This window comes from Pavona decussata, unplaced genomic scaffold (assembly GCF_977016875.1).
Source record: "Pavona decussata unplaced genomic scaffold, jaPavDecu1.1 SCAFFOLD_228, whole genome shotgun sequence".
Classification (NCBI taxonomy): Eukaryota; Metazoa; Cnidaria; class Anthozoa; order Scleractinia; family Agariciidae; genus Pavona; species Pavona decussata.
In genome coordinates, this window is record NW_028145633.1 from 202,501 (window position 1) to 263,674 (window position 61,174).

The window sequence follows — 61,174 nt, forward strand, 5'->3', positions numbered from 1 at the left end:
CATGATACCTGTCAGAAAACCGCCTGTATTTAATTGTGGATCAACGGCAACTTTCCGAGAATCTGTTGAAGACTTCCAAACATTTGTGACCCGAGGGAGCGACCTACATTTTTGCAGAAATATATTATTATAACTATGTGAAAAATATATTTGAACTGCGGGTGAAAAATTACTGCAACAGAAGAAAGATCTTTGCAGTTTTTCGTTTTAAGCCGCTGCGTAGCATTGTTTTTGATAGCTAACACCGTTGTCCCTCTAATGCTGTAGTCAGCTTGTAGGCGTGCTTGTTTCCTGACCTCTCTCGTTGCTGTTTCATGATATGATCTACTGCCCATTTTGATTTTTTCCTCTCCAAATACAAAGATCCTTCCTACTATGTGTCCTTACTGGCTAACTTCTCTACTGATAAGCCTCTTGTTAGACGATCAGCTGGGTTCTCTTCAGTTAAAAATGCCTCCACTGTTGAGGACTTGTGTGAGACTCTATTTCTCCAGTTCTGTTTGCAACAAATGGCTTAAATGTCCTGCTTCGGAGATGTATCTACCATAACCCTTTCATGATATCCGACCAAAACGTGATTTCGCGAGTTGTTATCTCCAATGCTTTCCATATCGATGTACTTAGTCTTAATCCTAGAATTGCGCCCATCAGCCTCCAACGACGGATACTTGTGGCTGTAAGGGGTGCAGCTCTTGACTTGGAAGCCACTAGATGAACCGAAACAGTTCCATCACTGTGCTGATATCTCTAATACACTACCGCTACATACGCATTTGATGAGGAATCTACGAATGACTAAAGGCTCGCGGACTTCAAATTCCTGTCCACCGGCTGAAAACATCGCAATCTTAATTTTTTACTAAATGTTTTGGTTCATTGTTGAACCACCGCTTAGCCTTCTTTTCCTGTTACAACTGAAGCGACTCCTCACTAGTCGATGCGCGTGGTCCAGATTTCTTGAAACAAAGCCTTTGCTTGAATGGTATATGGCGTCCGAAATCCCAAAAGGTCGAAAAATGTGGTTATTCTTCTCAGGAAACTGCGCTTTATTAGACCTTACATCTGTGCACATCTCGAGGTGGATGTACTCGGAAGATGAACATGTTTTCCCTCTCTAGCCATAGTACTCCGAGCGTCTTAACAGAGGGCAGCTCCCCCATTATCTAGATCTACTTTCCGCTGCTGGTATCTCCCACAACAATTCTTCTGAATTAGACAGCCACTTACGTGCGTGCATACTAGCATTCTTCCACAGCGTCGAAGGTATTTTGTACAAGTCTATGGCTGTCTTATCGTCAGGAACTGAATTCATGCTATCGCCCATATATGTTGAGAGATAGTTAGAGATAATATTGCCAGAGATAGTATTGTCACCGTAACCAGTGGAAAAATTTTATTGATACTTCTTCGCATGCGCATGTTCTTGTACGACGAACTGCGGTTGAAACTGCGACGAATGCCATTCATTTAAATTCATATTCATCTGGTACCTTGGTTTGGTCAAGCGCTCTCCATAAAAATCCATTATACTGGCTATCTTCTGGTTTAAGATTTGTGCGGAGATAGATCTCTTCTATGCCACAGACTAACTCTATTGTTTACCTGGGAACCGTATCAAACGCTGAAAAGCTCTCGCTACAACCTAAGTCCCTGGTGTATGACGCTCAAAAAGATCCCCTCGTTCTTGGCTGCGGCTGTCAGACACAATGCTCGTTTTCGTCGTTGCTTTGTCCGGCGGTAGCTAACAAGACTCAAAGGGCTTTTTCTCTGTTTTTGGGATCTTCCTTTCGCAACTTTTCTTTTAACCCTTTGAGAATGCGTTTCTCTGTACTTCTCAACCGTCTCAGGGCTGTCTCGTAGTTGTCTGGAAACACTGACTGGACGTCTTTCCAAGGCAATTCGACTTCGTACTGCCTGCTCTCAAATTTGATTGATCGCTTAAGTTTCTCGAGCCCGATATTTCTTATTCGAAGTCTCAATGCTGTGACTAAGCACTTCTATCTCCAAGAACGTTTGGAGTTTGCAATCTAGTTGCTGCTCTTATGGTCAGCACGAATAAAATAAGCGTGAGCGAAACTTGTTCGATAGCCTTCATAATGAGTACTATTTGCATCGCCGATACATGTCCATCGGAGGGTCGTTAACCGTGCAACTGTTTTTACTGGTTTTCCTCCAACATCCCTCTCTGATTGATACTCACGAAAACGTCGATGATTGGGCGTGCTCCAAAGTAAAGTAAGACCTTTAAGATACTCCCACTTTTTCGCGTATTTAGCACAGTTGATTACTCCAATGTTCCCTGAAACGCCTTCTGCAGTGAAAGCTGCTATTTTTACATATATCTTTCCATCTAAGCTTTCAAGATTTAGCTCGAGGAATCTTGTCTTGAAGCTGTCGGTGTGACAATTTAGAACGTGAACGGTTGCTCTACGGTTCTCCTCTTGAAGTTCTAATTCAACTGTTGATTATGTCTTACTACTGGCGTCGTCCAGTAGCGCATTAACGACCACTCGTCTTGCGCCATTCTTGATTACTACTGTTGCTTTCCCCAGTGCGACATATTCACCTCTAGTTTCTTTCATGTGCATTGCTGTTGTGTGTGATCTCTCCGGTAAGACCTGTGTGGACTCCGCCTCCGTGGTATCTCTAACTGGAGCCACTCTAGTCTCATTACGATGGACGTTTTGGGGCTGACGATTGTAGCTGTCATTCCTATTGCCGTTTCTTGCAATATCCGGCCTTTCCATTCTTTTCAATGTAGCACGCCCTGTTGTGCGTCCGTTCAAACCACAAAATCGGATCTGTGGGAATGATATTGCGTGGTGGGTCTCTCCAAGGCATCTATAGCAAAAACATTGTTGCGCTGTTTCCCGCCACCTCTTTTCAACGGCTATACCTTAAAACTCGTCGTACCAAATGGGGTGGTTATTTCTCCAGACTCTGAATGTACGGCGGCTCTTGCTATGCCACCGGTTTGGAGTACCTGCAAGTGATCTGGTCTGGCCAATAAAACGTCTGATTTCTCTTCGGGTACTGGAATTGCTCCATATCCCTCGAAGCGTCTCAGCTGTACTGTCTGGAATTCTGCTTCTTGTATACCCATTCTCGTAATCTTTCTACGCACTGTTGTTCAAAATTCCATCGATAGCACTGTGCTAGCATTGACTCTGTCATCTTCCTCGTTGCTCATCATAGAGTGATCTTAATTTGGGGGCAAATCCTCTTTGACCCTTTCCTGCTCCGCCTCAATTGCTACTTCTTCACTAAAAAAAAACTTAGATTCTAATCTCCCGGCGCGCTTTCGAGCCCTTCGCTGTTCGACCTGTAAGACTCCAAATCTCTGAAAAGCACAATGTACGACACTAGATGATTCGTCTCGTCGACTTTCCTATTATTCCATTTAATTTCCACATTGTGAGCTTGGCTGAATTCTTTCTCGATTATTTTCATTTCTTGGGTTAGTTTCTTGACGTTGGTAATGTCGTTTCTTTTTACGTATCTATCCCATAACAAGTCATGTCTGTCATCACGCAGTCTAAACATTCATCTGGTCGCTCACTTGCTTCACGCACTTGTTGACGGCTTGGTAAATCCCATCAAGTAGCTGCAGGAGTATGTGCCTAGCTCGAGTAAATGCTGCTTTGCTTCTCAATTTCGACTGTTTCAGAATCTCTTTGGAATTGTTGCTGTCTCGATTGTTTTCATTTCTTGGGTTAGTTTCTTGACGTTGGTAATGTCGTTTCTTTTTACGTATCTATCCCATAACAAGTCATGTCTGTCATCACGCAGCCTAAACATTCATCTGGTCGCTCACTTGCTTCACGCACTTGTTGACGGCTTGGTAAATCCCATCAAGTAGCTGCAGGAGTATGTGCCTAGCTCGAGTAAATGCTGCTTTGCTTCTCGATTTCGACTGTTTTAGAATCTCTTTGGAATTGTCCAGTACACAGCTGTCCTTTTCCTTCTCGCCTCCTTTGTCGTTTTGCTTGTTCCTTCTTCTGTGTTTTTTCCCTTCATCATGTTGATTCAGTTCTGTTCTGAATCTTTTCTCAGCTACCAGCTGTTTTCCAGATAACCGTACGATCCTTTTCACTTTTGATGCTTTATTACCACGATCCTTTGATTACAAGGTTTTTTCCAATCCGCTATTAAGCTCTAACTTTTCACTATAATTAAATGACGAAAATAACAGCGAACAATATAACAACAGTAACAACAACAGCAAAAATGTTTCGTTGTCTTTTCTTATAGTGTTCTACAAAGCTATTTTCGAAAAAATTACGTAATCCTATTACGTTCCGAGTTTTCAGATGACAATAGGTAATTTCAGATCTTAACGTCAACGTCACTCACGGACTTTTCTGAATTTTTTCCACAGGCCCTAAAAACGTTCTCGAATATTCCTGAAGCCCTTTCTAGATTTTATCAATGTCACTTGTTATTTTATATTAATTTAGCGGCCTTGACATAGTTCTGTTTAATACTTAAAGTCTTCGGAACACAAAGTTTCGCGTAGTTTCCTAATTTACCAGCTCTATTTTTCAATAATCAGTTCGCAAATTTTTTCGAAATTTATTGTTTTATTTTTTGATTGAAGGCCGAAATTTATTCAAAAGTGTTTATTACTTACGCCACCGCCCTATCAGCTAAAAATAGCGACTTTTACGGGTTTTAATGAAAAAAATTTTCCGCGCTTCCGGAAATCAAAATTTTGCGGCCTTCATAATTCTTTACTTATTTTAACTGTATCTACACTAGGGGAGGGTAGGTGTTTAATCTGCCTGCGATGACTTGGAACCTAAATAGCTTTCCGTTTTTTAATATTTGAGCAAACGGCCAAGATATTCAGGACGTTTTCGGAAATTTATCTGGTAACAATTTTGATATCGTCCGTTACTGTTCATTGACTTTCGTTCAATTTCAGCGCTCTCCTGAAGTATTGGGGAAATCCAGAAATCCAATAAGGCGGATCCAATATGGCCTCCATTTGATAATCAGTATGTCATTTCAACGTCATCTCTGCTCGTTAGGGACGTGAAAGGAATCATATTTGGACGTACCATGGCTTCTCAAGTCTCATTGTCACAGCTCTCTAACTTAAAATATTTTGAGGGAGACGGGAAAAAAGGCCAGTCTAGAGGGGGTTTTGTCTTTGTTAAACTAGATCTACATGATAATTCAATCCACCGATAATAAATCTTGCAAAAAGTTGACTTCACGCTTGGTCAATAACCCTAATATATTTCCTTGTCGTCTTTAGCAAAACAACTACCACACTCGTGCTTGTTGGATTATAAGATTATTGTGGACATCTTATGTCGCATCATAGGAGTGCAATAGAAGCATAACACCAAATTATCTCAGACACAGCAATGTGATCATCCATTTGTCATCGATATAATGTCTTTTCAATAATCATATTACATCCCATCACACTACTTGATATCTTATGACACAAAGTGGTTTGACATTTAAAAGGACTTAGCCAGTCTTTTAATTTGGTTGTTTGGCTTTGTTAAAACAATTAATAAGGGACACACCCCCTTGCGTATTTTTTATCTTGTCAAGTTTCTTCGTTCGCTTATATAGTGTGACAGCGTTGCTCAAAGGTCAGTTGCGGTCTCTCTTTGCTAGCTTTACCCATCCTTCTCTCCCATAGTTTCAATTTTTGTACTATCAGCAGTAGTTCAACAAATCTCCGTATTCTCTGTGTTGACTAATTTACGTACAATAATTTAATGGTAATGCCATGTTTACTCTAATTTTATCCCATGAGAAAAATCGGTTTGGAACTTACCTCCTCTTATCCACAGCAAGGAAACATGTAAAATAAGAGCTTTAAGAAACCATTCGTCCATCTTTGATAAACACTGATGATCACAACATTGGTATTACTTGGCAAAGAATGGAAAACCTGCAAAGAAGAAAAGTTAAATACCCTAAGAAAGGTGCCTACTACTAAATAAGGCTTTTTGTGTGGCTAAGTTCCAACGCTGACTATAAATATTCATAACAATTTTTAAAATGCAAAGCAAACACCACCAAACTTTTTGTCTTTTACTAAAATTTATCCCCAAACAATTTCAGTAAAGTGAAAAACGTCTTCTGTCGACTCAAACAGGCGGAAAGTCTGGAATATGATTTACTTGTTCCTAGTAGCTCGTACAGGAATATCCACATGCAGGTATAAAAAAAGTCAATAGTTTTACTGAGAAATAAAGGGTACACCTGCATCTTCCAAGTTTCCCTGTATTTAGTTGAATCGCCTTCTCCCGAAAAATTGGATGACGAATATTTGTTTTCAGAACATTTCAATCCTTTGTATGTATTTTTGTAGTAAGTTTAAATTTTAAAAAATTATTGGCGCCTCTGGTAGTGGTTGCCTTTAAAAAGCGAAACATTTAGCATAATACTGCGCCGTACATGCTTCTTTACCTTCACAGTGAGTAATTTTTGTATCTAATGATTGTTTCTGATGCCTGACTATCTGGCACCCGTGGCGCAACACTTTTAACAGCTAAATGACTTTGGACCGCCAAAGAAGAATGTCAAATGAGCACGGAACACCCTCAGCCGTTTCTCCATCGCATCGTATTTTCTCCTTTGATTTCGCGCAAAAACCCTGTTTTAAAACCAACTTTTTGGTAAAATGGAAAAAGATTTTGTAGCTTTAAACCAGCCAAATTAGAGTGTGTTCTTTTAAATTACAGTTCGCTTATGGTTCGGACACAGTGACAGCCAGGCGTCTTTTACTGACAAATAATAATGGCTACACCTACATCTTGCCACCTGGGGTAGCGCGCTTCTTGAAACTCTTCTCTAACTTCAGACCAAACTATATGATTTTTCCTAACCTATTCCAGACACGGCCTTCTTGTTCGATTACATACCATCTAAATTCTCCAAATGATCATGTTAACCCGCTACAAACATACAAGAACCTCAATTGGTTCAAAGACCGATACAAATATGTCAAACATGAGAGTAGGACCTCGTTAGACCTTCCAACTCCATTTTACTCGAAAAAACTATAACTAATTCCAGACAAGCCTCACCCTATTCAGCAAAAAGTGGTCAACATTTATGGACTACTTCAAACTAAAAAGGCTGCCGCAGTCAAAAAATCCCTTAAATTTAAACAAAAGTTCTCCTTGTTAATTAAAAATTTATAGAAGACGTTGTTATTATGTGCGTCATGCATGGAAAGTTTTCTCTTCAATTTATCATGTGGATCGTTTTGCATTACGAACGTTTTACGAATTAGAAATTAATTTTAATATAAAAGCGCTGGTCGGAGATTTTAAGCTTAAAGGACGATTCCTGGGAGGCATTTCATGCCATTATGAAATATTTTAAAAAAGCACTATTACGAAGAGAAGAAGCTAGTTTAGTTGGATAAAACTAAAGATGTAAGTTATCGGGGGGAGAAGGACTTCAAAATTCGACTCTTCTACATAAGCTGTAGGTGTGTTTTTGCTATAACTGTGTGTCTAGCCAAAGGGTACGTTTTTTTGGTCTACATGGCCTCAGGCATTGCTGTGTTTTGCACAACATTTAGGTTATTTGAGCCCAATAACTCAGCGCTGTTATATTAATTTTTTATGATTGTTTCTGGTGCCTGAGTATCTAACACCCATGGCGCAACGGTTTTGATAGACAAACGACTTTGGACCGCCAAAGAAGAATACGCAAATAAGCAAGGAACACCCTCAGGCGTTTCTCCATCCTATTTTCTCCTTTCATTCCGCGCGAAATCCCTGTTTCAAAACCGACTTTTAGGTAAAATAGAAAAGCCAGGGTTTTGTAGCTCCAAACCAACCAAAGTGAAGTATGTTCTTTTAAATGACAGTTCGCTTATAGTTAAGACACAGTGACAGTCAGGCATCTTTTACTGACAATTAATAATGGCTACACCTACATCTTGCCACAGGGGGTAGCGCGCTTCTTGAAACTGTTGCCTAATTTCAGACCAAAATATATGATTTTTCCAAACCGATCTCAGACACAACTTTCTTGCCGATTATATACCATCCAAATTCTCCAATTGATCATATTAACCCGCTACAAACATACAAGAACCTTAATTGGTTCAAAGAACATAAATATGTCAAACATGTGAGTAGGACCTCGTTAGACCTCCCAACTCCATTTTACTCGTGAAAACTATAACCAATTCCATACCAGCCTAACCCTATTCAGCAAAAAGTGGTCAACATTTATGGACTACTTCAAACTAAAAAGGCTACCGCAGGCAAAAGTTCCCTTAAATTTAAACTAAACTTATCCTTGTTAATCACAAAGTTGTAGACGACGTTGTTATTACGTGCATCATGTATGGAAAGTTTTAATATCTTCTTTTCAATTCACCATGAGGGGTCCTTTTTTCATTAAGAACGCATAACGGTATTAGGAATTAATTCTAATTTAAAAGCGCTGACTCGGAGATATTAAGCTTAAAGGACGATTCCTGGGAGACGTTTCGTTCCATTATGAAATAATAAAAAAGCACTATTACGAGGGAAAGAAGCTAGTTTAGCTCGATAAAACTAAACATGTAAGTTATCGGGGGAGAAGGACTTCAAAATTCGACTCTCCTGTATAAGGTATAGGTGCGTTTGTGCTATAAGTGTGTGTTTAGCCAAAGGTATGGTTATTTAGCTTTTTTTGGTCTAATTAGCCTCAGGCATTGTCGTATCTTGGACAACATTTCGGTCATTTGAGCTGAATAGCTCAGCTCTTTTATATTAAAATTCTTAATGCATTCGTTATTGAAAAGGACCGCACGTGGAGAATTAGAAAGAAGATATTAACTTTTCATGCATGGTGCAAAGGATAACAATGGCCGCGTTAAATTTGTGATAAAAAATCATGCTCTTATGAAGTTTTATAGTTCCTTTTTCCTGCAGTTGAAGATACTTCCACAAAGGTTTAGCCTCTCGTACAAGTCGTCAAAATAGATTTAACTATTTATTACTCGAGCCGTAAAGCGGCACGAGTTAAGGTTTTGATAGCGTTATCATTTTTTTTTTGTTCATTTTTGGGGTCGCGATGGGCCGAGGGATAAGACTACGGTCCACGAGTTATTGTTCTTGGTCTCCTTTTTTGGACTCGGGTGGCACGAGTTAAGTTTTCGGTCGCGTTATCAAATTCTTTAAATTCTCGGTCGTGTTCTTTGTATTCGAGCCGTGAGGCGCCGAGTCTGAAATTCACCCTATGACGTGTCACAAACACGATGGCAGATGCAAGACACAAATGACTAAAAATAAGACTTATTCCTCTAGAATTTTTCAACGTTAACAGAAACGGCATTCGCTTACCTAGAGAGGTTTTTTCTATTTCCAAGGCGAAGACTCTTAAACTTTATGCGATGAACAGAAGCGAAGAAACTTAATATGTTAATATGTCTATTTTTATAGTGTCGTTTGTGCATCTTTTAACTTTCCAAGTTTTTCAATCAATCATATTTCATCTTTTCATTACAAGCACTTTAAAAATTCGAAAGGTTTTTATCGTTTTTTTATTTACATTTTTTTTAGTTCCTCAAGGTTAGTTTTGTTTAACCGAAAATTTGGCAACTAAATCAGTCTATGACTCCGCGGGCCAAGATAGATAAAGATGTCTCACGTTTACTATAGAAAAACAATCAATGTAGAAACGGTTTCTGTCTTCAAATGAAAGGTGAATAACAAATGCTTTCCCCTGAATTTCATTTAAAAATATAAACATCGAAACATTGAAAGACGTACAAGGATAACGTACGCGTTTTGCGTAACGTTACTCTAGATCATACCGGAAATTACGATCCGTCATTGACCCGGCGTCACATACATATCAGGACCGTACAAATGGTTTCTGTCGCTAAACGAAAGGTGAAAACGTGACGATGAAAGCCCCGGGATTATAAAAAGCATTCGTATAACAAATGCCGTTTTTCCCTGTATTTCATTCTGACTGCAAGAAATGTAATTCTATCTGGTGGTTACTTATTGCCTCACTATATCTCTTTATCTATCTATTTGGGGGAATTAGCGATGCTGGAGGTTATCACTGCTAAGAGATTGTAGGCTTACGCACCACGCAGTCAAATATGGCCCGAGTATAAGCTTCTTGTTGATTTAAAATTTGACTTTATCTCACAGCTTTATCAAAGCCGTATTCAAACCGTAAGAATGATTCGCTCTGAAAAGATATAATTAGCATCGTCCCAAATTTGACACAAAATGTCCAACAATATTCCCTATATATCAACGAGCAGATGCTAGACAAATTATATTCTTCCTCAAACTTGTTTTCTTTTTATAGTAATATCATTTTTTACCATTAAAAACTCTACACCATAAATGAGACGAGAATCTTAAACGAAATAAGTGTTGCTCTTTGGTAAAGAAAATGAATATCAGTTTCCAATTTGGATACAAAATGTCAGTTAATATTTCCAATATGCTAATGATCAGCAGAAAGCCAAATTATTTACCCTGAACCTTGCTTTTGTTTTGTACCGAAGGTTATACAAGTGAACTACAATTACAAGGGACTGTCCTTTCTGCGATAAAAACATTGCATTATTAATGAAACGGAAATTTTAAACGAAGTCGTGTTTATTGGCAAAGAAAACATTTTTCTCCCTTTTTTAAATATCAGTTTCTAATTTGAATACGAAATGTCTATCATAATATTCCCAATATGTCAGTGGTTTTAAGACCGTGGGACTTCTTCCAAATACTAACATTTCTCAATTATGCAAATTAGGAGCCTAAACCTTTGCCTGAACCTCACAAGGAAGTATGACTTGAAAAACGCTCTCCAAGATAAAGAAAAACACTGACATAGTTTCACAATACAGTACACTGCATTTATATGTTGGTACTCACGTAAACAGCTTTATGAATCCTCTCTAAGACTGTGAGGAATATTAGATTAGATGGACTCTGATTGCCACAAGCCAAGCTTGTTTACTTGATTGCTTCAAAAAAGCCTTAGAAGCTAAATACAAACTCGCTTCGCTTTGAGAAAATAAAAAATTTGGCCTTTGTTCATGGCTGCGTTTTATTCGAAAGTACAAAACTTAAGATAATAACTGACAAACGATGAGGGACCAATAAGGAATTCAAAGCTCCTCCAAAGATGATGGCTTCCATTTAAGATGAAAAAGTATATTTTTTTTTATTCAGTTCCAAGGTGATTTGAGCCCGTGCGCTCTTCCCCGGAGGGCATGAAGAATAACACTGCGCCACACATGCTTCTCTACCTTCACAGTGAGTATTTGCTGTATTTAATAATTGTTTCTGGTGCCTGACTATCTGGTACCCGTGGGGCAACTATTTTTATTTTTATGAAAGAAATGTGATGGTATATTTCCAGCCTGGTGAATGAGTGAGAATGATGATTATTCAAGAAAGTGACGCAGGCATACTCGGAAAAAAGAAATCCGAGTGCTCCTATCAGGAGTCGAACCTACTGATAGGAGCACTCGGATTTCTTTTTTCCGAGTATGCCTGCGTCACTTTCTTGAATAATCATCATTCTCATTCATTCACCAGGCTGGAAATATACCATCACATTTCTTTCATCATATATTTTGGTCTGAAATTAGGGTAGAGTTTCAATAAGAGCTCTAACCCCGGTGGCAAGATGCAGGTGTATCCATTGTTATTTGTCATTAAAAGACGCGTAACTGTCTCTTTATCTTAACCATAAGCGAACTATAATTTACGGTTAAAGAACATACTCTATTTTGGCTGGTTTGAAGCTACAAAACCCTTTTCCATTTTATCGAAAAATTGCTTTTGTAACAGAGACTTCGCGCGAAATGAAAGGAGAAAATAAGATGGAGAAACGCCTGAGGGTGTTCCATGCTAATTCGCGTATACTTCTTTGGCGGCCCAAAGTTAACTTCAAACATTTAACTTTAAGTGGGTGGCTTCCAATGATCCTCATTACGCAAATTGTTCACAAAATAGGTTTGCTTCAAATATAGCATGTGAATTACACTTTGTCTGGTTACTTTAAAAAATAAAATTTTCGTTTAAGCCTTAAACGCTTTATTCCTCTGTTCCTTTGCTCTGTTCCTCCCTTTCTAGTTACAAATTAAATTTTTGTTATGAAAAAAAATGCAAAATTGAATATGAAAAATATGAAAACACAAAGACTTCTCACCATAAAATAAAATCGTGCGGCCAGATGGTTTCAAGACTCTGGCGCTGCTTCCAAATACTAGCATTTCTCAATTATGCAAAATAGGAGCAAGGAAGTATAAGTTAAAAAACGCTCTTCAAGATAAAGAAAAACACTGGCATAGTTTCACAATACAGCACACTGCAATTTTATGTTGGTACTTATGTAAATAGCCTTATGACTTCTCTCTGAGACTTTAAGGAATATTAGATTAGATGGAATCTGATTGCCACAAGCCAAGCTTGTTTACTTGAACGCATCAAAAAACCTTGGAAGCAAAATACAAACTCGCTTCGCTTTGAGATAAAAAAATTTGGCCATTGTTCATGGCCGCTTTTTATTACTTTTTATTAAACGTTAGATAACAACTGACAAATGATGAGAAAACCATGAAGAATTCAAAGCTCTACCAAAGATGATGCTTTTTATTCGGTTCCAAGATAGATTTGAACCCAAGCCATCTTCCCCTGAGGGCATGTAGCATAATATTGCGCCACACATGCTTCTCTACCTTCACGGTGAGTATTTTTTGTAGTTAATGATTGTTTCTGGTGCCTGACTTTTTGGTACCCGTGGCGCAACGATTTAACAGCTAATTACTTTGGGCCCAAAAACAAGAATACGCAAATGAGCACGGATCATCCTTAGCCGTTTCTCCATCGTATTTTCCTGTTTTATTTTTCGCGAAATCCCTATTTCAAAACCAAATTTTCGGTAAAATGGAAAAGGGTTTTGTAGGTTTAAACCAGCCAAAGTAGAGTATGTTCTTTAGCCGTAAATGACAGTTCGGTTATGGTTAAGACAAAGGGACAGTCAGACGTCTTTTACTGACAAATAATAATGGCTACACCTACATCTTCCCACCGGGGCTAAGCGCGCTTCTTAAAACTGTTCCCTAATTTTAGACCAAAACGTATGATTTTTTTTCTAACCTATTTTAGACACGAACTTCTTGTCGATTGCATACTATCCAAATTTTCCAAATGATCATGTTAACCCGCTTCAAAAATACAAGCAGTTAAATTGGTTGAAAGACCGATATGAATATATTAGTCAAATTTGGCCATTGTTCATAGCCGCTTTTCATTTGAAGGGGCCAAACTTAAGATAATAACTGACAAACGATGAGGAAACAATAAGGAATTCAAAGCTCTACCAAAAATGATGGTTTCCCTTTGAGATTCAGTTCCAAGGTAAATTTGAACCCAAGACCTCATCCCCGAGGGCATGTAGCATAACACTGCGCCACGCGTGCTTCTCTACCTTCACAGTGAGTAGTTTTTGTAGTTGCCTGACTATCTGGCACCCGTGGCGCAACGATTTTAACAACTAAATGACTTTGGACGGCCAAAGAAGAATACGCAAATGAGCAAGGAACACCCTCAGGCGTTTCTCCATCCTATTTTCTCCTTTCATTCCGCGCGAAATCCCTGTTTCAAAACCAACTTCTAGGTAAAATAGAAAAGCCAGGGTTTTGTAGCTCCAAACCAACCAAAGTAGAGTATGTTCTTTTAAATGTCAGTTCGCTTATGGTTAAGACACAGTGACAGTCAGGCGTCTTTTACTGACAATTAATAATGGCTACACCTACATCTTGCCAAAGGGGGTAGCGCGCTTCTTGAAACTGTTGCCTAATTTCAGACCAAAATATATGATTTTTCCTAACCTATCTCAGACACGACCTTCTTGCCGATTGTATACCATCCAAACTCTCCAAAATTTCATGTTAACCCGCTACAAACATACAAGAAGTTTAATTGGTTCAAAGGACAATATGAATATGTCAAACATGTGAGTAGAACCTCCTTAGACCTTCCAACTCCAAAATTTACTCTTGAAAACTATAACCAATTCCAGAACAGCCTAGCCCTATTAGGCAAAAAATTGTCAACATTTATGGACTACATCAAACAAAAGTCTGCCGCGGTCATAAGTTTCCTTAAATTTAAACAAACTTATCTTTGTTAATCACAAATTTGTAGACGAAGTTGTTATTATGTGCATCATGCATGGGAAGTTTTAATATCTTCTTTTCAATTCACCATGAGGGGTCGTTTTTCATAAAGAACTTATAACGTATTAGGAATTAATTTTAAAAAAAGCGCTGACTCGGAGATAATAAGCTTAAAGGACGATTCCTGAATGACGTTTCTTGCCATTATGAAATATTAAGAAAAAAGCGCTATTACGAAGGAAAGAAGCTAGTTTAGCTGGATAAAACTAAACATGTAAGTTATACGGGGGGGGGGGGGGGGGGGAAGGGGGAGAGCGACTTCAAAATTCGACTCCCCTGTATAAGGTATAGGTGTGTTTTGCCTATAGGTGTGTTTGTGCTATAAGTGTGTGTAGCCAAAGGGAATGGTTATTTAGCTTTTTTGGTCTAAATAGCCTCATGTTTTCTGTCATGTTTTGGACAACATTTCGGTCATTTGAGCCCAATATCTCAGCTCTTTTATATTAAAATTCTTAATGCTTTCGTAATTAAAAAGGACCGCACGTTGTAAATTAGAAAGAAGATATTAAAACTTTCCATGCGTGGTGCAAAGGATAACGATGGCCGCGTTAAATTGGTGATAAAAAATAATACTCTTTTTTTTCCTGCTGTTGAAGATACTTCCACTAAGGTTTAGCTCTTTGTTCAAGTCGTCAAAATAGTTTTAACTATTTATTAATTTAAAAATTGACCTTATCCCACAGTTTTATCAAAGGTGTATTCAAACCGTAAGCATGATTCTTTCTGAAAAGAAATAATTAGCATTGTTTCTAATTTAGCACAAAATGTCCAACAATATTCCTTATAATTTATGTCATCGAGCAGATGCTACGCAAATTATATTCTCCCTCAAACTTGTTTTCCTTTTATAGTGATATCTTTTTCCATTAAAAACTCTACACCATTAACGATACGAGAATCTTAAACGAAATAAGTGTTGCTCTTTGGTAAACAAAACAGTTTTTCCCTGTTCTGAATGTTAGTTTCAAATTTGGATACAAAATATCAGTTAATATTCCCAATATGCCAATGATCAGCAGCAAGCCAAATTATTCACCCTGAACCTTGCTTTTCTTTTGTAACGAAGGCTACAATTACAAGGGGCTGTCTTTTCTGGGATAAAGATAGTGTGTCATTAACGAGACGGAAATTTTTAACGAAACTGTGCTTTTTTGGCAAAGAAAACATTTTCTTCTTTTTTTATATCATAGTTTTTTTTTTTTAACTTGAATACGAAATGTCTTTTATGATATTACCAAAACGTCAATATTTTTAAGACCCTGGTGCTGCTTCCAAATACTAACATTTCTCAATTGTGCAAATTAGGAGCCTAAACCTTTGCATAAACCTCACAAGGAAGTATGACTTGAAAAACGCTCTCCAAGATAAAGAAAAACACTGACATAGTTTCACAATACAGTACACTGTAATTTTATGTTGGTTTTCACGTAAACAGCTTTATGACTCCTCTCTGAGACAGTGAGGAATATTAGATCAGATGGAATCTGATTGGCAAAAGCCAAGGTTGTTTACTTGATCGCTTCATTAAAACCTTAGAAGCAGAATACAAACTCGCTTCGTTTTGAGAAGAACAAAATTTGGCCATTGTTTATGGCTGCTTTTTATTAAAAAAGTGCAAAACTTGAGATAATAACTGAAAAACGATGAAGGAACAATAAGGAATTCAAAGTTCTACTAGGCTTCCCTTTGAGATGAAAAAATATTTTTTTTATTCGATTCCAAGGTGATTTGAACTCGAGCCCGCTACGCCGGAGGGTATGTAGCATAATACTGCGCCACACATGCTTCTCTCCTTCACAGTAAATTATTTTTGTATCTAATGATTGTTTCTGGTGCCTGACTATCTGGTACCCGTGGCGCAACGATTTTTACAGCTAATTAAATGTTAACTTAAAGACGACGTTTCCATGCAGGGCGAAATCTCGCAAAGTATATTCAGATAAGGTCTTCACTAGAAGACATGTTTTAAAGTGTTTAACAAAACTTTTAGGCTTAATATTTCCAAGTCAGCGCTTTTATCTTAAAATTAATTCCCAATGCGTAATACGACCATAATGAAAAACGACCCCTCATGTTAAATTAAAAAGAAGGTATTAAAACTTTCCATGTATGACGCACATAACAACAACGTCTTCTATAAATTTGTGATTAACAAGTGTAAGTCTTTTTTAAATTTAACTGCGCTTTTGACCGCGGCGGCCTTTTTAGTTTGAAGTAGTGCATAGATTCTTACCACCTTTTTTCTGAATAGGGTGAGGCTCGTCTAGAATTTGTTTTCACGAGTAAAATGGAGTTCGAAGGCCTAACGAAGTCCTACTCACATGTTTGACATATTCATATCGGTCTTTGAACCAATTTAGCGTCTTGTATGTTTGTAGCGAGTTAACATGATCATTTGGAGAATTTGGATGGTATGTAATCAACAAGATGGTTGCGTTTGAAATAGGTTAGAAAAAAGTCATATATTTTGGTCTGAAATAAGGAAAGAGTTCAAAGAAGACCTCTACCCCAGGTGGCAAGATGCAGGTGTATCCATTATTATTTGTCAGTAAAAGACGAGTTACTGTCCACGTATCTTAACCATAAGCGAACCGTAATTAACGGTTAAAGAACATACTCTGTTTGGCTGGTTTGGAGCTACAAAAACCTTTTCCATATTACCGAAAATTAATTTTGAAACACGGATTTCGCGCGCGAAATGAAAGGAGAAAATACGTTGGAGAAACGCCTGAGGGTTTTCCATGCAAATTCGCGTATTCTTCTTTGGCGGCCCAAAGTTAATTTCAATCATTAAGTTTAAATGGGTGACTCCCTATGATCCTCACAACCCAAATTGTTCACAAAATAGGTTTGGTTCAAATATTGCATGTGAATTACACTTTGTCCAGTTACTTAAAAAAAAAACAATTTTCGTTTGAGCCTTAAACGCTTTCTTTCTCTGTTCTTTTGTAGTGAAAAAAAAAATCAAAAGTTAACAATTTAGATAACTTCTCACAACACTAAAAAAATTGCTGCAAGGCCAAATACTACGATTCGTGTATAATTATATAAGCACAAGTCTTCCTTATATTAAAATATTTTTAATATTTTCACATAATTCTTTCAAGTTGTTAAAACAGCAACGTTTTTCCAACCAACCTTCACAGCTTGTAAAAAAAAAGGAAGAAATGAGTGCACAAAAATGCATGTAAACCATTAGTGAGACATCCTACAGCAATGCCTTTCTGGTTATAAAAACACAAAGACTTCTTATCATAAAATAAAATTGTGCGACCAGACGGTTTCAAGACCGTGGCGCTGCTTCCAACTACTAGCATTTCTCAATTATGCAAAATAGGAGCTTCAACCTTTGCCTGAACCTCGCAAGGAAGTATGACTTGAAAAACGTTCTTCAAGATAAAGAACATAGTTTCACAATACAGTACACTGTAATTTTATGTTGGTATTCACCTAAATGGCTTTATGACTCCTCTCTGAGACTGTGAGGAACATTAGATTAGATAGAATGTGATTGCCACAAGCCAAGTTTGTTTACTTGAACGCTTCAAAAAACCTTGGAAGCAAAATACAAACTCACTTCACTTTGAGATGAAAAATTTGGCCATTGTTCATGGCCGCTTTTTATTTAAAGGTACAAAACTTAAGATAATAGCTGACAAATGATGGGAAAACAATAAGGAATTCAAAGCTCTACCAAAGATGACGGCTTCGCTTTGAGAGGAAAAAATAATTTTCCATTCAGTTCCAAGGTAGCTTTGAACCCAAGCCCTCTTCGCCGGAGGGCATGTAGCATAATACTGCGCCGCATATGCTTATCTACCTTCACAGTGAGTAGTTTTTGAATTTAATGATTGTTTCTGATGCCTGACTATCTGGCACCCGTGGCGCAACGATTTTAACAGCTAATTGCTTTGGGCCGCCAAACAAAAATACGCGAATGAGCACAGAACACCCTCAGGCGTTTCTCCATCGCATTTTCTCTTTTTAAATTTCGCGAAATCCCTGTTTCAAGACCAATTTTTCGGTAAGATGGATAAGGGTTTTGTAGCTCCAAACCAGCCAAAGTAGCGTATTTCTTTAACCGTAAATTACAGTTCGCTTATGGTTAAGACACAGAGACAGTCAGACGTCTTTTACTGACAAATAATAATGGCTACACCTGCATCTTGCCGCCGGGGATAGCGCGTTTCTTGAAACTCTTCCCTAATTTCAGACCAAAATATATGACTTTTTTCTAACCTATTTCAGACACGACCTTCTTGTCGATTGCATGCATACTATCCAAATTCTTCAATTGATCATGTTAACCCGCTACAAACATACAAGAAGCTAAATTGGTTTAAAGACCGACATGAATCGATATGAATATGTCAAACATGTGAGTAGGACTTCGTTAGGCCTTCCAACTCCATTTTACTCGTGAAAACTGTAACCAATTCCAGGCCAGCCTCACTCTATTCAGCGAAAATTTGGTCAAAATCAATGCACTACTTCAACTGATTTCAAAACGTACCTTGTGTAGCTTCAAACCATCCAGAAGACAGTGTGTGTTTAACCTGTAGCTAACAGCTCACTTATAGTCAAGACACCGGAACAGTAATGCTTCCTTTACTGGCAAATTAAAGCTTCACCTGCATTTCACGTCATTCCTTTTATTTACTCCAATTGGCTTCTTCATTAACTCGCTCTAAATGCTTTCAGATAGCGCCTTACAAATAAAATTTTCAAAGCGACAAATTTTGTTTTCAACCATCTCTTCTATTGAACACCTTACCTGATAATATACATCGAGAAATTTCGCTCCGCACGCAAACGTCGTCTTTAAGACAACATTTAATTTTAATCATTTAAAGTTAAGACGGTGGCTTCCTAAGTTCCTCATAACGCAAATTATTCAAAAAATAGGTTTACTTCAAATCTTGCATGTGATTTACACTTTGTCCGCTTACTTTAAGAAATACAACTGTCGTTTGAGCCTTGAACGCCTTCCTCCTATGTTTAAAGCGGGGTCCCTTCTTTGGCAAAAATTGATTTTTTTGTAGTGTCAAATAAAGCAAAATTTTAACAATTGTGATATTTTCTCACAACACTAAAAAAAATGCTGCAAGGCCAAATACTACGATTCGTGTATAATTATATAAGCACAAGTCTTCCTTATATTAAAATATTATTGATACTTTCCCATAATTGTTTCAAGTACAGTGGAACCTCTCCTTACGGACACCTCTTTAATACGGACACCTCTCTAATACGGACAGTTCACTTGGTCCCTGAGAGACCGAAAACGGACACCTCTATAATGCGGACACTTATCCCTGTCCCCTTGGTGTCCGTAATAAAGAGGTTCGACTGTAGTAAAAACAGCAACTTTTTTTTAAACAAAAAAAAAAAGGAAAAATGGGTGCACAAAAATGCATGTAAACCAACAGTGAGACATCCTACAGCAATGCCCTTGTGGCTATGAAAAGACAAAGACTTCTTATCATAAAATTAAAAGTAACGTGCAGGCACATGGTTTAAAGACCGTGGCGTTTCTTCCAAATACTAGCATTTCTCAATTATGCAAATTAGGAGACTCGACCTTTGCATGAACCTCACAAGAAAGTATGACTTAAAAAACGCTCTCCAAGACAAAGAAAAACACTGACATAGTTTCACAATACAGTACACTGCAGTTTTATGTTGGTACTCACGTAAACTAGAGGCCTTGTATAGAAAAAATTATCTAGGATTAAACCTTTTTCACAAAAAAACACACACACACCATTTGCGAGATGGGTGTCCCATCTCGCAAATAGGGACTTTAAGATACAGCAACGCAGAGGTCGTGAAACAGGACCGGAAGTAAAATGAGACCTCAGAACTTCACTGCGCATGAACTAAGCTAGGTGTGCCGCGTTCTTGCTGGCGACGAACCTGATTTGAACGCTTTTCCCGTTGCCGATTAAACATAAGTAATTTAGTGGTATTTATGGTTTCTACAGACCCTTGAATAAGCATTGGTTGTGTTATTTTAGACGTTTAAGAATCTTCTTTGTTTTTTTGTAGATTTAAAATGTCGACTTGGTTGCTAAGTCTTCAGATAAACATCAGTGTTTACATATCAACGCCGTAGGGTAAATAACCTAAAATTAATCAAATCTCGTCGATACACCGCGTATTCGCGTAGTGGCAAAAAATAACACTAGCAATGTTTAAAAAGAACTTTATTCCGTGAATTACTCATACAGCAATTGATTTCAATTTCAGTTCCTGATCTCTATATAAACTTTTGCATTACGCTTGGGTCTGGCCGGAATGGCTTCGAAGCCCAAGTATATTTATACAATGAAAAAGGCGAGCCCGAGAATAGGAATCATCGCAGAACCAAGTTTTGGTTTATGCAAGATTTAATGAAGAAGATACAATATTTCATCTCTTTTCCAGAGTCATAATCGTGTCCTTGTTTCTTAAAAAAATGTCGGATGGATCTAAATTTATATTTGTTGCATATGTATTTCAAGCGTCCCCAAATAATTCTCTTCCTGCATCTATTTGCTTTCATCTTATAAAACCTAGTTTTTGAAAAGCATTTAGAGCTTCACTAAGTTTCAGAAATAGCCGAAAGCCTAAAATTAAAATGTTCTTTATAACCTTTCTGGAAGTAGTCCAAGAGGAAACCTTGAAAAGAAGTTATTGGAAGAAATGTTAGAGTATTATTCCTGACCTAAAAGAAAGGTTACAACTCAGCAAATATTGACATATCTTGAAAAAGCAGTTTATATAATACATTTATCAATAGCAGAAGACATGAAGGGGCAAGATCACAGTCTTCTGTAATTTTCTGCTGTGTTTAAAGAAGTTTTACTGTGGCTGTATTTTTCTGTTCAATCACTATTCAATATTTGCATTAACTGTTTATTGTGTCTACTGTCTATCTAATTACTTCAGTGAGCTTTCGAGCTGTATGGCACTTAATACGCCAATTCGAAGAAAGGCGAAACATTCAACGACACACATTGCACACATAAGTAAAGTCTGATAGCGTGATGCTGAAATTGTAACTGCAGCTAATTTCCTGTATCCCTTTGAAATCTGCACGAATAGAGGCGAATCCTTAATTAAGATCAGCTTGTTCGGCGGGTTTATGGACATGCGTTATTGACCAAGCGTAAGGTCATGATAGCTGGATATTGGCCAAGTTATTTTGCGCATTTTTAGTCGAGCTTTATAAAAACGCAGCATAAAAAAGGAAGAATGAGGCCAATATCCAGCCACCTTGACCGAACAAGCTTCGTCAATAAAGGATTCATCATACCATTTTACTTTGAACTTAAAACTACAGAAAAACGTCAATGCGGGAACATTTTAATGGAATCCGGCGAACTCGCCAATCTACAGGTGATCGCGCGGTGGCAAAAATAACAAACATTTTTACAAAGTGTTCGGCCTGCAATCAATAAATCTTTAATAAAGAAATACTTTTTGAAAATACTGATATGCAACATTAGCCGAAAACTAGACCACGCTACTTTGAAAACTGGGCGAAACTTTAAAAACATTTTGTTGTTCACTACAAGCAAAGCACGGTTAAATTGAAAACGTGAGATTCTTCGTCGAGCTTGAGAAAAACAAATGAACAGATACCAGGTTAACTCGATCTAGACCGGGGTATGGGCGATTGTGCTCACGGTCCGCGACTTTGAACCTTAGTAACTTTTCTTAATATTTGAGAAAAGGCCCTGAAACCTTGGGACTTTTTCAGAAATATATCTGGGAAACAATAGAGCGGTCGGTTAGTGTTGATTGACCTTTTGACAAGCAGAAGATAGAAAATGACTTTTGTAAAATAAAGGAAAAGTCACTTTTCTTCTGTAACGTTTCTGTTTTAGTTCAAGGTCTGGGGGTGGGTAACCGACAAAACAAAGACAAAGAAAAACGAAAAGATGAAGAAATGGTATTACTAGAAGCGGCGTGTCACACAAGTGACAAATTGGCAAGTTTACCCCAAGAGGACAATTACTTCAAACTCAAAAACAATTCTTGTGGAAATAATAATGGCACCCGAAAACTTATTCTGTCTCTTGAGAAATGGGCCCAACCTGGTGGTTTGCAAGTTAATTCTCGACAACTCAACCCCCCCCCCCCCCACAAGTTTTCCCTTCTCCATCCAGTTGTATAATTGTGAAGCAGCGAGCCGACAGCGAACCTGAAAAGATGTCGTAGTTAGGTTAAGGCCTTATCCTATTCAGCATGGGCTTTTGTTGCGTTCATTATGATCAGCCCTTAAAACTTAAAGCATATTAACGATATGGCAATAAAACCTAAAAGGTGAAAACAGTTTCCTTCCGCAAAATGGTATGATGACGTCAAATGACGTGGTCATTGCGTCATTGACCGCCATCTTGACTTCCATTCCCTGAAGTTTTGAAGAAATCCAAAAATCCAAGATGGCGAATTCAAGATGGCCGCCTTTTGGCAATCACGATGACATTACAACGTTATACATGTATGTTGTCATCACTTGTCATCGTGGACGTCTAAGGAGACATTTTTGGACGTACTATCTCTCCTCCTAATCTCAATGGCATAGCGCTTGAATTCTCGCAAAGTTATGAAAAGGGGGGAACCCCCCCTACGCCGCCCCCCCCCCCCCCACCCCCCTACAGCCCCAGAAGGCAGAAAAAAACCCCGGTCTAGATAAAGTTCAAGGGAAATTTAACGGTAAAATCGAACGACGTTTCGAAGTCGTCATAACACCGTTTTCCAATTTCAACATGATTAAAAATAAACTGTCAGAAATAGTTGAAAATTCATTTTTAGAATAAGGGATCAAACTTCGGCATGATTTGGGTGTTGCGTGTTAGCGGAACGTCGAAGTAAACAAAACACGCAGCACTGGAACACCATAATCATCTGTAAGGCATTATTCGTTGAAGACGAGGGGAAGAGTGAGGATGTAAGACAAATACTCACCCTCGTTGTCAGACACTGAGGTAAAAAACTGTTTTAGTATTTACCAAGCAAGTGGATAACAAGATGCCGTGCCATTAGTCACTTTATTTCTAAGAGATACTGGCAAAAACAAAAACTTACGAAAACCAGGCCCCAGTTGTTCAAAGAGCGGATACTTTTTTGCACTGGATACGTCGCTATCCATCGGAGCAAATGTAATCCAACCAATGCTTTTGGCAACTTTTCCACACAATCTCATTATTAAATTTGACACATGCCTCTACTCGATCCTCACATTTTATCTTCAGGATAGCGAGCTAGCAATAAATACTTGCAACTGCAATAGTAATAATACTAACTAGAGTTTAAGTAGTCAGTAACTATCCACAGGTCTTCCTGTATTTTCAGGTCATTGTATATCGACTACTGATTCAGAGAACCACTAAAAATTTTACAGTGATCATCTTCCATGTTTCTCACAATTATTAGAGTTTTTTTTACATCTCCTTTTTTTTCTGTACTTCTTCGCAGGATGTGAGAGAACTCGAACTATGACAATATTTTGACTTATTATCTTCTTAACCACGCTGACCACTCTGCGAAAAGAACTCTGTCTATTCCTTAAGAAGAGTTCAAAAACTCGTTAACAATTCATCAGCCCATTGACCTATCAAATGGTCGATAAAACATCACGTGCAGTGGTTTTAAAACCCGATAAATTTCCTCCTTATTAGTATGCGGTTTTTAATGTTTTTCTCGTATGCTTATTTCCAACGTTCACAAAAGCATCATTGTTATGAACTCTCTCGCTTCTCCAGGAATGTTTTTGAAGCCGTTCAAAAAACTCGCAGCACGTGTTTTATCGGGTCTTAAACCATTCGGCTGCACCTCTTGGTTTTAAATCCCGATAAAACACTGATGCTCGTGTTTTAAACATTACATAAAACACTGCTGTTCGTGTTTTACATATTACATAAAACGAAAAGGTGTGAGTGTGTGTAGATGGCAGGTAAGCGAACAAAAAGTCGGAAATCTTCACCAAAATGACGGCAATATTCTGACGAAACATACTTTTTTAAAATTTGATAACTTGTGATTTCAGACTATGACTTTAGATGTAATAACAATAAAAGACCTTACGTCAGTGCCAATAATGAAAAAGCGGCCGGCACTATTGTGTTGACACAGAAAATAAAAATTCAATTTCGGACATGTATGAATTTTAATCCTAATTGGATGTCCGATGTTTAGATTTCTTTGACGCATACGCAAAAATGATTTGCGAGCAAAATCTATCCATATTCTCAAGGATACCTTAATTGTTTGCTTAATGTAAAAAAGCTGCTTCTTTCAATTTTAAGAGTTTTTTTTTTTTAATTTGTGGTCATGGTGGTGATGGTAGATTAACCTGTAGCTAAAATATTAGTCTGTTTTAAACACACGTGACTCACAGTTACACGTTCACTTTAGTAATTGTTAAGACAAAGGAGAATCTAAAACTAAGTCACTTTTAGTAGCAATAATGCAGTTATAGAAGCCGCGCAAACTGAAAATTTTTTTCAAAGAATCAAATTCGTCAGATATTTCCAACACGTAATTAATTAGACACAGATGAATAGAAAATGTGTTGAACGACCAATACAACAATATCCTGTGCAACTCTTTTGCGATTTCCAGCGCGCATTATTTACAAATCCAAGTTAAATCAACGGAAAAAATATTATATTAAAGCCGATACCGCCAGCAACGAAAACACTCAACGAGTTCGTGATTTTGGTTTCCAAAATATTTTAATTACAACATGAGGTCTGAAATTAGCGTAAAAATGAAATCTAAGACTAGAATAAAAGAGTCAGAAAATCAGACAGTCGTAAGTCATACTATTTTCCTCAAATTATTCTTTGACAAATGCTTGGTAATCAGTCATTAAATTGAGAAAAGCAAATAACAGAAAATGATAACAGATTTGCGTGAAGCTAAAAGTATCATTGTAGTTTATTCAACTGTTCAAACGACAGTTTAAACCAAGTAATGAAAATGGTTTTCAGACGTCAAACTGTCTGTGAATGTGATGGACGTTCTTAAATAATAATAGATTGTAATTAGAAATATCTCATTATTTTTTGTGTTAAAGACAGATTAATGAAAAGTGCTAACTCACAACTGTGTGTTGATCGAAGAGACAACATGGTTGTGTACAGCCTTGCCGTCTTTCTATTGATTTCTACCGCTTCGGTGCTAGATGTATCTGCTGGCAGAATCAATCATAAGGTTGGTTTTTTTAAGTCACGTTTGTCATTTTTTTGGTTCTTTGCTATATTTTTGGGTTTGGAACAGAAAAGGCCCCTCGGAATGGACTTTAATAGAAATACGAGGGTTCAGAACGTCCATATTTTCAGAGAGCAAACACATTGGCCAGATTTCCCCCAAACGAAATGAATACTGCCTTTGAAACTGGATAAAAAAACGTTTATTTTGAGCACTGACTTTTAAAACAGTGTCATTATTGAAATAAAGTCGTTTGATGGTAAGATATATACTGTATTTTAATAGAACTTCAAAAAAAGATTTCTAACGATGAATTTCCCGCAATGGCTATTCCTCGGCATGGAATGAAAAGATTTCCACCAAGATAACGTTTTAAGATGCAGATGTAAGGTTCAAGAAGAATTTCCGAAAATTTGAGGCCAGCCTTAAAGATTTCACAGAAATTAACGACTGACTGGTTAGGTAGTCAGAAAACGACCAAATTAATGACAGCAAAATTAATCGAATCTTTCTTAAGCCTCTGTGTACAAGAGGTAGTTTCTCTTGGTATAACTTATAAAGAACCACAATATTTTTGTTACGATGTTTTGGTTGATTAAGTGTTTCGGCAGAATCAAACATCTTCATGTAGCAATGACGGTGTGTAAGACATGAGCAAATAATATTGTTAATCTTTTACTGAAACTCGCTAAATCAGCAAGAACGTGAACCACTTTTATCCATATTTGTTCACAATGCAGTGTATCTGGGCAATACGTAAGAAAGAAAATATAGTAACATCACAGTTAAACACTTTTTTTCTAATATAAAAGTATTTTTGCGCATTTTAAGACTGTGTGAAAGCAAATCGTAGCATGGGGTATTTAAATGGTAAAAGGAAATTGGAGGTAACCACACATTATTCAGAGATAATTAGCAACAATAATTCTAAAAAGCGTTGAGATGCATAACAATATATGGCATTAAGAATTTGTTACTTATTCAGTGACACAGGCATACTCTGAAAAAAGAAATTCAAGTTTTCGCAACAAGAGTCGAGCCTAAGACGTTTTTCTGTAAACTAAAGCTTCGTTATCTCAAGCAAATGCTTGTTTACTCCCAATTCTCATTTTCAGTTTCAATAGCACTTGCTAAGATCTTCTTTACACAAAGACTCATCAACAATTTTGAAGTAGTAGGTATATAGCCTTCTTAGAAATTATTGTTTCGCGGGCCATCCCGTATGCGCAGAAAGTATGCGCAGCGGCAGAAAGAGGCACCGTCCTTCAAAGTTGTGAAACCGCTAAGCAATCCAACTTAGTGGAAATGTTCTTGATAAACAACCACACGACAAAAAAATGGAAAAAATGCAGGATACAGTATCGAAAAAAATTGCTTGTTATACAAAAAAATTCACATCATTCCCAGATAATATCGTAAAGTTTTTAGTTTTATCCCATTCAAGGGCAATAAAATTGTAATTTCCTTGTCTGAATGAGGAAATTGATGGTTTTCTCCCATAAACTACAAAGTACAAATTGCATCATTTTAAAGCTATTTTGTCAAAACCTCCGATATGTCTGGTTTCTTTATAATTAAATGTATGAACCGTGACTTATATTCACGCCCTTAATTATTCAATACCCGTTTTATTGTGAATATTTTCCGACGAATAAAAGCAAATGAAAAACTAGAGAAATTTCCAAGCCATCCCAACACAATGTACTTCGCGTGTTAAGTTCTCACTTTTATATTTTTCCCAAACAAAATAATTGGCAGTAATTCGGATCTGTGCAAATGTTAGCTTCACTGCTAAATGAGCTAAAATTGATGTGAGTGTTTTTTGAGCTTTTATCCTCTTGTTGATCATAATTTTGGTCAATACATTGTTGAAGATGTTTTGGATCCACTACACGGACAATGTTGCAATGAATGTTACCATCAATAAGCAGACAGGGCAAAAAATATAACTAACATGAAAATAGCCCAGAATATGAAGAGATCACCGATGTTTTTATATTTATTTATTTATTTATTTGTTCTTTAATCTGTTAGATCATAGAGAAAAGATCATATGGTAAGTTTCAAAAAGTCATTAATAAATCATAAGCTCATTGACCTATCAGATGGTCAATAAAACATCACGTGCAGAGGTTTTAAAACCGGATAAAACCTCTTCCTTATTAATATGCGGTGTTTAATGTTTTTCTCGTATACTAATATCCAACGTTCACAAAAGCATCATTGTTATGAATTCTCTTGACACAAGCATTTCCAGGAATGTTTATGAAGCCGTTCAAAAAACTCGCGGTACGTGTTTTATCGGGTCTAAAACCACTCGGCTGCACCTCGTGGTTTTAAACCCCAATAAAACACCTCAGCTCGTGTTTTAAACATTACATAAATGCTATATATAGTTTCCTGTACCTTGTTTACAAACGCCACCGTATTTTAATTTCACAGGAATAAAACTTTAGGCGCGGAACATTTGTTTCAAAACTTCTTTCAACCCAGATCAGTACTGAGGCTGCGAAGTCGGTCGGTTCAAAAACCTTTTCTGTTGCATCTTTTCCGAGTGAGGTCATAATAAATATGATCAATTTCACACAAATCACAGTACATCGCGAATTTTCATAAATTTAGTTCGCACAGTGCTTCTCACTGGTTTATTCTTGCTTAAAAACACAATTTTACCCAATGTTTTAGTATCTTTCCACCCATCCCGGAGTGGGTCAAATTATGATGTTTGGTAAAATGTTTAGGAATTGTATTAGCGTAAATCAACTTGGGACTTTCTCACTGCTTTCCCGAGTTGAATGCGAGAAGTGATAATCCAACACTGTTGTTCATTATACAAATTAAGACTTTCGTCATCATCGTCATCGTCATAATCATCATCATCATCATCATCATCATCATCATCATCATCATCATCATCATCATCATTATTATTATTATTATTATTATTATTATTATTATTATTGTTGTTGTTCGCTAATTATTCCCTTGCACAGATTATGAATGTAATAAGAAGGTAATTAGCCGTAACCCTTGCGAGAAAGTGGCATGTCCTAAAGGAAAGCATGGTCCACCTGAATACCTGTATTACCAATGCACTAAGATGCCGGAAAACTGTCCCAAAAAGGAAATTGACCCAGCAGCGGAATGCTGTCCAGAAACATGCAGTAAGTCGCTTCAATTAATAATGATTTATCTATATATTTTTTAAATGAATTAGTGATTGAGTTGTTAAGGACGGTGCCTGCTTTTGCTACTGCGCATACGTTCTGCGCATCTGGAGATATTCGGGTTTCCTATGGGTGGTAATACAAATACAGGGATATTTTCGCGCGGTTTAAAACTATGCGGAGAAAACAGACCTTTGCAAGTGCCCTAGTTATCTATAAAGAAAACTGAGAGTAACCATGCATTTTTTAGAGATAATTTATGTTCAATTTGGGAAAAAATTCCGCACATTGTTTTGTATTTTGGCTCTTTTTGGAATTCTGGTTGCTTAATTATCTCTAAAAAAAAATGCGTGATTACCCCCAATTTTCTTTTTGGATTCTAATTGCCCTTGCATAAAATACCTCTGTATAAGCAGGCACCGTTCTTAAAATTTAACATAATTTACTTTTATTACAATTGAAGTATTTTTTTAATAGATCATTTCCTAGTTGCATTGAACGTTATTATAAAAGCAAGGCTAAGTGCAAAGTTTTTAGTTATGAAAATTAGTTTTCATTCATTTGCAAACAAACCTTATTTTCTTATGAAAAGTTTTGCACTTAGCCTCGCTTTCAAAGTGAGGTTCACAGCAACTCGGAAATGGCCTATTCAGTATAACTCAAATTAAATCGGCCGCAGATGACTGTTTTTGGTACATCGTCTTCAGAGACATCTTTTCGCGTCACTCTGTATTTTTTAATGACAAGGTTAGTTTTATCAATTATCCTTTATAGTTTACAAGCGCATGCATCTAAGGTATTTTGCAAAACACAATCTCTTTTCCAGGCACAACGTCCTGGCGTTTCTTTGTTTCTAGCGAGGTTTAACTTTTCGAAGTTGTCATCAAGGTTCTCCAATACTGCGAGCTATGGCGTGCTTAGAAACTATTTGCATAAATGTAACACCTAAAAATCTGATCGCAATCTCGGGAAAATTTAATGAATAGTTTCGTAACAGCCTTCTTAAACTCAATTATAATTCATAGAGAGGAAACAAAGAAAATCAAGACTGTGACGGAAATTTGGAAAAGTGATCTTAATTATCAAAAAAATTGATGAATTGCTTCCTTTGAATTTCTCCGAGAATTTTAAATGGTTTAAGAAGCTATATCAAATACACTCGAAAGAGTGTTTCATCCGATTATTTTCCAAACATCTAGAAGTGAACTGAAACAACAAGGCGCAGCCGAGTATTGTGATCCCACTTTGCGGTGTTTGGAAATTGGGTGCAGCATTGTTCCTCATTTTTTTCATATATCATTTAACCCAACTTTTATCCAATTCAGAACTAAAAAAACCTGGGTTTCAATTTTCAAATCAGAGATATGTCTTTTTCAAACAGGTTGACATGATGAAAACTAGAAGGGTGTGTTATATATGTATAAAGTAATCTCAGGTTAAAGTGTATCGGTCCGGACATAGTTAATAAAAGGCAATGGTTATGAAGCTTGACAAACTCCTTTGTTATATGTTTTTGTTATAGCGTTTTTGGCCTTGACCGTGCACAAACTACAGGCCCGTAGCGAGGGGAGGGGCAGGGGGGGGGGGGGGGGCTTGAGCCCCCCCAGAATTTTTGGAAGTTAAAAAGCAATGTGCCCCAAAATAGTACTAATTAAAACAAATTAATGTTGAATTCTGACGCTCACTTCCTTTTTACTACCTGTCAGTTTCCTTCGCTAACAGGCACTCCTATCTTGTGAATCGGCGGTGATAAGAATCAAAATGGATTGAAATCAATCAATCTGAAGCTGTGAAAGCTGTCGAAATAAAATACATATTTTCTAAGACATCCGCCCATTTTAAGCAATACAAATGTCCTTAGTTTATAACAATTTAGTGTTTCCGCGTTGTCACACAAAAAGCCACACAAATATGTCCTCAAGACCAGAGGAAAAAAAGTCTCCTGCAGTCGGATTCTTACTGTCCGATTCCAAATTTAAAAAGAGAAAGAAAAATTTGTCGTCTTTTGTCTACGTCCTCCTTCAAACGTGAAATTAGGAAACTTCACGTAGCAGTCCACGTAAAAGAAAAGGCAAAAACATGTACCTAAGAGTGTGATGCAGGTGCAAAGTTATTGTTTTACTCACTAAATCCACCGGGTTTTTTATGTTCTCGTTGCATCTTTAACTCCCAAATCAGTCTGTTTTGAGTGACGGGGGTGGGGGGGGGGGGGGTGGTAGTTTTGTTTCACCATTTTGCTAAGCCCCCTCAGTTGTTTTAGCCTTGCTACGGGCCTGAACTACAATAGATTTCGAACTCTGTTGAAGCAACTGACCAATAGAAACGTTCGTGCTAAGATATTCAACTGTGTTGTGAACATTTAAAACAAACGATTGTGCACGGTCGCGGCCCTTCCAACATAAACTGCAGCACCATTGTTTTCATGGCAAAGTTTCATAACCAGTCCCTCAATTAACTATGGTCCGGATGAACACACTGCTTAAACCAGCCCATTTCTTGTTAACAGTTTGCAGTGACGGTAATCGAATATATTCAGCTGGTGAGAAATTTGAGTTTTCTAAAGACGGCCAACATTACAGCTGCGAGTGTGGATCAAATGAAGTACCATCCTGTCAGCCTATCTTCATAGGTAAATACGCAACAGTAAATTAAAACTTAATGACTGGTCTCGAAGAAAACACCTAATATTATTTCTCCGGGGACTAGTGCAGGACCATTTGGGAACAAAACAAACAAGTCTTAAAAAAAAACTCGCTAGAACCTTATGACAACATCACACTCCGTCGCAAGTCCCTCTTACGTCATAGTTTTCGCACTTGTACACGCTCATGGCCCTTGGAACTTGGGGAGAAGGGATGACGCAGTATTGAGAGCACTGGTCTCTCACTGATGTGGACTGAGTTTGATTCCCGGACTCGGCGTCATATGTGGGTTGAGTTGGTTGTTGGTTCTTTTCCTTGCTCCGAGGTTTTACACTGGGTTCTACTTTTTTCCCCTCTCCTCAAAAATCAACATTTTCAAATTCCAATTAGATCTGAAATCACAGGGCTACAGGTTTGTCAGTTGTAAAGGACTGTTAAGTGTCATTCTCGTTAAACAAAGTTGATTGATTGATTGTTTGTTTGTTTTTGATTAATAGATTGATTGACTGATTGATTGATTAGTTTATTGATTGGGGGGAAATAGTTCTATAGTTAGATGTCATGTGATCATGAATTAGTTAATCAACGCATGCGCTCAGGCTGCAAAAACCTTTACTAATTAACAATGATAGCTATATTGCATAAGTCTGTTATAAACATCTTCACTAAGAACATTCAAAAATATCGTTTCATCGCAAAGTTAATCTACAAGAACAAGGCAGGTTAAATTTCCAATATCACTTTGAAGATGACTAAAACAAAAAGTGTTTTCTTTGAAAATACTTTTAGCCTTTGAAAAGTTTCAGATTCGAACTATTGAAAAATGTTTACAGCGCGACTACTGTTACAGGAATCAGCAAATAAAAGCCAAACGTTTGAAATTATTCACTGTTCGTATCCTACTGTGATCTGATTGGCCAGTGTTTAGTAGTCGCACTGTAACAGGAACTTCTGATGAGTATAATTTCTTCTCAGTCCCACCAAAGGAACCCAGGCCCCCACCAGTTTTCCCTCCGCCTGGAGAAGTGCCCACCGAAAGAGACGCGGTAAGTGTCAAAGGGCTGTTCATCGACAAAGAATTTTTTTTTAATTTTCCTTTCTAATATTTGGCATTGGTGACCGCCGAGGCCATACGGAGTGAAAGGGGAAAGGATGGCTCAGGCTTTTTAACCTATATAAACCTTTTCCATAAATGGCTGCTGATAAATAATTCTTTGTTTGCATTAAAATTACCCTTACTAGCGCCGTTAGCATTTGCAAAATTCAATAGAATTTTTGCTCTAAAACAAGATTAGTAGCGCTGATTAACATATATCGAAAGGAGTAACAAATTGGCCGCCATTTATGAAAAAATGTCTATGGAGCGTTGCCCAAACGTACGACGCACACGCAATCCCGCCATAGTTTTAAAAACAATACAAATGCCATATTATGAATGGTGTTCATCATCTTGGTTCGAAATGATAGGTGAGTTTAATCGTTTGTCTCACAATTCAGTCACATAGATGTGGATCGCGACGTTTCGACCGCTATATTCGCAAATACTAATACCATACACCACATGTCGTCAGCTACGTTCATCATCAAAAAGACTTCTTTTTAATCCACCTTTTAATTTGAAAACTTATGGCGCAAGATCTTTCTCCATGGCATCCCCCTCACTTTGGAATGCGCTGCCATCTAATATTAGGAACAGTTCTTCGGTGCCCGTTTTAGAAATAAACTTAAAACTTTTCCTTTTAAAAAAACATTTCGATAACCTTTTAGTTAAGTTCTTTGTCGTTATTCTTGTAAAGCGCCTTTAAACTAATTATTATTATGGCAGTAAAAACTTCTGGATGCCCAGATATCCTAAACAATGATTGGGCGGCCAGCCGTAGCCAATCAATGCAACGACAAAAGTCCTTACAATTAAAATCCCAACTCCTGATCATAAAGATCCTAGTAATTAAATTCTAAAACTTTATACTATCCATAAAATCCTCAATCTATTATTATTATTATTATTATTATTATTATTATTATTATTATTATTGCTCCGAGGGTTTTTCTCCGGGGTACTCCGGTTTTCCTCCCTCCACAAAAACCAACATTTCCAAATTCCAATTCGACCTGGAAACAGTGGAGAGAAGAGCTACTTCGTGGATTCCACTGAATTCCTATTTATTTATTTATTTATTATTATTATTATTATTATTATTATTATTATTATTATTATTATTATTAGTCTTTATCAGGCGATGGTGTCGACTGATTGTGTAACAGTATAAGTAGCACCTCAGTTTGTGTCGATTGAACACGATAGAGACATATGGCTTGTCCAAACCCAATCCTCCGCCGTTTCAGAGCGCGACAAAGCGACAGGTCACTATCCGCTCTGGGATGAGGTTACGTTTATTGACCGAGACCCACACTGGTACAGTCGTAGGGTTAAAGAGGCTATTGGCATAAGACTTCACCCTGACAAAATCAACAGGGATAATGTAATTAAAATTCCAGAAGCATGGATGCCAAGGATCAAACAACACAGCAGCCTATCAGTACCAAGGCGGACAATTTCTAGTCTGAACTACAAGGATAGAAATCCTCCAATCAACCTAAGAGGCCTAAACCAAGGTGTTACTTATAGTGTTATGCAATCAGTCGACACAATTGCTTGATGTAAGTGGCTCAATCGTGAGGCAAACGATTAAACTCAGCTATCAATACAAATGCCAGTTCGTTTGCGTAAACGAAATGAAAATGATATGTTGTTTAAAGACTCTCGAAGAAGCCTTTCGACTAGAGAAGCAGTGAAAAATTAAATCTGGAAAACATAACAAGCCCTTTCTCCCCCCCCCCCCCCCCCCCCCGCCAACTTTAGACTCATGACTTAAGGTAAAATCAGCTCAGATTATGTGTTTATTCTCTCCTAGGCGCAAAACGAGTAAAGAAGGCAGCAATCTCCTTATGAGGTCTGGAAAAAGCAATCAAGATTGCAACTTACCATTCACAGACTAACACTTTAGTGAATCGATTAAAGATATGTAAGTCAAACAGGAAAAATGATAACTAGTGTTGAGGAACTTGGTTGAAATAAGTTGTTTAGCTAGAAAACATTAATGTAGAACTTTGAAAGTCCCAAGTAAATAAAACAGCAAAGCAATGAATCAGTGTATCTGGTGTTTATGAAAGCGCACATGTGGTGTCTTCTTCAAAGGGGAAATATCTGGTAAATTTAGGGGAGGGGCTCGGGGGCCCTGCTCTCCCCTCCCCTTAATTTTATGACCAGAACCGAGACCCGCTAGTCCCCATCCCCACCCCCAGAACCAATACCCGCTGGTCCCAACATCCATCCCCCCTCCCCCCCTCAGAACCGAGAAATGCAGACTAAATTTCGACTGCTCTAGCGATATGTAATGAAAGATAAGGTAAGGAAACAAACGCCGCCTATCATGTGACCACAAGAACCAATGAGAGCGCGCGTATTGATGCGTGACGTCATGGTTTTGAGACAAACTACAGTGTTAGTCACATTACATGGGACAGATCTAGTCACCCTGCCCTCTCAATGTTGGTTCACAAGATTGGCTTAAAAAATTCCAAAAAACAACATTGAGAGGGGAGGGGAGCAGGAGAGGGACATTTTCGGCTTGGTTGTGAAGTGTCACAACTAAACCTGACTAGGACTGTAGATCGAGATGACAGAGCCAAGTGTTCATGTCCTTTGTGCTCTGGGGTCAGAGTCAAAAACACATTTTTTCCCATTTCTCTAACCATTGTTTTGTGTATACTTTACTTAAGTGTTTTGTAATATTTATTTTCGAACCAGCGTGTTTGAACGAGCTCAAAACTGAACCAGTGGACATGTTCTTATCGGCTGCTGTTGAGTGTGCCATTGTCGAGTAGAGCAGTTTGTTTTCCTTTTTTGTGACCACTGAGTGTTAAAAAAAATTGTTTAATCTGAAAACGGCAAATTGGAGTCTTGAAAATTCACGCGTGAACAACAAGGCTGCTATTTTGATTGATATTTGATCTTTTACGCATAGGACAAAAGCTTTGCTTTCTGGTTTAAGACCTATAAATATATGCGCAGACAATGCATTCTCATTGGTCAGTCTTTCTGAAGACAATAAGAACAATAGAGGACAAAATATCCCTTCTAAGGGAGGTGAGGAACAAACATGAAACTGCGCAATATCGCGTCAATGGGTTAATTTGGATTTAAGGAATAAACTAATGATTACGTAGTAACTGAGTGAGTGCCATTCGACTGCCTCCGAAAGACTATGGAATGACTAAGTTGGCCATGAGTGAAAACACAACTTCTTTGCAGTCTAGATGAGCCACACCCAAACATGGCCGCTATCAGGGGCGGGTGTTTTTTTAAACCGCACAATCATTTGGAGGGCGATAAGGCAATTAGTAAGAAAATGCAGCAAATACACAACGTTCGTTTTATTCCTTTAGAATTGCTGAAACACATCTTACGGTTTACACAGATCCCTTGCAAGCTCCACATTTGAGATATGGCTAGCCTGCGTGGTAGACGCATGGAAAATATAGGGCGCGCGAGGGAGGGAGACACGCGTGTGTCCCTCCCTCGCACTCCACGCTCTTTTTCGCGCCCTATGTATTTTTCATGCGCCTGTCACGCAGGCTAAGATTTGTCAAGAAATGCACGATAATGATATGCATGAACTGTATTGTTGCGTATGATAGACATCACGAGGTGTCCCCTAGCCTAAACTCTTACCAAAACACAAATAATTCTGTCAAACATGAAGTAATATTAAAATGACAAAAAGGTTCGTCTTATATCAAGTACCCAAATTCAGAAATAGGTGCAAATCTGGAAATAAGGGAATATATTACAAATAAAAAGTACTACATTTCTTTCTTGTTACTTAATACAGAGAAGCCATTCATCAGATTATTTTTCCATCAAAAAACGTTGGGAGTTTAAAGCTGGGTACACTCTTATCACACCGCCTCTAAACAGAAGACATTTTTACCCTCTGATAGTCTCAGAATTTGATTTGATATATGGCAAACCATTTAACTAAAGCTCATTCACTCTATGATTGTCCAGTAAGTAAAACAAGAAACACAACAGATGAAGCTGTTTTTGCAACAATCTTAGAGCTTGAAAAAGGCCAGGGCCCGGTTGTTCGAAAGCCGATTAACGCTAATCTGTGATTACGAGTTAACCGAGGTTTTCATTTCACTTGCTAAAAATGTCTTCAAAAAGCTTATTCTAAGCTGTTGGTAAGGAAAATTCTATGTCAAAACTGAGGGACAAAAATATTTTTGAAGAATCTTTATTGATTAGTCATCAAACTTGAATCAAATCTCACGTAAACCCAGGATTAGCTTAATCAGGCTTTGAACAACTGGGCCCAGTAAAAGAGTGTATGTCCGAAATTTTATTTGCTAAATCAAATCGTCATGTTGTTGTCATGTGAAAATCGCAAAAAAAATAAAGCATCCCTATTAATTTTCTTCCCTGAACTTGAGACATAAAACGTGAAATTTCACTTCCGGTGTGATACAATATACCGCGCAGGATGGCAGACTGTTGTTAGTATAGCTGTAACGTCAATACAGGATCGCTACTTTCGCAGTTTCTATATTCCTCAGTTGTTTCGTTGTTACGATTCCATACCCCGGGTCACAATTTCGTCCACACAGTTTTCTCCCCCCACACGCCAGAAACAACTAAGGAACCGAGCAATCACTCTGCACGTGCTATATGTTTTTGTACTGTCAGATTCTTTATACTTGTGTCACGAGGCATACAAGGACAGTCATGTTTTTTTGGACATGTTATGCAATAATGTTTTGTTTGTATAGTTTTCAAGATTGACATTTGAAACCAATTGTGTAACAATACACATGATCAGTACGGTGCATGACTCGATATCGGTAGGAACACATTCAACGCGAGCGATCAAACAAGTTCTAGGTTTAGGTTCAAAGGTGTAATATAGGCACAAATAAATCGACATTCAATCAATCGACTCGACGTTTATTACATGGCGCCCAACGTGGGGCAGGACTCACTGGCTAAACGAATCGACTGAAGAAGACGAACAGGACGAAGGATCTGAGCAAGCGACGTCATGAGTGAAAAGGAACTGAAGGAGAAACTGGACAGGCTTAAAGCTTCTCGAGGAGCCCATAGAGGTGTAATTACAAAGAGGATTGGAGAAGCAAACACGATACTCGAACCTGAAGGTACGCTTAATAATGAACAGGCTAAACAGTTAGATGTATTACATCGTTTACTCGAAAGCAAGTTGAAACTGGTTGAGAGCCTTGACGAAAGCATTTTGTCATTATGCGAAGTCGAAACAATTCAAGCTGAAATAGAAGATTCAGAGAGGGTTCTAGAAAGGGTGGTTGCATGCCAGAAAAGTATTCAGGATGCTTTAACAAAAAGGAACAATGAATCTAGCGCGCAAGAAAGCCAAATCAACCCCAGCCAAGGTTCACCTGGCGTGGCACAACAAGCGAAAGCCAAATTACCTAAGTTGATCTTGCCTAGGTTTAGAGGTGATGTAACTAAGTGGACTAGCTTCTGGGACTCGTACAAGACAGCAGTGCACGAAAGCAAGGCAATTTCTACTATCGATAAATTCAATTATCTCAATTCCCTTCTCGAAGGCCCCGAATCTCGATCAATTCAAGGTTTATCTTTGACCGAAGCGAATTACAATTCTGCGATCGAAATAGTACATGAGAGGTTCGGAAAAACGCAGCAAATCATTTCCGCGCACATGGAGGAACTGTTGAAATTACCAAGCTGCTCGACCTCGGAACGTTCCAATTCCTTGAGATTTGTGTACGACAAAATCAGCGTCCACATTCGCGGCCTGTCTTCATTGGGCGTTGCATCTGATCAATACGGTGGTTTATTGATTCCAGTGGTTATGTCTAAGCTTCCCAATGAAATTCGTGTTAGAATCGCTAGAGAAACGACAAGTGCTGTTTGGAAAATTGAAGAACTAATGGATGTAATCAAACGAGAAGTTGAAGCAATAGAAGTTAGCGAGAATGTCAAAATCACTGACGATCGAAATCAGAAACGTCCACCAGCACCGCCCCCGAAACCTCGATTACCGACAGCTGGAACATTTTTTGGTGCCACTTCAAAACCAGAGGCGAATGTTCCAAAATGTGTTTACTGCTCTGGAAGGCATTACTCAGCGTCGTGCGACAAGGTTACAGATATTAACGCCAGGAGAGACATACTAAGACGCGACAAAAGATGTTTTATGTGCTTGAAAAGGGGACATTTAGTTGAACACTGCGACAAGAGTTGTAGGATCTGCAAGCGAAGGCATCATCAATCGATCTGTCAAGAAAAATCGCCCTGTGACCCACCGAATTCTTATACGCCCACTGAAGAACAAGGATTCTCGAATCGAAATAACGAAGAAGCATCTGGTTTGGGGAGCGCCACTACCACCGCAACTTCAAGTACGAAAGGAACCAAGGGTAGCATATTGTTACAAACCGCCACAGCGATAGCAACAAGCGAAGACGGATCCAAGTCTATTTCCGTCCGAATTTTGTTCGACAATGGTAGTCAACGCTCATATGTGACCGACCGCATCAAGGCAAGGCTGGGATTAACTGCGACGTCGACTGAGACCCTTCACCTAAACACGTTTGGTGAAAACGCCTATCGAAAACAAAAATGTCAAGTATTTACTTTACCGCTACGAAGCAGTAAAGACGAGTTCGTGGAGATTTCCGCCCTCAATTTTCCTGTCATTTGTTCGCCACTTCCAAAGAGAATAAATGTCACGAAATACCCGCATTTAACTGATTTAGATCTGGCTGACAGTCCAGCGAACGAACATGACTCTATTGACATTCTCATTGGATCGGATTATTACTGGGACATTGTCACTGGAGAATCGATTCGAGGTGAATTCGGTCCCACAGCCATCAACAGCAAGTTTGGTTGGCTTCTGTCAGGCCCTACCGGCGAGCAACATGTACACGCAAATTCTAATGTCGTCTCAAATCTTGTCATCTCTGGTGAACCGGTGTTAAACGAAGCGAATCAAGTTGACGAGATCACGAATCTGCTGAAACAGTTCTGGGAAACCGAAAGCATCGGAATTAAAGGTGATCTGAATTCTGCAAATCACTCGCCAATTGAAGCCAAGCGAAACGAAGAAATCTCTTTTGATGGCCGTCATTACGAAGTTTCACTGCCATGGAAGGAAGACTGCTTACCACGTACTCATAACTATCGAATGTGTGAAACCCGACTGCGATCTTTACATCACAAATTGAAAGGCGAGCCGAACTTACTTCACGAGTATGACAAGATTATTCAGGAACAAGCGCGAACGGAAATCGTCGAAAGGGTGCCAAAATTGAACGATGCGAACAAACTTAACACGAAGGGGATTTACTATTCACCTCACCACGCTGTTGTACGAAAGGATCGAGACACGACAAAGGTGCGCATCGTTTACGATGGATCGGCCAAGAATTCTAAGGAAGAAAGCTCTCTGAACGATTGTCTTGAAGCTGGAGACAATCACATCCCACACATCTTCGACATGTTAACTAAGTTTCGCAGGAACGCCGTCGGAATTACTGCAGATATCGAGAAGGCATTCTTAATGGTGAGCATCAAAAAAAGAGAACGGGACATGCTCAGATTTCTGTGGTTCGAAGATCCGTTCGCGAAGAAACCAGAGATTGCAGAGTTTCGATTCAACCGACTTGTCTTTGGTCTGCGCCCGTCGCCTTCGATCCTGGGCGCGACGATAAAGCATCATTTGCATTTGTACAAGCAAAGCGAGCCTGAGATGGCGGAAAGGCTAGAGAAGTCCTTGTACGTTGACGACCTGATCACTGGAACAGAAACTGACGAAGAGGCTATTGATGTCTACAAGAAATCCAAACAAATCATGGCCGATGGCGGATTCAACCTTAGGAAATGGAACTCAAACTCTCGCACCCTGGTGAGGGCGATCGAGAATGTTGAAAATTCAAACGAAGCAAAATCGAAACAAGAAATCACTGCAGAGGATGACGAGTCGTACGCAAAATCGTCAATCACACCAGGAAACTCAGAAACGAAAAGCGACACTGTGGTCAAGGTTCTTGGAATGAACTGGGACACTGTTGAAGACGAGTTTTTCTTCAACTTTACTGATTTGTACAACTATGGAATGTCACTTCCGGCGACAAAGCGATCTGTTTTGAAGTTGACAGCGATGGTATTTGACCCGATTGGATTTCCCACCCCGTGCACTGTAGAGATGAAAATTCTCTTCCAGGAACTCTGTCTCGACAAGATTGACTGGGATAGTAACCTGCCTGAAAACCTTCTTGGAACTTGGAATTCATTACTGAACGAATTGAAGTGTTTAAACGATGTCAAAATACCCCGCTGCTATTTCCGATCAAGGCCTGTGCAATTCGAGCTTCATGGATTTAGCGACGCCTCTCACCGCGCGTATGCTGGAGTTGTTTACGTTCGATCTTTGTATGAAAATGGTGAAATCGATGTTCGTCTCGTTGCCTCGAAAACAAGAGTTGCGCCGCTAAAGAGACAGACCATTCCACGCCTGGAATTGTTAGGTGCTCTTATTCTCGCCCGTCTCATGAACAGTCTTAATATGACCGGAAGTAATGTTAAGACCATCTGCTGGACCGATTCGATGACTACGCTGTGTTGGATCAAGAACCAGCGAACTTGGAAACAGTACGTTCAGCATCGTGTGGAAGAAATTCGAAATTTGACCTCCAAGGATGATTGGAGGCATTGCCCTGGAGAGTTGAACCCGGCTGATATACCGTCTCGTGGTTTGTCTGCAAAGGAACTTTCCACTAAAACGACTTGGTGGAATGGCGCAGCATTCCTTTATCAGCCAGAATCTGAATGGCCCGAAAACCGATCGACACAAGCCGAAGACAAGGTTGCCCTTGAAGAAGCTGTAAAGAATCCACTAGCTATCACTCATTCTCTTGTGAATAATTCAGATGACAACTCAGTGCCAGAGAAGAGAATCGATCAGATAATCGACATAAAGCGATTTCACGACTTGACAGATCTGCTCCGCGTAACAGCTCTTGTTGTCAAAATTGCAAGGAAGTGGAAGCATCGAATTCGAAACGAGGGTACAAGGGGAGAAGAAACGAGTTTAAACGCCGCTGATTTAAAGGACGCCGAGAATCTCTGGATCAAGTCAGTTCAAGCAACTTCGTTCGCCAAGGAAATTGAATTCCTCAAGCGTAAGGATCAGAAATCGACTCCGCCAACATATGTCACGCAATTCGGGTTGTACATTCAAGAAGGTATTGTGAAATGCAAGGGTCGAATGAACAATGCCAATCTACCGGGGAGTACAAGAAACCCAATTCTTCTGCCAGCTAAACACGAATTTGTTCAATTGATTATCAAGAAAGGACATGAATCAGTGAAACACTGCGGATTAAGGGACACTCTTACCACGCTAAGAGAGCGCTTTTGGATCTTGAGGGGTCGCGAAGCAGTAAAACGAGTAATCAAGAAATGCGTGATTTGTTTGCGAATCAATGGAATGCCGTACAAAGCTCAGTCGACTCCTGATCTTCCGAGTGAACGAGTTTCAGACGACCCACCCTTCACACATGTAGGGTTGGATTTTGCGGGACCACTAAACATTGTCAATGAACATGCGAATGAATCAAGCAAGGTTTACGTGTGTTTATTCACATGTGCGTCGACCAGGGCTGTACACTTAGAGCTATGCAAAAGCCTCGATGTTCAAGATTTTCTGTTGGCATTCAGACGATTTGCCAGTCGCCGAGGGCTACCAGCGACCACTAATTCAGACAACGCGAAAACTTTCAAGTCTTCGAGCAAGGAAATCAGGAGGATCACAAGATCTAACGAAGTGTTGCGTTACCTTGTCAACCAGAGAGTCACCTGGAACTTTATTGTTGAAAAGGCTCCCTGGTGGGGAGGTTTCTGGGAGCGATTAGTCAGAAGTGTCAAGCTACCATTGAAGAAAGTGCTCGGTCGATCATCTCTGAGTTTTGAACAATTGCGAACCTTGATGGTAGAAATCGAGTCAGTGATCAACGCGAGGCCGATCACTTACGTGTACGACGACGCGAATTCAATCTCTTATCCATTGTCGCCTTCTGACCTTGTTTATGGACGACGTGTCACATTGACCCCAAATGACGCACATTACGAAATTGTCAGCACTCATCAATCGTTGACAAGAAGAGCTAAGCACCACAAGAATTTACTACAGCAAGTCACGAAACAGTGGAGAAAGGAATATCTCACCAGCTTACGTGAACAATCAAGTCCGAGAAACAAAGGAATTTCCGTTCAAGAAATCTCAGTTGGAGATATTGTGCTGCTCAAAAACGATTCTACAAATAGGATTCACTGGAAGATTGCAAGAGTTGAGGAACTAATTTCTGGAGCTGATGGAAAGGTTCGTGCTGCAATCGTCAAAGTCGGAAACAGCGACAAGCGACCAAGTTATTTAAGGAGAGTCATTCAACATTTGATTCCAATCGAGGTCAAGTCTAGTACAAACAATGTGGATACACGTCATGTTGCGGATGTTTCAAGTCAACTTGCGGATGCTGCTCGACCTCGACGAACAGCGGCGGTGATCGGGGAGATCGGTCGTCGACAAATGAACATTGTATAATCATTGTAAATAATTTCGATAAATCAGGACGGTGAAAGTTTGTCACTGCGTGGAAAACTTTGGGGAGTGTCAGATTCTTTATACTTGTGTCACGAGGCATACAAGGACAGTCATGTTTTTTTGGACATGTTATGCAATAATGTTTTGTTTGTATAGTTTTCAAGATTGACATTTGAAACCAATTGTGTAACAATACACATGATCAGTACGGTGCATGACTCGATATCGGTAGGAACACATTCAACGCGAGCGATCAAACAAGTTCTAGGTTTAGGTTCAAAGGTGTAATATAGGCACAAATAAATCGACATTCAATCAATCGACTCGACGTTTATTACAGTACACTTTTTTGCCGTCATCAGCAAAACAACAACGTGAAATGACCAAATTCAAGGTTTTGTGGAGAACGCGAGCACACGATGGTAATTTTTCCTTCTTCCTCCTTACGTGAACGCCGTTCCTATCAATTTTAGTTCCAGGATACTTTGCCTACACTGTACAAGTTGAACGAATTGGAAAAATCGTGAAGAGATATATTTTCAAGTGACTTTTTTGCTGCCGTGGCCGTTGTCATTAAGTTCCCTATTGGTGATCCTGTACTGACTACAAAAAATCAGCATCTTATTGCAATTTGGGAGTGAGATATTAGCTCTGTTATGCTCCGACCACCCAATAGAAATCCTTGTAATTTTGTCTCTGTTCTCAACGGTTAAAACAGAGACCAAATTAGAAGGATCTGCATGGAGTCATTGAAGCATAAAAGTCCCAATATCCCACCAACAAATCGCAATAAGATGCTGATTTTTGCCAAGAAGGCATTTTTCATCATGCTCTTTGCGAACGCCTTAATAAATCCTATAATTTCAAAAATTCGAACATTTGTGACATCACACTTTAGTAGTCTGTTGGTGATCCCAAGCAAATACCTGTCCGATCATGCCATCTGGGCGTTTCATTCTGCCGGCAGGTCTGCATCGCTGATCTCCATCATATGATCATCGTAGTGCTTACGAAGGATAAACTCACTGCGAAACTCCTCTGAACAAATCCAACAAACGTGTGCTGTAAGACTCCTTGGCTTCTGCATCGTTACTGGCGTTCCTCTTGTGTGAGTCTTTTCATGTCGACGACAGTTTCCTGTGTCGTTGAACCACTTGTCACAGTGTTCACATTTAAAAGGTTTTTCTCCTGTGTGAATCTTGGTATGTCTATTAAGTCCATATTCACTGGACAAACACTTATCACAATGTTGACATTGAAAATGTCGCTTTCTTGAACATTTTTCTCTCACTCCTGTATCTTTCTTTAGTTCTTCCTGCTGTCGCCCATTGGCAAGCCTATCAATTTGCTTGTCCTTAACTCTGTGTGTCCTCTCGTGTCGCCTCAGATGTCTTGCTTCGCTAAACTCCTTGCTACAGCGTTCACACTTAAAACGCTTCTCCCCAGTGTGTGTCCCCTCGTGTCGCTTCAGACGTCTTGCCTCGCTAAACCCCTTGCCACAGCGTTCACACTTAAAAGGCTTCTCGCTAGTGTGGGTCCTCTCATGTCTTATAAGTTTAGACCGATACAGAAAAGACTTACTACAACGCTCACATTGAAATGGTCCCTTTCCTGAACATTTTCCCCTTACTCCTCTACCTTCCTTTAGTTCTTGCCGCTGTTGACCTCCTTTCCCATTGGCAAGCCGATCATGTTGCTTGTCCTTGACGTTGTGTGTCTTCTCGTGTCGCCGCCGATGTGCTGCATCACTAAAACACTTGTCACAGTGCCCACACTTAAAAGGCTCCTTCCCAGTATGGGTCCTTTCATGTCTAACTCGGTTTCCCCTAAGAGCTAAGCCACTTTCCACAATATCCACACTTATATGGTTTCTTCCTCGCGTGTGCTCTTGTATGCCTTGCTAGTGAATATCGATCGGCAAAACACTTGCTACAAGTTTCACACTGAAAAGACGGCTGGGCTGCACCTTGATCCTCCTGTTGTTGATCTTCTGCATCGGTAACAAGCAGGCTAAGCGGCTTTTTGACTGTGCGCGCTCCTCCATGCTTCTGAAGATGCTTTGGTCGCCTACTATACTTCCCAATCTGGTTGTTCCTATGAGACGTCTTCACTCTATGCGAACTCTCATGCCGTTTGTGACCACTTGGGTCACTAAAACGCTTTCCACAATGTTTGCACTCAAAGGGTTGTTCCCCTGTGTGTATCCGTGTATGTCTCCGTAAGTTGCTTAAAGAGAAAAAACACTTGCCGCATTGTTGACATAGATGAGACTTCTTTCCTTTACGCGTTAATTGTTCCTGTTGTGAATTACGAGGCTTTTCTTTTCTGCGTGTCGATTTATTCCGTGCTAAATAGCCCGACTGGGTAAACCACAGACTGCCCTGTTCTCCATTAAATTGCTTCCCTCGCGTGTGTATTTTGCAATGTCTCTTTAGATCCCACGAACCTCGAAAACACTTACTACAATGTTTACACATGAGAGGTCGTTTTGCTGTTCCTTTTTGCTGCTGTTCATTTCCTGACACAGTAGCACTGGTGTTACCTTCTTCCATCATAGTGGACGTCTCTCCAGAGTGTTGTCTTTCATGCCTCCGCTGATTTCGTACATCACTGAAGCCTTTCCCACAGTAGTTACACTTGAAAGGTCTCTCTCCTGTATGGGTCCTGTTATGTCTCCTTAACTCCCATGCACGACGAAAACACTTACTGCAATGTTTACACATAAGAGTCCTTTTTGCTGTTCCTTTTTGTTGCTGTTCATTTCCTGACACAGTAGCACTGGTGTTACGTTCTACCATCATAGTAGACGTCTTTTCAGAGTGCTGTCTTTCATGCTTCCGCTGATTTCGTACATCGCTGAAGCCTTTTCCACAGTAGTTATACTTGAAAGGCCTGTGTCCTGTATGGGTCCTGTTATGTCTCTTTAGTTCCCATGCACGACGAAAACACTTACTACAATGTTTGCACTCGAAAGACAGCTTTGCATTGCCCGTTGTCTTCTTCTGCTTTCCATTTTCTGCCGCTGCAAGGCTACTCAAGTGTTGCTTTCCCTTAAGGAGCGCTTTCTCTCCGTTGTGTCGTTTTTCATGTGTTTGTTGATTTCGTGCATTGGTAAAACGCTTCCCACAATGCTTACACCCAAAACGCATCTCTCCATTATGCAACACTCTAACATGTCGAGTACGATTTCCTGAATCCGCAAAACGCATTCCACAGTCATTGCATTGATAAGGCTTCTCTCCTGTATGCGTTCTGATGTGGCGCAGAAGATTACCTGAATTACTAACACTCTTGCCACACTGTTCGCATTGATAACATTTCTCCCGTGTATGCAGACGACCATTTGCTTGATTTTCTTTGGTGCCGTTACTCTTGCCTCTCGTGTGCACAATCTGGTGTTGACATAAGTTGCATGCTCGGCTGAAACACTTCCCACACTGCTTGCATTGGTGAAGCTCCTTTTCCGCGTGACTTTTGGTGTGGCTTATTAATGCAGTTGAACGCCTAAAACACTGTCCACATTGTTTGCACTTGAATGCTTGTCCTGTATGGCTTTTTATGTGTCTTTCAAAAGCCGGTTCTTTTGAAAAATACTTGCCACAGATATTGCATTCAAAGGACCTCGACTCATCTTGATTGTGCAGAAGGATACTTACTCCACAAGAATACCTTGTATCTGAGGAACCTGTAAGACAACGACAACCGCTTGTCAGATATATGAAACGTGAAAACTCTGTTAACGAAAGTACCTCCTTTTGCCACTGCGCATACATTTTGCCTATATTACCGTTTTGTATCTCAGTAGTGAATACTCAGATTGTCTTAATAAATATGTAGAGTCACATGCCATAAAATATCACAAATATTCCTTGGACACAACTTACACTTTACTCTGAACATTAAAACACATATGTCTTGCATTTGTCTTTTCAATAGCGTTGGGAGCTCAGCTCTTCCCAACAGATGATGATGGAATATATCAAACACGAGAAGGTGTGTTTCATCAGATATCCAAACACTGAGAAGTAGGTTGAGAAGTGTTTTTTCAAACCACTTGTTTCGAAACCAGATGAAACACTCTTTCTTGTGTTTGAAATGTTAATTGGAGTTTCCCTGAAGACTTCCCTTGACCCTCTCTCCTGTAATCTTTCCAGTTTTCTGATGTTAGTTAATTGAAAATGCCACATCAGGCAACTATTAGTCAAATATCAATGGTAGGACTTAAAACCTCTCAGCTTGGCCACAGTTGGACTAAAATTTTTAACCTCATTAGCATACCAATCCTCCGACTCACTTTCGTACATACTTCTTCCACTTGATGACTAAAATTTAGCCTACTAACTAAGGTTACACCCACAAGTTTCAAATTTAATTTTTAACCTCATTAGCATACCAATCCTCCCACTCACTTTCGTACATACTTCTTCCACGTGATGACTAAAATTTAGCCTACTATCTAAGGTTACACCCACAAGTTTCAAATTTTCTGATGGCCTGATGTCACTTTCTTTAACAGTTATAAACTGCACAAAAATACTTCTGTATTAGAGCCCCTCTCTCAAGGCCTATGGTCTTGAGTGGAAGGTTAAGTTTATCACTGGTGGGGAAGGTTTGATACTCTTACATGAAGTTTCAACCAGGATCCTGGGAGGGGTGGGTAGCAGCTGACAAAGAAATATCACACACTTGGGCACTCACATCTCAAGATACGAGGAGGCTTCTATTTGAATATCAATTTTGGGACACTTCATGTCGCTTACATAAATCTACAACCAAGTTATCATCTTTGTACTTTTGCTACTGCCCATGCGTTCTGCACATCTAGAGATACTCGGGTTTCCTATAGGTGTTGCTTACAAATACAGGGATATTTATGCGCGGTTTAAAACTAAGCGGAGAGAGTAGAACTCAGCACGGGCTCTTGGTGTCCAAAATGAAAATTGGGGGTAAGCACGCATTTTTCAGAGATAATAAAGCTTCAATTTGGAAAAAAAATGCCACACATTGCTTTGTATTTTACCAATTTTTAGAATAATTGTTGCTTATAATCTTAGGATATATTACATAATTATGTTACATTCCTGAATTTCTACTACGTTCTTCTGTAGTAGCTGCTGTATTTGCCACTTCCAATCATGTGTATATACTGTTGATCTCTTGTTAATTCTCTTAAAAAATTGAAATTAAAGACATGTTACTATAACTATATAGAATTACCATTCAGTAGAAGAATTTCTTCCTTGATCAGCTAAATTTTTCCCTCTTCCAAAAAACCAACATTTCCAAATCCCAATTTAGTCTGCAGTGTCCCTATACTTTAAAGCGCACTTGATTATCTTGTCACGGAATTATGTGCAAAACAAATAATGTATTTACAAATTCCAAATTATGCCAATCCACACAAAACTGCGGCAAGATCTGAAATTAACAATACCCCCTATCATATCATGCGCTAAAACTAATCTCAGAAGACTGACGACTGGTAGCAGCTATTACCCAACCAACCAGGCTTGTGAACAGTGGTTAAACAGGAAAATTCATAAATTTCCTGATCTGCCTATGCATCAAATCAAAATGTCATCTGATCTAATATGGCTCCTTAAGAAGCATCCATGAATAAAAAATAACATTAAATTTAACCACAAATGCAAAATTTGTAGCTTACAGTCAATTTATAAATTAAAGCCATTTTAGGTTTCATCAACTTGATCAAGAAAAGCTCATTTGCATTTACTTTCAACACACAATTTACATATGCAACCACAAAACTAGTTTCGTTGGAAGACCATGCCAGTTGGTTACCATGTTCATTTTAAAATGCGATGGCGGTTTACAATGAACATGCATTTTAAAACAAACCTGGGGACCAACTGACGAGGTCTTTTGACGAAACTACTTTTGTAGTTGCATAATGTAAATTGTGCGTTGAAAGTAAATGCAAATGAGGTTTTTCCTGATCAAGATGATGTTGAGTAATACTTTCTTGGCTTTGATAAACAAAATTTCAAAGAGATTTTAGTTTTCAAATCATCCAAAACACACAAGGTCCACCTTCCACAAGTTATCAAATGATAATTGCATATGCACATGTAGAACTTATATAGAAATGTCGTCTTCGGGTTGAACTACACACTTGCATTGCTTATGTGCTGACCATGTGCCAGGACTGCACTCCTGGAATCTTTGAATTACAAAAGAGAGTTTGGACAGTGTTTAACAAAACCATGTTCTAAACCATTTTCTATTTTGCCAACAGTCATATCTAAACATTGTCTGCTGCTGATGGTAACAAGAAGGTTTGCATCCCAGCCTAGAAAACTATTTATCCACTTAAAATAACCCACTTATAAACAGATTTAGAGGCCCACTGATTGTCTTAACCTGTGGCCTATTATTTATTCTTTGTTTAAATAACTGGCCCTTTGGATCTGGAGCAACAACTTTGGATAATAATAAACACTGCATCAAAAATATTACTGTCAGTCTAAAGATCAACCTTAAATACTACATATAAATTAAATCAATTATTGATTTAAAGGAAGTCATACTTTCTTCAGGCGAACATTATTTTTTCCCATGGATGTCCAAAAACAGATTTCAACATCAGGGTTTCCTCAGAAAAAAGCCCTTCAACCATATATTGAGAAATCTCAAGCTTGTTGTTAAAAATATAAAATAATGTAATTATACTACATAATTACAGTGTATGTGTTTTGTGGACATAAAAAGATTGTTTTTAGGTTTTATTTTTATCCCTAAGCAGATTGTTGCTTTAATTTACTCTTTCACTGATTCCCCCCTGATTTTACCTATTAAGTATTGGGCAATACTCTGTGTGATTTCACAGGATAATTGATCATTTCTTGTGTACTTTTAGCCGTCAAAATTCTATTGTTTTCTTTTCAAATGAAGCATGTGCAATCGCCACACGAGGATCACTAGCGTTGTTGATAAAATGGTGCCAAAATAAAACTTAAGTATATTTTCCAGGTTGTGTCAATGGTAGTTAGTAATTTAAAGTTAATGTCAGTGTTCCGTTTAGAGTATCCAAACACACAAGCTTTAATGAAATATAGAGTAATAAACTAAAGTAAGGACCACAAGACATGTTTGGCATTAATTTGGGGGACACCGCTCGGCGATTGGCGTGACTGGCGACTTCTATTGCGTGACCATTTTAAGGCCTCACTTCTCTGGCACTTCCAGCTGCACCTAGGCCAACAACAACAAAACACAACAATGCACTGCAACAGCAGCACAGCTAGGCCAGCAGCACCACTCCAAGAAGAGTATTGGCAGGTCGCAAAACTAGAGCGCTACGAGCTGCCATCTAGGCCAGCAATGCGCAAACCTAATTAACTGAATGACCTATCATGCCTCACCTATCTCACCAGCGCTGCTGGGTCGGACCGGAGTATTGGCAGGTCAATATTACCAAAAGTCATTGAAATGAACTAGAGAACTTAGCTTGGGGAAGTCGCTACGCAGACTTAACCGAAGCGCAAACGCCGATAGGCATCCCCAAGTCTATTCAGTATATCACAGATCAACCCCCAAAGGGAGGGAGGGAGGGAGGGTACATTTTTTACAGCGTAACAGTAGAAAAAACCACGTTGTAACCAAGTGTGACTTAGAAACTTCTATCACACATTTAAAGCTAGACAGCATTCAATGTCAGGGCCAATGGCCAGGGTTGTACTATGCTTATGATAGACTTTACATCATAGCAAACGCGACATGAATGCACCATTCACTGGTTTAGCCATACAGAAAAAGTGAACTAACTTGTCTCCAGACAACGTCGCAACATACATGTATTACAATGTGACTATTGACTAACGTGACAATGATACAGTGATAAGTCTAAAGTACAGTACGTAGAGATGCCACCCGGTGCTAAGGGCGTCACGTTCCATTAACTGCATTTTACAATTGTATTGTAAAACTTTCTTTATTTTGTCAGTGAAGATGTTAAAATAAAATTTGTACCACCTAATTGTCATAATTCAGCGTGATATTTTTAGGGAAAGCAAAGCACCAGTAAACAGTTGCTTAGCATGATCCGAACGGCAGAAAATTCCTAATGCTCAACAAAAGACTAGACTGCTAGATACACTCTAAGATTAAACAAATATGAGCAATTTGAAATGTTCAAAGATTCCAAATCCTCCAAAAACATTCTGAGACAAATCCTCAAAGAAAGCTTGCATTAAGGTTACTGCCATGCTTCGCGAGTCCCTTCAGGGAAATCTAGCGTACGCGCGCTGATTTGGATAAAACCACGGAAAACTATATATCACTCCAAAGCTGATAAATTGAACTTTGCGAAAATATCAATGTTTTTTTATTTTGTTGGATACATAAGCGCTCAGAGGCCTGCAAACTCAATACTAGCAATGTGTACTTAACTGAATTACCCACTCTCACGTAAAGGCGCACAACCAAACAGACTGCACAATATCAATCAGGAGATAATAGGCTAACAAAGTGTGTCAGGCTTTTTATTTATTCCTATTGGTTTGTGAGAAAACCCATCCTAAAGATGGACAATGGAAAATTTTTGTAGTCGCGTCAGATGTTAACACGTCACAGGAAAAATATTTTGAATTTCGTAAAAGCCTGACACACTTTGATGCATTAACATCTGATGACCATTTTGGCCGAATTTCGTTGAAATCTGGCAAATCTAGATACCCTATTAATTCATTTAAAGTTGGGAAATTGCGAAAAAACAAAAGCCGTGTTTTCGGCCTTGAAACATTTTCAGAGTTTTCGCACCTCATTAAGATACTTGTTAACACGCTCACGCCACCGGCCAATCAAACACAATGAAGCATTCCCTTGGGAGTTCTGCAGATAAAAAAAAAACAACCGAAACTGCCCGCGGAAGCATTTAGTCACTGTTACTCTAACATTGTAAAACGATTGCTTTACGGGAAAAGTTAAGTCTGGCGCGAGAAAGCCACCGGCCAAACCAAAACAAAAAGAAAACGGCAGATAGGCGCAGAACATGAAACTGGCAGCCCCTGTGGAGTTGACACGAGACACGCACTTCTCACCACGCGCGCTGAGGTTCGCTGCTTATTTTCAGCCGGTCAACAACGGCGAAAGAGGCTGGATTGTCGCCGGCATCTTCGATTTCGAACTCCAAACTGATGTTCGACTCTCCACTATCCGATTTCTCGTCCTCGAATTTTTCTGCTGCTGAGGCAGTTATTTTTATCTGGCTTGCTCCGATATCTTTTGACGAGGATGGGTTTGAAAGAAAATCTGACTGGTTGTACCAAGAACCCTTGTTGCTCTCCGCCAGCTGAAGTTTTTTGGCTTCGTCAAATGATTTTTCGACCTTCCTCCACCCAAGGCGACTTTTCTAGTTTTGCTTTCTTCATAACAACCCTTTACGCAATGCTTGAATCCGAAATGGAACGCTGTTTTACAGTAAAATTTTACATACAACTCCGTGACATGCGATGAACATGATGTAAACAAAAATATGCAAATTTGCCGGTAAGATCACGGGTAAATTTTGCCGCGTAATATGTCAACACAGTCCCGCATAAATTGGATTATGACACCTTCACTCATTCACCGCTTTTCCTACAAAACTTTGTTTTTCAGATAGCTAGCGTTCTTTTTAAGATTTCTAACTGCTGTTTTCACGAAACTTTGCATCCCTTTCTTGTTTCAACAATTATCTAAAAAAATTTATCTGAGAAAAATTCAACCTTTCTTCCCTATAAGTAACCTTAAAAGCTGGTCAGAGTCTCTTCTTGGGTGATCAAACATTACAACCAAACATATGCCAGCTTACAAAATAAGATTTCAAAGCGCACTGCCCCATTTTTCGGCCATAAAATGACTCCACTACTCCTTAAAGTCAACAAACAAAAGTGCAAAAAATAGTAAGCCAAATTTGTTGACATTAACATTGTCAGACGTGTACAGTATATTCCAAATCCTGTATTCAACCCTACCGATTCCAACATCCACCATTGTCCAATAAAAATCTTTCACGAAGTAAATTCCGGCCAAAAAATCAACAGACATTCTGTGAATCCTAATTGAAGTAAACCAACCGCTATTGAAGATATGTATACTATTACAATGATGGAGAAGATAAAGAACAATATAAACATCAGGCTAATATCAGAGATAGAGCTCTTTGAAAAATTTCTGAAGGCTTAACTTTTGAAAATCATTATGTCAGTGGCGCAGCAAGAACAATCCGAGCATGGAATGCGTTACCACCTGACGTCATCAAGTCTGGCTCTGACTCAGAATTTATCAGTGCAGTATCCAACACACTTCCAAGCTTTTCAATTACTTTATGAATCAATAATATAAACTAGTTTTTTTATATGTATTGCATGTATTAATCTATTTTGCGTCCGCTGGCTGCTCCATTGCCGGATTTGCTTTGCTAATGGCAATAATTATGCTAATAAAAGATAAAAGATTAAAGCAGGGTGTTATGCACATGACCATGCCCCATTAAACCAACTCTCCAAAAAGACTACTAATGGGCTGCAAACATTCAACAACAACAACAAGAAAAACACAGCCACGGCATTCTAGCTATACTTCCTTTGAGTAAAGTGTCATTAATGACTTTTAAGGCTCTGCTCTGGCATATCTAATGGATTTGCTTGAATCCTATGTTCCCAAGTGCTCCCTACGAACAGCACAAAGCCTTTTAGCTGTCCTCAAATCTTTCACCTGTACCTATGGGGACAGGGCATTTTCAGTGCCTGCACCGAAATGAAACAAACTTCCCGCAAGTTTAACGACAGCAAGTTCTTTAATTTCATTCAAATCCAAGGTTTATAGACTTTATAGTTTGTCTGAGTTTTACAGATCAAGTGAACTTGTAACATTGTTAGTTTTAGTCAGAAGTAGATTTTTTTTTCAATTGTTAGCGCATAGATTTTGGGCCCAGCAAAATTGGCATCGAAGAACTGTTAATTAAACAAATTAAAATTAAACAGCACATGCACAAACGGAAAAATATTTTTGTCACTTAAAATTAAACACTGCCTCCTATATTCAAGTCATGCATTGCTTGTATTTCCCGCAAGTATCGACTTTTTTTTTCCAAGGAAATTCCAGTACCGATGATTTCGAATACTTGGTATTGGACCACCCTTTATAATTTTATACTGTAATTGAAATCCAAAATTTCCTAGTGTTGTTTGGAGTATTCAAGAACTGGATGTTAAGTAGTTGTTCATCGGGCATTTATCGAAAAAGGGCCCATTTTCGTCGCCTTGACCTATGAACTTGTATAAGTGTCCAGCGCGAGTGTCATTTCACCGTTGATTGTCGCTCGAAAAACTAAACAAAGCGCCTCATGGCCGGCAAGGTTTACATTATGCGTACTATTCGCTAATTTCAATTTCTTTACGTTCCACTTTTCACACATCACATTTATCCGTAGAAGGAAGCAGACAGGCTACCAAAAGATCGTAATCTTTTACAAATCATTTGACCATGCCAGAAACCGCTATTCTATAAGCTCAATGTAAGTAAGTAAGCTTATTATTGTCGCGTATGGCCAAACTAAGGAAATTCGAGCTTCCTGTTGCGGTGTTCAAAGAAGAATCAAACAACTCTTACCTGGAAAAAATCTCTGATAAATGAATGTCTTCGACGTTGTCCTCGCTCCTCGACGAAAACTCTTCCAAATTTTGTTTCAGCCCACAGACCTGTTCAGCTCCATATCGGTAACACTGTAGATACATGGTATAACCATCATTAATTTTAGTGGTTTGCCTCCTGAGGCATACATCATACCTTTTCGCGACGAAAGCAGCCTACTATTGTTACTGCGCATACGTTCCGCGCATCTGGAGATACTCGGGTTTCCTATGGGTGGTGCCTGCTATTACAGGGATATTTTTGCGCGCTTTAAAACTATGCGGAGAAAGCAGAACTTAGCAAGTGATTTTGGTATCCAAAAAGAAAATTGGGGGTAACCATGCATTTTTCAGAGATAATAAATATTTAATTTGGAAAAAAGCGCCATACATTGCTTTGTATTTTACTGCTTTTTAGAATAATTGTTGCTTAGTTATCTCTAAAAAAATGCGTGGTTACCCCCAATTTTCTTTTTGGATTTCAATACCCGCTACCAAGATCTGCTTTTCCCGCATAGTGAAAAACCGTGCAAAAATAGTTCGTTATTAGTAGGCACCGTCCTTAAATAAATGTACTCGGGAAAAGGTGGAGTCAAAGAATTAATACAGTAAGAGGCTCCCAGTCATGGGCTGTTATTGTTTTTTTTTTTCTTATTAACAAGAAAAAGAAAACATTTTACAACAACAAAAACAACACAATTTCAAAGTTTCCCGGAACTAAAATGATCTACCTAGTAGTTATAATGCCATAAGGATTATTACAGCCTCCAGATAAGTGTTTCCATTTTGCTTGAAAGATATCCCAGAGATGTCACATGATAACACGACCCTCGCTATAAACGTTTTTTTAAGTTCTATGAACTGTTACTGAAGTGATGCCAACTCTCCCGCTTTTGGTGGGCGACAAACGCTTTTTTCCCTCGTCTCCCGCTTTGGTACATCACACTCTCACTAGATAAGATCTAACGTGGATTGTGCATAGTTTTATTGCGTGGAAGGGTGGTTAGGGTGGAAGGGTTGTCACCTTTTTCAAGAAGTCTTGCGTTTTCAGCGAAGCTTTGATCCTTGATAAAACGTTTGTGTTTGTGCATTCCCTAGATTATTTCGATCGAACTTCTCACGTGGTCATTTTGCAGCCAGAAAGCCAAATTGACGTTAAGTTTTCGACACCAGCGAGCGCTTTAGCAAAATTTAAAAGTTTTCCCAGTTTCATTAATTCGAACATTTGGTTTATTTCAAATGACTGTTTTGTATTTTATCTTGTCTCCTAATGGCCTAATAAACATGACGAGACTCTGACAAGTGGTTGCTCGTCAGGAGAGACTCTGAAGAAATCGACAAAAGAAAATTGTTGATTGGCTAAACCGAAAAGGGGCTGCATACCCCGGAGCAATCTCATACCCAGAGTCCTCAGGGTTTTTGGTCAGCGGGTGGGCCCATATATGAAGTACCTACCCAGGAGAGACTCTGGAGAATTAAAACAAAATATGAATTTTTTGATTGGCTGCTCTGTTTAAGCTCCGTAACGGCCTCTATTGTTTTACCGCAGAAATCCCGCGGTAATAAAATTCCAGTACCCCAGAGTCTCTACTGCTAACCAACCGCTGGCCATAGAGCCTGAGGACTCTGGGAACGAGACTGAGGGGGAGTGGGTAATTTTTCTTCTCATATAAGGTCAATCGCTCAGTAGAAGGTCGCGTTAGGGCACAGAGAAGTCATATTTGACTATTAGTTAGCAAAGCGTAAGGACTCTTTTGACGCTTTTGCAATACTGTAAATATTTATATGGTCATGCAAGTAAAGCTTATTGTTGTTGTTGTTGTTGTTGTTGACGATTTAAAAATTTAGAGACGACGAAGACGCGAACGAAAACGGAACATAAAAATGACATTTCGCATTATCTGAATAAATTCTCGATAATTTCTATTCATTAAGTTTGTGTAATCTGGCCGAACTATCAAGAAGCTTACGCCGTAGGGGCGGCTTTAACGTTCAGAAAGAGAAATGGAAATTAATCATCATGCGTTTACGTTCTCTATAAAAGCTTAAGTGTGGTCATTTTACGTTGATGTTTTGCAGAGGACGCGAAAGAAATATCCTAAAGTGCATAACGCACGTGCAGAGCCAGTGTTTTTCTAATTAAAACTATTGTTTTCTGACGTTTCGTTGCCGTTGTCGTCGTCAATGCTTAAGGTCCCTGTAGCTTGATTGCACCGACGCCATATTGGGGCCAAAACAATTGCAAAAGAAAATTTGCACACAAAATTTGCATAAAAATGGAGTTAACTCCCAAAGGAGAAAAATCCTATTGTTCCTAATCACCAACATGGCCGCCATGACGTAACGTGCAATCAAGCTAATAAGAACGTGGCCGAACAAAGTGTAATAAGATCTTAATTGTTACGCGTATGTTTAAATATCATTCGGAAGGCAGAAGCTGCATACATCAATGACTGTGGGTGTATCAACACCTCATGCCACGTTCGCAAAGTTTCGGGAACTTTCGCCTGTCTTCCACATAATGTTTCAATAGGCCCTATCATAGATCATTTGAGACCAATATTCTGGCCTTTATTTAAGGACGGTGCCTACCTTTAATTTGTTACTGCGCATACGTTCTGCGCGACTCGAGATACTCGGGTTTCCTATGGGTTGTGCCTGCTAATACAGGAATATTTTTGTGCGGATTAAAACTATGCAGAGAAAATAGAACTAAGCAAATGCTTTTGGTATCTCGAAAGAAAATTAGGGGTATATAACCATGCATTTTTCAGAGATAATTAAGCTTCAACTTAGGAAAAATCCCCTCCATTGCTTAATATTTTGGCGCTTTTTTGAGATATTATTAAAATGCGTGGCTACCCCTCACTTTTCGTTTTGGATTCCAATAGGCCTTCCTAAGATCTGCTTTTCCCGCATAGTCCAATAAAACGCACAGAAAAATACTTCGGTACTAGTAGGAAAACATTTACTCAATTTTTTAGGTTCATCTTAGCACCGAAAAATATATTATTCTTCCCCTAATGTAGGAGCCAAATTAGTCCCCAGAATTAAAAAGTACTGAATTTTGTGCATAAATGGCCTAAATTAAAACAAATCTTTTGAATGTACGGCGTGTAAATGGATACACAGGGACCAATAAGGTATCGGAATCAACTCGTACCTTCGTGAAAATTGTGACGTTCATTAAAGTACCGTCTAAACACATGTGTAAAATCCTCCTGATAGCAGTTGTTTTCCTAATTTGGCACGCGTACTTAGCTAACCATTTGCAAACAAGACAGGGAGCTTATAAGAACTGTAAGTTTTCTCAGTTTTATGAATCCTAACCGATGGTGAAGGTATTTCTCTTACGTAATTTCGAATTCTTCCAAGTATTACAGTGCGATGCGCCTTACTGTGGCCACCCAAAAAACTTTTTTTTTACAAGTTAGCCAATCAGGATACGCGAATTTCATCAACCGTTACGCCTCCTTGCAAAGTCCAACAGGCAAGTGACGCACAACGAATTATTGAAAACATGTCGTTTTGTATTTTATAGCTAACTTGTTTAAAATGTTTGTTGGGTGGCCACCGTAAGGCGCGTCGCACTGTAAGGTATTAGACACAAATCGGCTGCTTTGAGTCGTTCTACTTAATTCTAAGAAAGCCAAACAAATTTAAACGTCACATCCGTCTTTTTGTATAATCATCTAACAAAAAGCCAACCAGGTGACGAGTTATGTAAACGAATTTTTCGCAAACCCAATTATCACCCAAATACCGGACAGTTGTGCAATTCACATTGTTCTCACAAATACGTCTTGTTATTGATTACGTTTTCAAGTGTTAATGACCCTGTTATCGGGTGTAATTTTCCATGATCACAATTTTTTCTAAAGAAATAATCACCTTGAACAAAATATTCACTATGGTAATGAATAAAACTCTAAAGAACGGATCCTTTTCGTGTCGTTGGGGTAACTAGCGCTGGGAAAAGAGAAAAAAATGAACCGCAAAAAGATGATGGAGAGAAAGTTGGTCTACGAAACTATACACAATGTTTCTGTCAGTAAAATGGGTCAAGCTATTTTGAAGAAAAATCCTTACGAAATTAGAGTCCTGACAGATCAGTTGGAAGATATCGAGATTCACAAGCGAAAGTGGAAGAATGATTTCTGTGGAAGAGTGTTCGACACAAGCAGGAATTCAAGAAAGGTCGGAACAATGACACTCTGGCTTTTATTCGATTAAGCAGTGGTGGTGTTGGAGGGAAAGGGGGTTTTAATACCGACTGCAGACATCCACAGCGAGTTTTTACAGCTGGTTTGAAATCGAAAGAACGAATTTACAAAGGAAGAGACAAACATTCGGAAGCAGCAACATCAAGGTAACAAGAAACTTCGCAGAAATCCGCCAACAGGGAAAAGACTTCTGTTTCCGAACTGGGGAAAGAGAGAAAACTTGCACCAGACGTCAAAGTGTTCTTTAATGACAAATGGGACGACGGGAAATCCGAGCGAGAGCGAAAGCGAGGCTCGGTTACTCCTGACTGTATGACGCCATTCATACGTCACCCCTTTAGCGCCTCAACAGACCAGTCAAACAGGTCGGATTCTGGTGATGCCACCTCCAAGTGAAAGTGTTCAAATTGTGCCAAGATTGTTTTAACGGCACGTCCCACCAGTCAACCGGAAGATGGTACGCCTGTGGTAGTTCATGAAGCTGCAGAGACAGACACACTCAGTGCTCCAGTCTTATCTCCCCAAGAAAGTACCGCACAAAGAATTCCTCGTAAAAAGCTCTCTGATACTCGACCCTGCTTCATTCCCACTCCCCCTCCGCCAGCTCAGAAGCATAACCATATTTGGCGCACTCGCGTCGACGAAATCATTTGGAAGTGAAGAGTGGTCAGTGGGTTCTTGAATCGAGAAAAAGCCAGCAATCTTCAATGGAAACCTTCGGAGACCAGTATGCAAGGCGAATCTTCACTATCACCTGTAAAAGATGTAAGATTTCTTGGTCTCCAATCGTTGTTAGTTCCTGTGACCAAAGGAAAAGTTGAACAATAAATCAATAGCTAGGGTCGTTTTTCTTGCCTTTCTTGAGTGTATTTCTTGGTTTACCAGACACACTTTTTGCTCAATACCAGTCACCGAGCACCAGCGCTGATTCGAGCTGGGGTGTTTGAAACAGCCTACAAAGCGTGATTGCTCTTGGAGGCGCGCCATTCCCGGCACACGACAATATTTCTATTCATGAGCATATGCAGTTTCCTTACATTTATGAGAAGCTCAAGGATTTTAATTCTTTTATTTAAAGTAGCTGTTAAAACTGTAAATGGTTTGAACTCAGGGGTCATGTCATAAGTACGTAAATTATGATCATCTGGGTGACTGACATTGACCGACTTTTCAACAACTTAAGCGGAAGTCGTCTTCAGAAGTTTGACTCCGAAGGCGACTTCCGCTCAAGTTGTTGAAACGTGAGTCGATGTTACCTCACATTCCTTCTATTCTTGGTTTTCACATGACGTCATAAAAAACTGAAATTCATAACTAAACACAATTTTGGGTTTTTATCTTCATCACATATAAGAAAATCTAAATTTACATCGGCTTGTTTGTTTTCAGTAGGATAGCATTCTTTGTTTTGAAAATAGAGCAGTTTGAATTTTAGATTTTTGCGCAGTGCGTGACAGAAGGATTGCAGCTCTAAACATGTCACGTACATGAAAACATCGATTCGCCTCGTGTTTTTTTAGGTCTGATCAGCTAACATGTAATAGAAGCGTTAATGTCAATGTGTGAAAGTTCAGCAGAGAGAAGAAAGGCCTTGAAATAGCCAAGGTAAACTCCAGATGTTTTTGCTGGTTTCCGGCCGCCATGTTGGTGCCCATCAGACGGGGCACCAACATGGCGTCCCATACTAAACTCTGTAATTTTCCATGGTACATTTTCTCGAATAACTCGATTAGGAGATATCGCCCAGCCCTGTGGCTTTCACACGTTGTTTACGTATCACTCTTCTACAACATATCAATTTCTTGACTTTATCTATTGACTGGTTGAGGATTTTATTTTTTCACTTGCGTGGACTACTCTCGCCCGGGTGATTATCAGTTTACTTTCGTATTGCAGTTATTAAAGGAAGTTCGTGATTTGTGTATTTAGTGATAACAAACGAATTTCGTGAAAAGCTTTATTTAGTGTACGAATAACTTCGTAAACTTAAGATTGAACGAAATCTTGCACCAAAGCCGACTTTAATTTAATTTAAGGTCGTACATAACTCCTGCGTACGACCAGGTCTGAGCAGTGGAAAGTTACCTAGCTTTTTGTCTGAAAAAGGAGCTACAGAAGAATTCCAGCGACCATGCGGGACACCATGCCCAACAGTTATAAGGTGAAGATAGCTGTTCCTACTGTAGGTGGTGTAAATAGTAGTTCCTTCTGTAGACAGTGTAGATAGCTGTTCCTACTGTAGACAGTGTAGATAGCTGTTCCCACTGTAGACGGTGTCGGTTGTTCCTACTGTAGACAGTGTAGATAGCTGTTCCTACTGTAGACAGTGTAGATAGCTGTTCCCACTGTAGACGGTGTCGGTTGTTCCTACTGTAGACAGTGTAGATAGCTGTTCCTACTGTAGACAGTGTAGATAGCTGTTCCCACTGTAGACCGTGTCGGTTGTTCCTACT

At 39.0% G+C, this 61,174-nt stretch overlaps 3 protein-coding genes and 2 long non-coding RNA genes across 6 annotated transcripts in view; 2 read left to right on the forward strand and 3 right to left on the reverse strand.

Moving 5' to 3' along the window:
- The window catches only part of LOC146458776 (cubilin-like), a 95,092-nt gene extending 76,307 nt beyond the window's left edge, over window positions 1-18,785 (reverse strand). Inside the window, exons 1-2 of the mRNA XM_085090307.1 lie at window positions 18,702-18,785; window positions 5,798-5,914 (exon numbers count right to left, since the gene is read on the reverse strand). Coding sequence (XP_084946433.1) covers window positions 5,798-5,858 — 61 coding nt within the window. The 5' untranslated portion in view covers window positions 5,859-5,914; window positions 18,702-18,785. The remainder of the gene's footprint in view (window positions 1-5,797; window positions 5,915-18,701) is intronic.
- Window positions 18,786-27,792: 9,007 nt separating this feature from the next.
- Window positions 27,793-34,348, forward strand: LOC146458779 (uncharacterized). 2 transcript variants are annotated; one of them, XR_014858123.1, is made up of 4 exons: window positions 27,809-28,554; window positions 31,064-31,186; window positions 32,175-32,245; window positions 34,115-34,348. It is a non-coding gene; the product is annotated as an uncharacterized LOC146458779 (long non-coding RNA). The 2 variants fall into 2 exon arrangements; XR_014858124.1 differs by lacking the exon at window positions 32,175-32,245 and having other exon boundaries at window positions 27,793-28,554.
- A 2,952-nt stretch (window positions 34,349-37,300) lies between these two features.
- LOC146458780 (uncharacterized) lies at window positions 37,301-42,865 on the forward strand. The gene has a single exon (XM_085090308.1). The coding sequence runs from the start codon at window positions 37,301-37,303 to the stop codon at window positions 42,863-42,865; it is 5,565 nt and encodes a 1,854-aa protein (XP_084946434.1).
- Window positions 42,866-43,212: 347 nt separating this feature from the next.
- Window positions 43,213-46,014, reverse strand: LOC146458781 (uncharacterized). The gene is made up of 3 exons (XM_085090309.1): window positions 45,327-46,014; window positions 44,988-45,091; window positions 43,213-44,765 (listed from the first exon to the last, which is right to left on the reverse strand). The coding sequence occupies exons 1-3, from the start codon at window positions 46,012-46,014 to the stop codon at window positions 43,818-43,820; spliced, it is 1,740 nt and encodes a 579-aa protein (XP_084946435.1). The 3' UTR covers window positions 43,213-43,817.
- A 411-nt stretch (window positions 46,015-46,425) lies between these two features.
- Window positions 46,426-54,609, reverse strand: LOC146458782 (uncharacterized). The gene is made up of 2 exons (XR_014858119.1): window positions 54,479-54,609; window positions 46,426-46,550 (listed from the first exon to the last, which is right to left on the reverse strand). It is a non-coding gene; the product is annotated as an uncharacterized LOC146458782 (long non-coding RNA).
- Window positions 54,610-61,174: the final 6,565 nt, after the last annotated feature.

What these genes read in the sequence shown, in the direction of transcription:
- LOC146458781 (XM_085090309.1), bottom strand. Translation starts at nt 46,014, where the DNA reads ATGCGTTTTGGGTGTAAGCATTGTGGGAAGCGTTTTACCAATGCACGA. An exon ending in TCTCATGTGTAAACATTGTA is followed by an intron (nt 45,092 to 45,326) that starts GTAAGTGTTTTC and finishes TTTCTCTTTAAG; the next exon opens with CAACTTACGGAGACATACAC. An exon ending in TGGTCACAAACGGCATGAGA is followed by an intron (nt 44,766 to 44,987) that starts GTTCGCATAGAG and finishes GATATTCACTAG; the next exon opens with CAAGGCATACAAGAGCACAC.
- LOC146458780 (XM_085090308.1), top strand. Translation starts at nt 37,301, where the DNA reads ATGAGTGAAAAGGAACTGAAGGAGAAACTGGACAGGCTTAAAGCTTCT.